A 70,884-nucleotide genomic window follows, 5' to 3' on the forward strand; every position below is an offset into this window, starting at 1 on the left:
TGTTGGCGCTGGAGTGTGGCTGCCACCCTATGAAATGGCGCCTGTCAGGTAGCTTAGCCTCTGTTGTTTCTTTGTAATGCAAACACATGAAGAGGGAAAGGGCGTCACCTGAGCTAGTCCTGGTGAGTCCCTACAAGCTTTGTTTTACATCACAGTGATGAAATAGGAGGAGGAATCCAAATGGATCATTGTTAAATATGAGAACAATCAACACCGACCTCCCTTCCAGCTTACTATTCCCAGCCTTGTCACCGACTGCCAGTTATCAAGTGAAAACTACATAAAACCTGTCTACCAGCAGACTCCCAAAAGGCCGGAAGGCTCACAAGAGCAGTGTTTCTCAAGCCCATCTTCAGGGATCCCCAGACGGTCCACATTTTTGCTCCCTCCCAGTTCCCTACTAAACAGTTCATATTTTTGCTTCCTCCTAGGATCAATAAATGAAGACTGTCTTGGGAGTTTGGGAAACACTGCACTAAAGGAAGCTGGGACACCAGCCACTGGCTCCATATGTCTGTATACTGTTAACCTCACAGGGCGTCACACACAGACATGCAGAGGCATGTCAGCACATGTGAGGGACAGCCAATTCCAGCCAGTTTTACCCAGATCAGTCTGCAAACATATGGCAATCCCGGCATTTCGAGACTCTTGTATCATTTAATCACTTCCTCTTTTTGTGTTTCTTAGTTTTCACCCTCGTTTAACACAGTGTTGCATCATGTCCTTTTAACGGGACGCTGCAGAGAGTGAGACCTCCTACGCTGAGACACAGCAGCACAGATACGAAGGAGAACCGCACTCAACGGACACACCGTGCTAACTGCAAGTGGAAAATCTACAGCAGACTGAACAGTTCAATATGGGCACATATAGCAGACACACACAGACCTATGAGAGGACCAGGAAGGCGTGACTGTGACTGTGAAATCATGCTGACCACTAACCCTCTCTCCGTGTCCTGGGGCTGTGCATTTACATCATCTTTGTTCCTTATTCGGCATCGAGATCTGTTTCAGTCTTTCACTTCCCCAGTTATTTTTGCACATCAGAAAACTGCCCTGAAACTTGCTTGGGGGCAGCCCAGTTTCTCCGCTGGCGTAAATCCGTCAAGAAGGTGGCAGCATTCAATTTGCTCAACCGGGGCCATAACTCTCTGGATGAGTCCAGTACCTTTTGAAAAACAGCCCTTTGTCGGGCAGGGACTCGGCACTCTGTAAAAGCGGCCACAAACAAAATGGTCACAGCATCAGAAATACCCCGTGAACGATCCTTCCTGACCTCATCAAACAAAAACTACACCTAACATCTGGATCCTTTATAGACCGAGACTCTTTTCTCTGGGAAGGTTCTTTTTGTGACTGATTAACTGAAATGACCACAGATTTTTTTTTCTAACCGTGTAAGGATACAGACAATGAGGGTGGTGAGAGACAGGACAGGCTATTGCTGGTTGTGATCTTCCTAACATTCAGGTCATCTAAATAAGTAGCTGGCCTAAGAAAGCCAAGTCGTCAAGCAACAAATGGTTTTCGCTGCTGCTCTCAAGTAAATGGCACTACAGCTCTGGCTCAGGGACAAACAGGCACCACAGCACAGGCTCAGGGACAAACAGGTTCCACAGCACCGGCTCAGGGACAAACAGGCTCCACAGCACTGGCTCAGGGACAAACAGGCACCACAGCACAGGCTCAGGGACAAACAGGCACCACAGCACAGGCTCAGGGACAAACAGGCACCACAGCACCGACTCAAGGACAAACAGGCACCACAGCACAGGCTCAGGGACAAACAGGCACCACAGCACCGGCTCAGGGACAAACAAGCACCACAGCACAGGCTCAGGGACAAACAGGCACCACAGCACCGGCTCAGGGACAAACAGGCACCATAGCACAGGCTCAGGGACAAACAGGCACCACAGCACTGGCTCAGGGACAAACAGGCACCACAGCACCGGCTCAGGGACAAACAGGCACCACAGCACCGGCTCAGGGACAAACAGGCACCACAGCACCGGCTCAGGGACAAACAGGCACCACAGCACAGGCTCAGGGACAAACAGGCTCCACAGCACCGGCTCAGGGACAAACAGGCACCACAGCACAGGCTCAGGGACAAACAGGCACCACAGCACAGGCTCAGGGACAAACAGGCACCACAGCACCGACTCAAGGACAAACAGGCACCACAGCACAGGCTCAGGGACAAACAGGCACCACAGCACCGGCTCAGGGACAAACAAGCACCACAGCACAGGCTCAGGGACAAACAGGCACCACAGCACAGGCTCAGGGACAAACAGGCACCACAGCACTGGCTCAGGGACAAACAGGCACCACAGCACTGGCTCAGGGACAAACAGGCACCACAGCACTGGCTCAGGGACAAACAGGCTCCACAGCACCGGCTCAGGGACAAACAAGCACCACAGCACTGGCTCAGGGACAAACAGGCACCACAGCACTGGCTCAGGGACAAACAGGCACCACAGCACCGGCTCAGGGACAAACAGGCACCACAGCACAGGCTCAGGGACAAACAGGCACCACAGCACCGGCTCAGGGACAAACAGGCACCACAGCACTGGCTCAGGGACAAACAGGCACCACAGCACTGGCTCAGGGACAAACAGGCACCACAGCACTGGCTCAGGGACAAACAGGCTCCACAGCACCGGCTCAGGGACAAACAAGCACCACAGCACTGGCTCAGGGACAAACAGGCACCACAGCACTGGCTCAGGGACAAACAGGCACCACAGCACCGGCTCAGGGACAAACAGGCTACACAGCACTGGCTCAGGGACAAACAGGCACCACAGCATTGGCTCAGGGACAAACAGGCACCACAGCACTGGCTCAGGGACAAACAAGCACCACAGCATTGGCTCAGGGACAAACAGGCTCCACAGCACTGGCTCAGGGACAAACAGGCACCACAGCACCGGCTCAGGGACAAACAGGCTACACAGCACTGGCTCAGGGACAAACAGGCACCACAGCATTGGCTCAGGGACAAACAGGCACCACAGCACTGGCTCAGGGACAAACAAGCACCACAGCACCGGCTCAGGGACAAACAAGCACCACAGCATTGGCTCAGGGACAAACAGGCTCCACAGCACTGGCTCAGGGACAAACAGGCACCACAGCACTGGCTCAGGGACAAACAGACTCCACAGTAGCTGATCAGTTTGGACTCTGCACATTTTGCAGTATTTTATTCTATTATTCATTCATTTATTAATTTCTGTCTGTTATGACTTTACTACAGGGAGCTGTCAGAGAAACTCATTTCATTGCCTGCTGAATTTGGTACTGTGGTGCATTTGGTAAATGAACTTTGATTATGTTTGACCTAATGGAATTATAGAAAATGCTTAACAAATATTCTGTTAATGATTTTGCACGATTTAATGTTTAGAAACAAGACTTAGACTGCTAAATGCCTTCCACCGATCATTTGCTGATGGTGATCTGAAACTCTGGATAATCCAGTGTCACCTTCCGTGTCTCTGTGCCTCAGCTCCAGATCCATAGCCTCATATGCATTTAATCCATGCAACAGTACATGGTGACGATTGATTTTTTTTTACAATCTGAGGTGCCATCAGCCACCCTGAGTGGAAAGCAGTTTCCCAGACAACCGCAGCAGGGGCTATGAGGCCTGGGTCCTTTGTTAGTGCTGTGGTCCAGGCTGCCCGCTTGCAGGTGATTTCCATCAGAAAGGCCCAGAATTGACTCAGAGGCTCCCAGAACAGACACAATCTCCCACAGCCGAAACAGCACTGGGTGTTCACCAAGCCCCATTAAGGACTGACCTAAATACTGAAAGGCCTTGACCCCCTCACAGAGTAGTAGGGGGTGGACCAGGGTAACCCAGGGAGAGCTATTGGGGGGTGCTGGTGGGGGCTGCTGCAAGCGAATGGAGTAACTAGCATTACCTCGCTAGACCTTTCATGAAAAGAGGCATCTGGTGTTTTGGGGGAAGGAGACAATACCCCCCCCCCCCAACCCCAGCGTAAAGCTTCCAAAAACCTTTACACAGTCTCTCTCAGTGTCCCCAACGCCATCTGCGAAAGCCATTGCGCCCCCCCCCCCCAACCCCCCCTCCAGCACCAGCAAACTCACTACCCCCAATGGCCGATCCCACACCAAACTGCCAGCACAAGGCGTCTTTGAATATGCCCCCCCCATCCTCTACCCCACACTTCGGTTTGAGCCTCAAAGACCTTCTCCTGGCAACCATCGCAAAACAGACAGGGAGCAGTTACAGCTCATTTACATCTATAGTCGAGTCCCATTCACAGTGCTCATGGGATTGTATTTAACCAGTATGGGAATGGTGACGTTCTACTTTCACTAGTCATCGTCCAAAATACTCATTTTCATGAACACTGGTATAACTCACCTTTTTACATATTTTGCAGGTAAACGACACCATGTATATTTCCTAAGTGACTGCGTTTACTGGTGCAACTGTAACACTGTGGATTCATGCTGTGCTTTTGTGTTCCTGCTTTGCCTGTTTACGTGTCTCTGTAAAGGTTGCATTTGCATGTTACTTACACATGTGTTTGTGTAAATATCGCCCCCACCCCTACCCGAAATCTGCCCCCACCTCCACACAAGTGTTGGGCTTCCTTGCTGCTTGCTCTACATCAGCTGCCTTTCCGCCCAGCCGCTCTATAACCCCCACTGGGCCCCCCGCCCACTACAGACAGGCACACCAGTTGCTGTGAGGTAGGTAGTGGTGGGGGGATATAAAATTAGCTATACCACAGTAGGTGGGCAAATGATAATTATTGAATAATAGCAAGACATTCACTAAATCCATTACAATGGGAAAGTAATTATGCAATTATTAATAAAAACTAAAAGATAATTACGCAGCTATGGATGATACGCTGAGCCTCATTCTCGTATCTGTATTAGTCAAGAGGGAGTCAGTCTGATATCAAGACTGACTTAAAGAAGAACGTCAGCAATTTTAGAATCAAAGTAAAAAAGTCTGTTTCTGTAAACAGAGAAAGCTGTTCTGGCCCCTCTCACCATTCCGACTGATGCGGAAACACACTTTAATGGACGTCTGGCGGGGTGCTATAGCCTTGGCACCCCAATCTTGGCGTACATTACCAATACGCATCCTTCCCAAAATCTTCTTAGCTGAAGCCCATCAGCTACTATGGGAAAGAAGCAGGCAGGCAACCTTTGACCTGCGCAGCTGCCCCAGGAAGTCAGACTTTGTTTACAGTCCTCGCTGCATTCTGATTGGTTTTCCTCTGTCTCCAGGCAGGCTTTTTCCCTTCCCTCCCACAATTCCCACATTTACAAATCAGGGGTTCACTTACATTTGCCACCTGATTCGAATTAAAAAGTCCATCTTAACTTAAAAAGGGGGGAAAAAAAACATTAAAAATGCTTGCAATGAACAGCTGCTAGAAGTGCCCAAACTGCGGTCGAAGTCAATGTTTTTTTATGTGTTAAGGAAGTCGTTTAGTGCGTTTCCATTATTAGCTTGGGAAAAAAGAGTACAAAGAAAGACTGTAAGCTGTCCTGATGTGGGGGAGGGAGGAGACGGCTGAAACTACCCCCCTCCCCCCGTGCTCATTTAGTAATGGCCCCACACCCAGTCTTGGGGGTGTCTACTCCTTTGTCACTTCAGTCTCTACTGAGGACGCAGGCTCAGACACACTCACACGCACACACCTTGCGCCCTGGAGCGTACTGGTTCCAGTAAACCCCCTGCCTCTGACACCAGTTGATATCAGAGCTCCCCCACCTTTGTCTCCCTTTGGCTAGTGCTAATCCCTTCGCCCACCCCCCAGCACCGACCCACACCCTAAATTCCTCCTCCACACCCACACTAGCTGCTCCGCTGGCAGATGAAAGTGCCCCTCCCCCCCCACCCCCACAACAGAGTACAAGGCCTCGCACACTTACGTTGTTTTAAAGTTATAAATAAAAACACTGTCTAGGCACGACTGGACCCCAAACACAGGAGCAAACGGAGGCGTGGCCGTGACAACTGGTCAGAGACTCGGGAAGTCGATGGGGAGGAGCTCTGTATGGGTGTGGAGCCAGTGCTCCTCATGGGAGGCCTCAAGAGTGTTTCCTTGGGGAGAGGACCCCCCTCCCCACTCACCACTGAAAAACACGCCCAGGCATAACGTGAAAACAATCAACTGACATTCCTCTGCGACCCACTCACTGGTGCATGGGCAGGGCGGCCAACCCAAACATCGCTCACGTCTCTCACGAGTCAAAGCGACTCACTGCTCAGCCTGGAACGCTACCATCTCACTCAGATGTTCGCAGGCGTGAAAGTATGTCTCAACATACGGACAAGTAACTATTTTTGGTGGTCATTTAGGTCAGGGGGAGCAACAAAAAAATAAAAACAAAAACCACAAAAGCATGAACAAGAGTAAACAACTCAACGGGACCATTATATCATGCAGCAGGACATTCAGCTGAAAGCTCGTCCCACTTTACAGCTGGCACTTATCGGTAGTGCTGAACTTACTGAGAAAAACAGATCGTCTGTAACGAGCTACGTGTGAGTTTCAGGCAGACTCCATCTTTGGTGGTCCAAACTAAAAGGTTCACAGGTTGCTTCCATGTGGCAAAAGCAATTGCCAACATCGTAGCACATCTATTTACAGATGAATAGAGCATAATTTTGCCCTAACACAAGTGTATCTGAAAGTGAAATCTTCAGGAGACTCGACATTTTTGGGTGTCTTTCACCCCCCCAATGGAAAACACTCCCTAATTCAGTGGTTCTCAAACTCGGTCCCCAGCCCCACTGCCCTGCTTGTTTTCCAGCTATCCCTGCCCTACACACTGCTCATTACCTGGATCAGGTGTGTTCAGTCAATCAGAAGCTGAAAGACAGCTGGGACTTGTGTGTAGGGCAGGGATAGCAGGAAAACAAGCAGGGCAGTGGGGCCTGAGGACCGAGTCTGAGAACCACTGCCCTAATTAAACACATTGCAGACTCATAAGCCAAAATGGTGACCACAGTATATGATACTCATAGCCTTCCTGACACCTCATCCCAGCCACAGGAAACTCTGCTCAGCCTCTATACTCACAGCTCTGCATGGATGAAAAGTTGTAACCCCTTTAACATGACTAACTGGGTGTGTGTGCATCTTCATTGTGACGCTGTGTTTTGTCTTTGTATGTGTTTGGTAACGGTCATGTCATCATACCCAGTCACCCTGGGAATCGGGACACGTTTTTCCGCCCTTGCCACTTATCATTCTGATCTTTTAATAACTGTTCTCTTTCACTCGGTCACATACACACCGTTGGTAACCACAAGGAGATCTCTAGCTGCAGTTTGTAGTTATGGTTTAGCTGACTTGGTGCCTTTCACAAAAGAGGTTCAGGCGATCCATCACCAGCAGGTTTACAGTTTACCTATACCTCCCAGATTAGGTTGCAGTTTACCTCCGCCAGCACTGAGTGCCTCAATGAAGGTGCTTCATTAGCCTATCTCAGTACTGGACTGTGTGGCGTGGTAAAGCCCTTTGCTGATGAGGTCAAGAAGCACCTACCAGGAGATTCACACATGTGCATTCACTCTGTGCCTCCCGCAGCGGGCAGAACACATCAGCAGGAAATCTTACAGGTGGACCTCCATGCTGATCTGCCTTCATCTTGGACAGAACAATGACTGTGTGTGTCAGGGAGGGTGGGAGAGATTTAACAAGCAGATTCATTCGGAGCTAAGAGACTAAACAGCCAGTCACAACTGTGGGGTGGGGGGCACAGATGTCTGAACCATGTCAGCTTCCCCCTTTGGGAACAAAGCTGTCATGTAACGACGGGGAAAAGAACATTTAACATCTTTGCTTTGCAGTATCAACAAGACACTATACTGGATACGCGGTTTGGGAAAACAGACGGATCGTCAGGAACAATGACAGAAGCAGAGAGTACAGGCTGCACCACCTGCATGAACATGTGGGTGTGGTCAGAAGCTTACCTGCTCCGCCCACACGCCGCCAGCTGCCGTCAGTCACAGGCGGGAACCACACCCATCAGGCTGTAGTCATATGCAAAAAAACTAGAACAGAAGCAAATGGCACTCAAAGCAGCCCCACCCACTGACCCGCCTGCCTGCCTGCAACCTAAACGTGCACCTTTCAAGACCAAACAGGGAACAATTTCTTTTTAATGACGTCACTGTTGCTTATATCCATGGAAACCACTACCAGAGACCAAGGTTTGAGCTCTGAGTCACTTCCTTGTGCTGCATCTTCAACAAAGGACATCAGATCTAAGTTCACTGTATTCTCATTCCTACATAAGGATTCTTCTGGGGGAAACCAGTACAGATGACCCCCCCGATGAGCACAGATTTCTGTTTAAATTATTCCCAGCCACACATGAAGCCAGTGCATTCAGCTCCATCTGCATTATGTACTTTGTAAGTGCGAGTACCCTTCCCTTTGCAGGACACCCCCAGACCTGTCACAAAACCTCACACAAATATACCGATGAAGCACGTAGGACTGGCCTCCAAACTGGGCAGGTGACTGATTCATAAATTCACAATTGTCGGCATTTTACAAACATAACATGCGCGCATCTTTAATAAAAGCCTATCAAAAAAATTAACCAGCCTAGCAAATCGATTTACATAGTTTTGGAAGACCTTGTGAGGAATGTCACCAGACTATACTTTAATTTCTTGTTTTTAAAGAAATTATTACATGCACAATCCTGAACAGATTAATAATAATAATAATATTAATAATAATAATGAAACTTTACTGATCCATGCAGGGAATTTTTTTCTTTCTGCCAACCCCATCTTACTCTCTGTGACACACAGATGCATATATATGAGCTTGGCAGTGCTGCCCATGGAGCTGGGGGGTTAAGGGCCCTCAGGGGTGACTACCGGCGGAGTCAGGACAGCATGTCCTTCACTATCCTTATATGTCATACAAAGAAGTGAAGGCAGCTTATCTGTTATGCCTAGTTTGAGTTCAGCATAATTTAGTTAGACATTTGCAATGTCTAAACACAAAAATGGAAAAGTAATAGACCAACAACAGACAAGAGAGCTTAATACTGTGTATTGACATGAGGGAAGGCAGGGCAAGGGTTCCCCCTGGCGGCACAAAGGTAGACAGCATAAATCCTGTATGGCCACCCAATGATTAAAAAAATGTTTTTCAAGTGGTTTCACGCACCCTTCTAGGAGCACGTGTGAGACAACACTGGGTTAAGAGCAATGTTATCAAGTCCAGAACAATCAATAAAAAGGAGTTGCCCGGCCATGAAATTCGCCAGTAAGCATGAAAAATAATGCGACTGAATACTTGAACTATTCACAATTTTAATGCGACAGGTGTACTTCAACCAAGATATATCATCCAGTCCTCTTAAATATTCAGCTTTATTTTTGGATTTAAAAAAAGATACACATTTATAAATGGTGCAACACCATTGTAATAAGTTTGGTAATGTATTAAATGATGTGTAGTCAAACGTAAGACTGATTTCCCCGATTCTGCCCTTAAGGGTGGAGTGACGTCCCTCTTGATAGATGACACCACCCGTACTTAAAGTCTCTGCTCCTTAAACACAAGGATGGAAGACTGATAGCAAACAGTCTGGGATTGCATTGCATCACGTAATTAAAAATGCTTGGGCTTATTACGAGTCCATGCCCGTTCAAAACCTTGTACCTCATTAGGACTCAACCAGTTCGCAATACTCATCAGTATCTCTACTGGTTCTGATGTTTGAAGATGAAGAACATAAGAGATACAACAGTTCTGGTATGAAAACCTTTCCAGGAACAGTCAGACATGCTGTTGGGAAAACTTTACTAGGACTTTCAACAGGGAATGAATATATATTATTATGAAGACTACAGATGTCTAAAGGGTGAACTTTGACCTTCCATAACCCATAACGGATTATCCCTGAAGCTGCTAAAACCTGTGTGGGCCTTCAGTAAACAAGCTCACCGTCGAACCCAGGCTGAGGAAGGAAGCTGTTGGTCAGTCTCCGGTGCCCCTTCGCACGTGGACGTCTTGTGAAAACGGCTGGTGAAAGGTGCCAGTTGTGGGGGACATTTCCCTTCTCCAGGTCTCTTTCACCAAAACGGCTTATTGTTTTTTGTTTTTAAAGCTTTTTACCTTTAAAAGTTTACGGTTCGAAGCTAAAAGTACTGGGAGGGTAGGTTGGGCGTTGTTCTGACTGAGGCAAGGCGGTAGTGTGGTGGGTAGAGATGAGGAGATGTTTGAAGCCTACAGATGTTCTGATGGTGGGTTCCTGAGGAACAGCCCTGCCCCAACCCCTCTAGATCCTCCCTCCCTAACCTCTCAGTGGTGCCTCAGGTTCTGCCTAGGAGGGCCCCGTATCCTGGGACATGCCCCCCTGCTGGATGGCGGCAGTGGCCATGCTGATGGCCTCCTCCAGGGTCTGCTGGTCCTCCAGCTGTGGAGGACACAGACACACACACACACACACACACACACACACACACACACACACACACACACACACACACACACACACACACTTATTAACAGTGCATTACTTCTTGCCCATCAATGTACATGAGATTCTGCCATTCTGATCCAAAGTCAGCCATTACTGGCTATTAGCATGGCAGTGAGAACAAGGCAAAGCCAAGTGCCCTCGCTCTACAGCCCAGAACAGCTGCCACAACAGCATCTTATCCCTCAGTTCGTCTCCTTCCTGCTTTCATGCAAAAGCCAGACACCAACCTGAACAGCGATTTGGGTGCCGTTAGCTGTGGCCAAAAGCGCCACCTGCTGGTAATTCGGGCCTGACATCCCAGTGCCTCCAGTCATGATGCTGTCTGATGTCACTATGGCAACCTCAGAAGGGAGAGAAGGAAAGCGCAACATGTTACAGGCTGAAATTCATGCATATATATATATATATATATAGTTCAGTGTTTTTAAGAAATGTTGTGTCCAGCTTGATATCCCTGGTCTACAAAAGAAACCCGCCAATCCCATCCAACCACTAATGTATCCATCCAAGGGTTTAAAGGGATGTGTTGATTATTTCCACATCTATGAATTGGCAGTGCCCCCCCCCACCCCCCCTACCGGCTGCAGCTCCTTGCCGTCCCCGGAAACCATGGCTACCGTGTGCTGGCCTGTGCCGTCCACCGCCTCCTGGTGGGCGGGCACCGTGATGGTCGTGCCGTCCTGAGTCACCATGGTGATCGCCGTGCCCAGCACCTGGAGCTCCTCGTGGGACAGGCTGACCTGCAGATACAGAGATGCACCTCACTCCCCGCGTGATGTTCCAATGTAGACACTCTCCACAAAGCATAGCAATATGCACTCCGGGATACTACTACCAGGTTCAGGAGGTACCAGATTATGGGTGTTTCTCAATATGTGTACTTGACCGTACTTGCGTTCTCGCGTACCTGTTTTACATCATCATCCATTGCCGAAGAGCAGTCCCAAAAAACACAAGTACAGACGGCGATAAAAATCCCTGGACGTTGTTCTTACCCAACCGCAGATACTGATACGTTGGTTCCTTGCCAAAAGAGACCAATCCCATGATTCTTTGCACCCCAAGTTCACTCTTGGAAGGCAATTCAGCAAGACCATTCTTGCCAAGACCACAAGTATGATCTTTGTGTTCTTGGTACTGAGACAGAACCTATGTATAGGCTGATAGGCTACTCTTTACAAACATTCCACTTTGAGCCATTGTCCTTAAAATGACATCGTAACTCACCTGCTGACCCCTTTCCTGTGTGATGAGGGCCACCTGTGGGCTTATGGAGTCACCGGTCATCATGGTGACATGGGAGGCCTCTTCCTTTGTGTCCCCTCCATCCAGGAAAGCCAGCCGGGGCTGTTTGAGAGGTGGCTCCAGAGCTTCCCCCTCTGCCAGAGGGGGCGGGCAAGGCGGAGCGACAATGGACAAAGCAGACCAGAGGGGGCGACGATGAGTCAATCCCCCCTTTCAAACATCAAGTCCTTCATATTTATTAATTTATTAGCATCATTACTGTTACAGTTCATAATTTGATAACCCCCTTCCCCAGTGTGCTCACCCTCTTCAGGGGTGTCGAAGTCACCATGGGCGGTGCGCTTGTGCATGGCCAGTGTGGATGTCTGCCGGTAGGTCTTACCGCAGTGGCTGCAGGTGTAAGGCTTGCAGTGCGTGTGCACCACGTGGTGCTTGTACAGGCTGGAGTACTCAGTGAAGCGCTTACCACAGCCGGGCACCGTGCACACGTACGGCTTCTCACCTGCGGGGGTTTCCCAGAACGTTACAAACACACGCGTGTGCAGTACATGTGGACGACCCTCCACTTACATATGTTTATGGCATGAACCACAACAGCAACAACAAATTTATTTTTGTATAGCGCATTATCACAACATTACATCGTCTCAAAGCGCTTTACAGCATCCGCACCCAAAGCCCCCAGTGAGCAAACCAAAGGCGACAGTGGCAAGGAAAAACTCCCAAGAAGGAAGAAACCTTGGGAGGGACCAGACTCAAAGGGGGAGCCCATCCTCCAGGGGCCGGCAGGGAGAGTCAAATAGGAGAGATGGCTAAGTGCGGAGTCATACTGTCCAAATCATAAAATTTTTCCAAAACCAGAGTGTCAGCACACATGCAAATAAACCAGACTCACCTGGAGCTGAGTGCATGGTTCTTTGCTTGTTCCTCATATAATAATTGCTTAACATAAATAGCTCTTAAGCAGTAATTCCCCTCTCCTGGTGGTTCATGTATCAGTGAGGCACATATTACAGTTTTTCTGAATTGCCAAAGCACGTTTCCTGAAAACTTTGCTCAAAGCAGTCAACACAAACGTGCACAACGTAATGTCCATAAAGATACGATTGGGTGGGTTTGGTGTAGAACTTGACTGGCCAACACAGATCCCTGACCTCAACCCCACTGAATGTCTTTGAGATGAACTATAACGGAGATTGTGAGCCAGGCCTTCATGTCCAACATCAGTGTCTGCCTTAAAAATGCTCTTCTGGATGAATGAGAAAAAATTCCCAGTCACACGCTCCTTCCACAAGGCTAAGTCCCTCTGTCTGTGATCAGAAGGTCGCCGGTTCAAGCCCAGCCTCAGCATGTCTGCATGTCTATGGGTCCTTGAGCAAGGCCTGTAACCCCCAGCTCCCTGGGTGTTGATATGGCTGGCTGCCCTTTGCAGTCAGCTTGCTCTCACCTACAGAGAGCAAGTTTGGGGAGGCGTAACGTGAATTTCCCCATGGGGATCAATTATTATTATTACTGAAAGCCTACCCAGAAGAGTGGCAGCTCTTATAGCTGTAAAGGGGGGTAACTCTATATTGATGCCTATAGATTTAGAATGGGATGCATTTCATAAAGGTTTCTGTAGGTGTAATGGCCAGGTGTGCCAATACTTTAGTTCATATAGTGTATGTAAAGCAAAGAGGAATGATTACAGTATTCAGAATACCAAAAAAAATTACTGTAAGGAACAAAGTAAAAAAAAATCCTAATGAAAGGCTCATTGCAGTAAAATGTTGTACAACTGCCAAGTCAAAGTCAACAATGAATATTCATTGTTATTCATCATCATCATCATCAGCTCTTTGGGCTGGGTCAGGACAGAGAACATGTAGATTATGGAAAATGTTCTCCTTTTGTAGGTAATGGAGGAGGAATCCTCTTTTGTGACCCATCTGCATCTTCCAGCTCATCCAGCACGTATTCTTTGTTCTAGTCCCTCACTGGCTTCTTCACATGTTCAGAAACATGTGCGAACAGATTTGAGTCACTCGTCTGAAATGACGACTACTGTGTGCTGGCTCCGTTTAATTTGGTGGCCTGCGTTCTCTGTTTGGCATCAAAGTTCACCACGCTACAAAATGTGTTTTGATGAATACGGATGTTTTGTAAAAAGGATGACTCAGATCTGCGAATTGCGTCTAACTATGTGAGCACTGTTTACAGTTTTGCCAAATGAGTGATTGACTCGATGAATGAGTTTTGGCAGTTGGAGGTTTTTCCAAGAATGGGGTTTAGTGTTAGTAATTCAGAAAAACTGTTAAATGTCTCATCAAAAGCCTACTGCGATTCAGTCCTATGGGCATTGTGAAATCTGCGTGTGCGTGTGTGTATAATGCATTTCATCCCCACAATGCAATAAAAACCTGTTATTTTGACATTGTGGGGACCGTTATTTTTTCTGGTCCCCACCAGGGGAAACTCAATTTAATTACAACCTGTAACTGCAATCAGAAAACTAAAAATGTCAAACGTCTTGTATTTAGTTGGTTATTTATGGTTAAGGTTAGGGCTGGGATTAGGGTTTTGCCCATAGATATCAATGGACGGTCATGTGTGTGACCGTGTGTGTGTGTGCGCTCAGCGTGCGTTTGCCAAACACACTAGTGGCCGCGCAGCACCTCACCCGTGTGGATCCTCATGTGGTTCTTGTAGTTGGTGGCACTGGCAAAGCCCCGCCCACAGCCAGGCTCGGGACACATGTAGGGCCGCTCCCCCGTGTGCGTGCGGATGTGCACTTTGCGGATGTTGGAGGTGGTGAAGGAGCGGCCGCAGCCCTCAAAAGGACAGCGAAAGGGCTTCTCGCCTGCGGGCAGTGCAGCACACACTATTAATACTCGAGTCCCCACAATGTATTAAAAACTTTTTTTTTTTTTCGACTATGTGGGGACCATCTTTTCAATCCCCAAAATAGGAAACCCAATTTCATAAAAATCTGTGACTGCAATCAAAAAAAAAACTAAAAATGAAATGTATTATATTTGGTTACTTATGGTTAAGGTTAGGACTGGGTAGGGGTTAAGGTTGTCATTGCTGCAATTAGGGGTTTTCCCAGTTAAATGAGTGGACGGTCCTCACAAAGATACGAGTATAAACGTATGTGTGTGTGTGTGTGTGTGCTTGTGTTAACTGGCCATTTGATAGGGGTATTTCCAATATTCCAAAAAGGTAATTTTGAAATTATATCAAATTACACGAAAACATAGAGGTACTGATGCAAGCTTACGCAGCTCATTACGCTCGGTACCTGTGTGTGTGCGTACGTGCTTCTGGAGGTCCCCCGACGTCTTGAAGGCCTTGTAGCACATGTCCTCGGGACACTTGTACGGCTTCTCCCCCGTGTGCGTGCGCAGGTGGCTCTTGAGCCCATAGCCGGTGGCGAAGGCCTTGCCGCAGGTGGGCATGTCGCAGTGGTACGGCCTGTCGCCCGTGTGAGCGCGCTCGTGCACCTGCCGCGGAGGGATGCTGTCTCACTACCTCACTTTCACTCACCGGGTGGCCTCCGACCGCGGCGCCATGGTGGACGGGCGATCAAAATGCAGCATGCAGCTCTTATGCAGATTAACCGGAAGTCATTAGCAGGATTTGAGCCACAGACAAACTAAACCTGAAAGACCTGCAGTTTTTAAGCGGTCTATACATCTGCTTTTAATAACTACTGAGCCTGAGGTAAGAAACTGCTTCGACAGGACGCAACACTCTGGGGACAGTTTAGAGACACTCATTCACCCAGCTGCACAACTGCAGAAAATAACTGCAGACAGTGCAGGCAGCCCCCTAACCAATCAGAGCATGCAAACTCCTAACAGAGAGGAGTGTGAATCGAAGTCCAACCCTGGAGGTTTACCCATAGCACTGTCAGAAATTTCACAAATGTTGCCTATCTCCCCTCCAAATAACAGGAAGGTGTTCATCTTTAGTCTTATCAGCACGACGCAATTGGCACTGTGACATTCTCTTTAATGGCTCTACTGGTACAAATGCAACCTTACAAAGCCTACTGCCACAACTAGGATTAAGTGACACGGCAGTCTCGTAATGAGTGTCATTACGGAGAATCTGGAAATCATCTGCAGATGTGCCCCTCTGCACCCCCTGACCCGGCACTTATGGAAGATGAATTATCTGGAGATAAAGCAGGACCATGGAGAACTTCACTGCCTAAGATCTATGTGAGTGTTGTTGTGATTGGCTGCCGTCTATGTCCCTATGACATAGTTAGCTTTTTTTTTTTTGTCGTGTCATAAGTGGCACCTTGAGGTGATGTGCGGTGGTGTATAGGCGTCCGCAGCCCTCGTAGTCACATCGGAAACTCTTCTCGGGTGTTTGCTGGGTCTTGGTGGAGCCCCAGGCCTTTCCCTCAATCATCACCTGAAGGAGGAATCAGGCAGTTGGTCACTGAATCTGACCTCTCTGATCAATCGCGGGCCAACCCCTGCCACACTTCATTGGAAGTGTCGTATCAAATTGACTATGGTCATACCGTAGCCCCTCCCACCATACTCCCAGCCAATGGCATAGCACCTGCACAGTGGTATGCTCCACTCTGGAATCCACCTTCTGAAGCTCACTGCCAATGCTGTCGTCTGCCTCCTGTTTGAGAGAAAAGCTGAGTTGACCAATTTAATTCTTAAAGGAAAAAAAATTATTAAACTGTTCAAGGGGCATGTACCTTGCCAGCATACTGCTCCAGGGTGGCAATGGTATTGGGGTCCAGAGGCTCCTCCATAGCCCCCCCTACCTGCACGGCATGGGTAGTGCGACCTGACTGCAGCACTGTCGGGTGGTGGATGTAGGCTGTGCTGCCATCCTCTAGCTGCACTGCCTCCACTGCACTGGGGTCATAGCCCTCTGTCAAGTCAAAGGTGAAAGGTCAAAAGGCCTTGCACCTAACTACAACTTGTGAACCATGGGTATGCTGCATAGTTATTTTGAGTTAAACTTTTCAGCTGAGACCAAGTTACCTTTCAGCGTGTGGTGAATGTAGGCAGTACTGCCATCTTCCAGCTGGACCACCTGTCCATCCTCGAAAGGCAGCACGTCTTTGGAGAAAGTTTCATTAGAGTAGAAAAGCAGCTCCTTTAACTGGTCTCTTGGCAGCAGGAAGGTGGGAGTCGCCCTCTACTGACCTTTTTGCTGTACTGTGACCTGCTGGATGTAGGCCGTGGTGCCGTCCTCGAGCTGGATGGTATCGCCTTCTACCAAGCTTCCATCTGCAAAACGAAAGGGGCCCTCAGTCTACTGTGTACCCCGACCCATTTAAAGGTCTGGGCACTTCCTCCCTTTTCTAGGCACAAACCAGTATTTGTAGGGTATACCAGTCATTGGTTGTTTGAGGCATAAGGCTGGAATACGTTTGAGTAAAACATTCTAATATTGATTTGGAGGAAGAGAGTCTTCCTTGTTATTAGACGCTACTGATGAGAGAACCTGATTTTGGCGTATGTTGCTTAATGGAATAATCTTTCGGCTGCAGACATAGGCTAATTATCAATTACGTTAGCTTCCTGTTGAAGTCATGGACGGTTGGCTTTGTTTCGCCCTGAGCCCAGCCTCCGTAGCATTGAGCAGCAGGCCGCATGCTCACCTTTGATGGCCTGCTGGATGTAGGCCGTCGAACCGTCGCTCAGAGTTACGGCCTGGAGCCCCACGCTCTCCATCCTTCCGGCACGTGGTGACACCTCCCCTGGCTGGTCTCACAGAAGTTTCCAGGCCTTTTTTCGGACAAATGGGGTTTTGCTCTCCAGATAGGAGGGCAAGCAATCAACTGTCCATAAAAAAAGCTACTGGTAAGGCTCCAGCCCCCAGCTCTGCAATCAAACTGTGACTGAAGTTGACAGCAATGATACCACGAAAAATCAAACATGTACAGGGCTGAAAGGTCATGGAGGACATCATGCTCTTTAAAGAAAAGCATGCCAAACATCTGTGATGGCTTCAGGACAACTCTGGCTTAAAACACTGCTTGTTTAACATTGGTATTTAGGCCTATTAATTGGTATAAATCAAAGTTGAAATATAAGAATGTTTTGCTGTGACTAAAAAAGCCTTCCAGGATACAAAATTATCTCCATTTACTTGTCCTCAAACTTTCTAGTAGATTTTTTAAAATGCAACTTAAAAAAAAAACATTCTTATTCTAAATGCGTTTTCAAAATCTTACAGTAGTAACTGGTGGGGTATTAGTGATATAACACTTTCAGGCACAGACTCTTCAATTAGCACGTGTAATTACGTCAATGAATTACATCATTCTCTAAATACTAATAAATACTTTACCACCGATAGTCCTATCGCTGCTAACCACGCAATGTACACACACCATCACATAGACATCAATTACACATTTCCAGTTTTAATGCCTACGTTTAGGTTTGCAGAGGCATACTAATACTACTAATTATTACATTATGTTAATATTCCGTAAATTTATTAAAGGCTTTTTGGTAGTGAAGATCATTCAGTTTAACCACTAAGCGTATAATTCATAGAAATGTTAGAAATCGATTAACTAGTAAGTGCAACTTGCAAGTAATTTACTTTTGATTGCACTTTCAATTGCACACAGATGTTGTATAGTTAATAAATAACGATTATAAAAAGTAATCATTATTATGTAAAAAAATTTATATAAAAAAAAACTGTAAAATACGAACGGGAATCGGGATTATGCGTGCACATGGAAGTAGCACTTATACATTGACTTCGGTTTAACCAATACGGGCACCCTTTAATATAAATGTTCGGAGCGCCTTATTTGGACTCAAATGCACAACCTGAGGTTTTGAAACATGGGAACCGGAAGCTAGCTGGACAAATATTTTTAAGCGGTAAAGTATTTGCATGTTTTTACTTATTGGTTTAAACGCAAAGTAAACCACGGCCCAACACAAAAATATTTTTAAATTACTTTTAAACTTAGAGACTGATTGCAGGGGAGACACAACCACCTTAAGCTTTCAGACCTTTTCCAAGCTTAATAACGCTGTGCGGGGAAGCAAAGGGTACTTAAAATAGGCCGCGTCCATCTTAACTCTGCCATTTTAGCTTATGCACGACTGACATCCGGCTACACAGAGACGGACACCCCCCTCCCGTCCTGCTCTCTGTCCCGAACCGGAGGCGTTTATAATAGTCGCTTTAATCGCATTAAAAAGCAGGGTAAACCGAAAACCGGCTTCCCACAAACGACTTTTGCGTGGAGTCTCTCCCTCCTATCTTCCCCCCGCCCTCTCCTCCTCCAACACCTCCTCCCATTTTTCCTATCCCATCTCTCCCTCGGTGCGAGGAGTTGCAGCGCAAACTGGGATACTCACCTCCAACAGACCGCCATGCACCAGGGAGCGGCGGGGCCCCGTAACATGAATATGAAACTCGTCGTGTTTTTTTCTTTACTGGCGCGAAACGTGGGGCCCGGTACTCTGAATATCCAAACGTCCCTGTTTTACAGGAGTATGCAGCAGGGATCCGGTAATATGAATATCTAATCCTCCGTGTTTTACGGGCTCAGGAAGCGGTGCCCGGTAATATGAATAACAAAATTCTCAGTGTGTCTTGGGCTCAAGAAGAAGGGTCCGGTGATCTGGATGAGCTGTTCTCCATGATCCCGGCTCCGAAGTCGGTGGTATCCAGCTGCCCAGCGGAACGAGGCGCTGCAAATTCTCGGGCAGCCTCCTGTCTCGGCGACACCCTTCGTTTCTGTAGCTGGATGAAATGCCGAAAGTGTGCAAAACATCTTACCTGCATCTTATCAGGCGGGAGGGGGCAAAAAAAAAAAAAAAACCCGTGGTGGCGCAGTGTCACGTTGTACAAAGTGCAGTGTTTTGTCTATTTTTTTGCGTTGTAAAGTTATTACCAAGATACATATGCCTTTGGGACCATTGTTAACTAACAGTGGCAACTAGTAGGTCTTAGCCCAAACGAATGAGAATAGTTGTCGATAACTACGTTAATTTAAAATTATATGACATTTATGAGTTACTCCTTTTTGTATCATTTCCTCTCAAACCTTCACCACTCAATCTTTTGTCGATATGCCGTTAGAAAAAAAATGCCAGTTATAGTTATTTTTTCCAATAATATTTTGAAGGCTGCATCACGAGGTGACTTGAACAGAGAGAACGACGACTTTGAAGCATTTGCTAGTTTTACAGCCACCTTTGACTTTAGTTATTGATTAGGTTGAAGCCGCTGTCCACATCGATCCACATAACCTATGAAGCTTTAATAGTCCATGAGTAACTTTGCAAGCCTTCACCTAACCATTGGTATGACCACCCCACTTTTCAACTTGAGTTGCCATTCTGTATATCAGATTCGACCCTGATACTCAATATCCAATTTTAGGAGTAATTAAACCTTTTTTTGGCATTCAAAACACGTTGTCTTGTGAAAGTTAATCTAGGGTAGATCAACAGCTAAATTGCAATTCATATAAAAAACATAAAAAATAACCCATCTCATAGCCCATTAAGTTTATTCCAGAGTCAGGGTCGATTTAGTCTTTAATAATCTTGACTATGATCTTAAATGGCGTCTTAATCCAACCTAGTAAAACCCATCATCATAACCCCCTTGCTCACAAAACAGTAATTATAACCACAGAATGGTGAGCAATATGCGTACTCATGTAAAGACATACCGACTTCAAATTAAACATTTGCTAATATGTTCAATAACTAGTGTCTAATGCAAACAGGTGTCCTAAGAATCACACGAGGGTGATACCTTTAAATGTAAAATGCCATTATAGAACACATTACTGTAATTTTGTAAATGTACACCTATCATAAGAGTAGGGTGGGAATTAAAATGAAGAGAACCACCTAAGTGGGACTTTTGCACCCTGCTGAATAAACATCTGAAACAAGTTGCTGGCAAGAATCAGTGTTTTAAGTACAGGAACCGCCGGGGGAGGGAAGATCTGCAGGTCTCATCGCTGACGAGCACTCCTTAAATACTCTGACATCATCAAGATGAGCAGATTGTTAAAGTGCAGTCACAGGCAGCTGTGCAGACAGGCGACAGGACGAACCCAAGACCTGCAGCAGGAAAGAAGGATGCGGGCAGGGGCAGCTTCGGTTCTGCTGAAAAGAATGGCACCGAGACGCAAAGGACGACGTCTGCCCCAGGCGGAATGGTAGTTTACCAAAGTATTTGGTATAGTTATGAAGTACAAAGCATTGATTTTCATTCTGATCCAATGTCAGTCACAAACGCAAAATTAAGTACATCAATACAAATATTCTTCTTGTTAGACCTATGTTGAACTTTACATTCTCCAGTAAGGTTTGGTCAACTGGTACATTTGCACAAGTCACATTTCCATTGAGAGTGCAATCGTATTACAGTTGATTTTAATCGTAAGTGTAATTTGCATTAATCTATGACTGAGGTCAGACTACAGGTCAGGGGGAGCAGATTCCACCAGGTGCCAGCAAAAATGCCAGTTACAAGGGTTCGTGTTGTGTTCTTAACACGCCTGGAATGGCAGTCAGAGGTGTCGCACAGCTGAGTCTCCCACCTGCTCCCCTGGCGCAAAGCAAAGATGGAACAGCAATTCGGAGAAGCCTCAGTGATGTGAGACTGATCACCGATCAGGTGCTGCTTGCGTTCCCAGCAGGCCCGGCTCTCCATCTCTCACCCAAAGGCTTTAAATGCAAATAATGTGTGATGAATTGGCTAAATCGGTACATCAAAGTGGCAGCTCAGCCAATAGGAATTAATGGGGGTGGCTTGGCGAGGGCTTTGAGTTCTGTCCCCTCCCTTTTTAAATTCTCCCTCTTCTTCTACATTTACATTAAAGGCAGAGCCAGCTCAGCCAATGGGAGCTACAGTGACCTCACAGCCATCTTCTCTCTCCAATCTTCAGTACATATTTCAGGGGGCTGAGCCATCACAGATGATATTCTGCCCCTTGCCAGGAAAAAGCTCCACCTGCCAGTATCGTGGGTCCGCATAAACTGCAGAGAGACAGTAAAGATTAGTTCACTGTGCGTGTTCTCCAGTTAACTTGTCATAAGAACGACGCAATGCAACTAATACAGATGCAACTGTGTGTAGCAGAGCTGACAGGGAAACAGGTTAAGAACTGCCCAGCTCTGTGCTTCCAGAATTGTCAGAGTATAAATGACATTCGGCATGTGCGTGACATTCTCAGAAAGTGACCATACATATGGGTAGGAGGGTGATGCAGTGTATTTGTGTGTGTCTTGCTCACCCAGATCCCCGGGGCCTAGCCACAGGCTGAAGGAGCTGCAGTACATGTGACACTGTGGGACAGGCAGCAGTCGAGCCGTAGGGAAGCCCTTTCCAACTAACAGCCAGCCATGCAACTGCAGGGCCTGCAACAGAAATGACTGATCACTGACACACACAGAGCACCTGTAATGGAACAGACACCAGTGCAGGGCCTGCAATGGAAATGACTGATCACTGACACACACCCATGCAGGGCCTGCAATGGAAATGACTGATCACTGACACACACCCATGCAGGGCCTGCAATGGAAATGACTGATCACTGACACACACCCATGCAGGGCCTGCAATGGAAATGACTGATCACTGACACACACCCATGCAGGGCCTGCAATGGAAATGACTGATCACTGACACACACCCATCCAGGAACTGCAATGGAAATGACTGATCATTGACACACACAAAGCACCTGTAATGGAACAGACACCAGTGCAGGGCCAGCAATGGAAACAGGGACCACGTACACACACAAATGCACAAAAGCAATGTTCGCCAACACATGCATGGGCATGCACCGTACATGAAATTGACACCACAGGACACACTATTAGCACATTTGTGTTCTGCCTGCTGTCGTGCATATGCCTTGGAGCTTATGTAATGGACAATGCCTACGTAGCTGGAAAACTCACTCTGCTCTGTGTCTCTGTAGTGTGGGACACAAGGCAACCATGCAGAATTGTTCCTGTGAGGTCCAAGAGGGGACAGAGTTCTACTCCAGGGAAGAGCCAGTGAAGCACATCCTGCCCGCTGCCCGGCACAGACCTCCTGTCCAAAGGAAGGCATAGATACAAAGGATATTTCTTAAAATATTTCTTCTTCAAATCTTCAAGGATATTTATAAGCTCAGAAACATCCCACCAGGTGAAGGCACTCACAACAGCAGAGTGAAGTTTGCAGGCTCTGGTGGGAATCCCTGAGAGGGAGACATTATGGGATCTCCAGGTAAGATGCTGAAGTCTTCTGGGTGTGCAGAGTAGAGCAGCTCCAACTGGTGGTATTGCAGCCACAGTGCTTCCCCACCCTAGGCACACAGAGAGGAAGTGATGTCACTCATTACGCAGAGCCAGAGAGAGCAACGGTCACAACTCAAAGCATGGGGGCGGAACCAAACATTATGGGATTTACACAAAGGCCAAAAGCATTGGCAGCAATAACTTATTAATTCGTGGGGCAGGGTCAGAAAGAGCAGGATGAATTGCTACAGATGTGAAGCCACAGAGATCAGAGGCTACCATTTACGCAGCTGGCAGAGCAATAGAGAACAAGGAGCTGTCACTCACACAGGGGCGGACCCACAGAGAGAATGTGCCGTCACTCGCCGTGCACATGGAGAACAGCCACAGATTTCAGGGGCTGTCATTCCCAAGGGGGGGGTGGAGCCAAAAACAGAAAGAGCCGTACAGTGTGGGCTGAGAGCTGGGAGCCGTCACTCACGTAACACTACTCGCAGTGCACAAGCAGCAGACAGACATCGAGCGACATGGGGTCTCACTGAGTGACAGCATGCGACGAAAAATGTGACACGCGGCTGACCTTGAACAGTATGGGCTGCACGCCTCTGCGCAAGGTTGTGGGACCAGACAGCGACCGCACCACGTCCAGGATGGTGGAGACAGCCGCACACCCAGAACAGTTGACCGACTCTGCCCTTGGGTGTCCTATGCTCCACCACTGGTGGAACCCTGTGGAAGCACAGGTGCAGGTTAAGCACAACCTTTTCTGCTTTACACATGCCCAAAGAGCTCCTTTCCAATAGCATCTAAGCCAGGGAACTCCTGGGACAGCACTGATGTCATCTCCAGTACCCACAATCCCTTTGTTCAAACCACTGTCCTGCTCCCTCCAGGTAATATCCACAATACCTTGCAGGTTGTACTTCTTGGCAATGGGCAGAGAGAGGAGGCGCACATGGCTGAGGGGGGAGGACCAGTTATGGGTCCCGGCGATGGCCCAGCCCAGCTGGGGGTGGCTTTGTGGATATGTGAAGGCCAACACCACCACCAGAAGGAAGCCCACTGCAACTACAAACTGGAGATAGTGAAGTTAACAATGTTAAGAAGAAAAAACAAAACATCAAATACATCCCTGTCTTTGAATGAGTCAAGACTTGTGGCTCCATTTTCCTGCTATTACTTATTAATGAATAGCTTGAACACACAGCTTAACAAAGTCCTGCATTTGTCAGAATCCATTCCAGCAAATGATAGGCCACACTTGGGGGGAGGGGGGTCAGAGATATGTAGTTATCGGATTACTGTATTTAGCATAATACAGACGTATTTATCATGGCTCAGTGTTGTGCGCTACGGGCTGTATGAGCAAATCAAACTGTTCTTTTTGACCTAACCAATCACGATGAAAGGGTAACAGGGTCCAGGAAGTCTCTCACCTTGACAGTGGCCAGGAGAATGGGGAACTGTGGTGGTTCCCTTCGTGGCTCGTTCGTTTCCAGCACCTGCTTGATGAACCTCTCTATCTCCTTCTCTGACATGCCATACCGATATCCAGACTGGCGCAGAATATCAATACTTTCCGACAGTTTGTCATAGATGCAAGGCTCACTCAGTGTCATTCCCATGGCCAATGAAATGGTTTTAAAATGCGTTGTTGGATTCTTTGTTCATTTTCTTTAACTAAACCGAAAGTATGTCGTTTCCATTTTTATGGAAACGAAGACGACATGCAGTGCTCGTCACATTTACCCGGGCGAATCTATCATACTGTGTAACATACACAGGCAGGCCACAAGTTTGACTTGGTCGACGTGGGCAGAAAAGCTTAGAGTCGATAAAAAAAAACACGCTCTCGTCAATATAAGGCCATTATTTTTCTCCTCACAAATAACCTAACTAAAACTTCTCTGGTCACACTGACAGCCTACGCAATTTGTTTCGAAACGAGTGCAGTACCACGAACAACGACGAAAATGCACAAGTCTATTAAGAGAGACCCTGTCAAAAGGTCTTTTTCCATAGCCGACGGTGCTGCAGAAACATGATAAATCGATCAGAGTTCACGGCGTGACGTCACCGGGCTGCTAGTCACGGTTCCCATCGAGCCTGGCCAAACCACCCATCTCACCAGGCCATAACTTGTGCCATATTACGCATCGGTTAATGTCAACAGAGCCTCCCCTCAGCAGTCGGGAATCACTGCCGGCAAATACTAGCTATATGTTTAGTACTAACACCACGTCGCTAGCTAGCTCACTAACTAGTGATAGCGCCCGATACTGTGCCGCTGCTATAGACAAGCATCTAGCTACCCTGACGTCTAAATAATCAGAGGCTCGAAACCATTTGTGGTCTTTCTTAAAACATTAGCAGAATCTGCGTCCACAAAACGTTCGCCTCCAGTAATAAACACCTGACGTTGACATTTCCGCATCGCCCACCTCCTCTTCCACCTGCTGGGTTTCCCACTCCCAATATTATTACTTCACTTCCTTTTTCTAAGGTCTGCTGACCGTCGATTAGTATCCGCAGATTCGACAGTCCGTCTGAGACTTTTGCCAGTTCTTCGTCCGATGTGCGGCGTTTAAACAATTTTTTTATTTCAAATGCACAAAAATGTGTTACGGGAATTTAAATAAAAATTCTTTCTTCAGTTTTCACTATGTCGAAATTGCTACTTTTAAAATCATTAACTTAAGAAACATGCAGGTAGGGATGGAGTGGTAGTTTAAATGGAAGGGCTACATTTTTATTACATTGGCTTGAAAAAGTCAACATATTGTTCTTCTTTTTTCTTCTTCTTCTAGCAACCTATCCCAGGCCACACAAACACGCACTATGTGTAATTAGCAGAATATGGTGTAGGAAAATGGCTTTAGAAATTGGAGTTGGGGTGGTGGTGTATTTGTACGAATGATTGTGCATCCGACCAATGCCATTAATAGATCATATGATTCATAATTGAGTTGTATCACATAAGATATTTTATTGATCCCAGGAGGATTTTAAAAATAATAAATAACACACGAATTTGCATATCTGCCCTCAATGAAAAACCTCTTCTATGGACTCAGTATGAATATGAGAAAATCAGACCAAAACATAAGATAAAATTGATTTACCTGTTTCAGGCAATCACACTCACTTTAAAAGTGTTTCAGCGTTTCATGAACAATTCATGCTTTTTTCAAATCAGGAAATAATAATACCTTTTTATTATAAAAAGAACCTTTTTGATATTTTTGATGTATCATTTTTTAATCATTTGACGTCTATGAGTCTTTATGTGAAAGACAAGGACAAATGCAGCTGGGATTTTTCCTACATTTTCATTCATTATTTTTATGCCCATAATTACATAATAAACCAAGATCTTCATTGTGGTAATTAAATACTATCCTGTGATGTCAGTAAAGGTGCAATGACATATAAAACAATAAAAATTCCTCACATGTAAACCCCTAGTTAATTTATATTTCTTTATCTGTTTATTCATACACACATCAAACCCACAACCATGGAGGTGTGAGACCTAACTAATGGTCTACCTCGTTATCCACATAAAGAATGACAGACCAATCTAACTGGCTTGCTTGTTAGAATATAGGAGTGATGAAGACAAATCTGTCTCCCATGTTAGTATTTCACTACTTTTTCCACCCTCATCTTCCAACTAGATACATGTCGATTATTTCTTTTATGGTATGAGCGGTTAATAATGTATGAGCCACTGTGTGTGGCTGTGTGTACTACAGATGTTTGAGTATTATGCATGCAAGCAGAATTAGTAATAAATCGATTTGTGATAGTCTTGAACCGGGATATCTGGAAGAGTAATTATTCATGTAGGGTTTTCAGAACCTACACCGCCAACAAATGAGGGATCTCTGCATCACCTCGACTAGTTGATGCCGCCAACGCAGGGGGGCGCAGTCTCGTGAGGCGGTTCAGCTCCGCGCGCTCCGGCACGCCTTTCGTTAAGCCAGCGCGTTTCCCGGTGTATTGTTTCCTATCGGTAGCGTATGGATCCGAAACCCCACCCAACGAGGAAGGACACGCCTTAGGGAGAACGACGGGTAGTAAATCGAGGAGAGCGGCTTTAAACGCGAGGGCGTGCATTACATTGGTGCGAGAGAAATAAACCGATTTATATAGCCGATTGTTTGCGTGTTCAGCCGGGTGACGGTCACACGGTCAGCTGATATTTTGCTGCGATTTCGCCCGGGCTGCTTTTCATCTTTACAAGATGATCGCCTTGTTCAACAAGCTCCTAGACTGGTTTAAAGCGCTGTTCTGGAAGGAAGAAATGGAGTTGACGCTGGTCGGCTTGCAGTATTCGGGGAAGACCACCTTCGTCAACGTGATTGCGGTAACGAAACGTTTATTTTGCTCCGTTTCACTTTACAGCGAGGATCCATATTAGGTTTCCTTTTTGTTCCTGGCTGGAGTTTGCAGTCTCCCGATTGACACGACGCTCCCTGCTAAATTAGCCTTTATGGAGTAATATGGACGATCATTTCAGTCAAGTTTGCTGGGTTTAAACAGAAAGGGGGGGTGTTTGCTATTCCAATATCCACTTGTCGTCTTTGGCAGTGTTAATGGCGAAGCTCTTATCTTGCATCGTAGGACTGTCAGCTTATTAATTGTACAGGGGAGGCAAAATCTCATGTGAACTGGGCTGCCAGCAATGACGACATCCTGTCAGCCATTAGATATAACGGTCAGATACACCGGATGCTTTATAGATCTACTGTATCTCACACGGCATATTACGGTGTACCTTTCTTTAGCATGATTATGATTTCTCTCATGTTTCAACACCGAATCGGGGCTAGAGATCTGCATGGGAGGCTTTCAATTTTTAATGACTAGATAATTAAAACAACAAAGCGAGATAGGTGTATTTACTGCTTTTTCTGCAGAAATGGACGGTGATGAGCTCTCTGCCATATTCAGGCCTAAATAAATCCGTGTTTTTTTTTTTTTAAAGCTCAGCACAGGTTTCCACCGCCTCAGCTCTTTAGGGTCCGGTACTATGCATCAAACTCGTTGTATTCTGTTCGACTCAAAGCTATTAGATGAAATTCAGGGTCCGATTGTACAATGAGAGAGACGCGTGATTGAGTTAACGACCCCGCTATCTACCGTCAGCAGGGGGTCCTGGGGGCCTAATCGTTTATGTTGGGTCACTGATAGGTCTTATGTGCTAAGCAGGCCCAGGATTCATCGCCTACATTAGAAGGGTCCGGGATGTTACCCCACTGTAACTTATGCCAAATCTGTATTATTCTATTATAAACCTAAAATTAGCTTTATCAAAATCGTTGGGGTGGTTTGCAAACTCTACAGACTATTTACAAGGTAATAAGGCTGTTGCATACATGTAAATGTGTGCGCAGACTTGTCTCGATTTGAATTTTTTCACTGGAGCCAGCTGACCAAAGTTGGCCTCCTTGGTATAGCTTGTCTTTTTGCACATCAAATGATTGACGACTTGTCTGTTTTATGTATGTCTCTGGTTTGAAAGATTGTATGTTGAACAAGCCCTCTTATTCAACATATAAATCCATGGGAATATCCTAGCAGGAGATGAATTTCGATAGCCAATATGCAGTACTTCATTATAATATAGATTCAGGAGGTCTGCTTGAAATTAATGATGAGGAGGTGGTGTTTCATTTCGGGGGTGGGGGATTGGTGCCCATGTCTGGAAGGTTGTTACTTCCAGTGGGTGGCATTGAGAATTTATTTATTTTTTAATCACTTTTGGGCCCTTGAGCAAAGCCCTGAAGCCCACTTGGTATACGGACATTAGCTGACCCTGCTCTGTGATTCTCACTTGTGCGTCACTGTGGACAGAATTGTCTCTCAAACATCTTGCGTCCACTGAGTATATCATCTTTACACTCCATCCAAAAATGGCAGGTAAAGTTAATTAAACTAGAAACAATTTGGCACCACAGAAAGCTCGATAAACACAAACTGGATGACATTTACCGAGGAATCTTGAAATCACTGTTATGTGCAGAAGTCTGATGTATGTCTATTTTGCCAGTTGCGTGGCTGTCAAAGCCCCTTAGCATTTGTTATGGTGACCTCAGGTCGAAGGAGGAATATTCCGACTTGTCACCTGAGCTTGACGAATGATACACCATGGGATCAGGCAAGATGGAACGTTGCATGGATTATTTCATCGTGAGTCACACTGTGGCGAAGTGAAAGCACAGGTCAAGGATTTTTGAGGTTGAGTGTTGTTCTTGGTTCTGCCCAGCTACTTCCAGCATTTCCAGATGGGTTCTGCAATTTAGGAAGAGCTGCTGCAAGTCAGTGCCAAATTATGACTTCTTCAACAGGGGAAGTCCTGCATATCTGCCCTCAAGACTCCTGTCTCTGAGCTTTTAGATGAATCCTTAATGGTTTGCATTATACAGATTGTGTTAAGAGCAGAAGTTATGCAGAATCTTTGGTGGTCATGTTTACCTGCAACCCCCTTAAGATTTCTTGGATGTACTGTTTGTCATCTGCGGTAGATGGAGGTCAGTAGGTTATGTTGGTTGGCCCAATTACTAGTGTGTCAGGTGCATTATGACTCTGCTTATTCATCTGGAATTATGGGGGTGTCGAGTAGTAGACACGACTCTATGAATGTTCCTCCTGAAACTGATGCGCATAGCTAGCAGACAGTTGTCTCTTGCTTGCTGTGTGGCTTGGTAAGAATTTATTGACTACAGAAACAGCAGGTGACTGATGCTTAGATAGATGTTTTCTATGGGGTCTTCATTTAGTGCTCAGATTCTGGTGTCTACCCAGGATAACCTGGTTGTGTCCAAAGATTCTTGTGGTTGCAGGTAGGGTGGCAAAATTCTGGGAATTTTTCCATTGATTCCAATATATTTCCGTCAATTCCCATGGAAAGTTTCTATCTTATATTTCCAAAATGACCCAGCTTAACTTCCCATGTAATGGAAAGTTTACAGCTCCTTTGCATGTCTATTTGCAGGGGGGATTTCTGACCATAATTCCGGTCAGTGTCTGGGTTTTTTTCAATCGCATGAAGTTTGCTAACTGCCCCCCCCCCACCCCCACACACACACACAGCGTATCTCAGGACTGCATTGAAGGCATCTTTTACTATGAGATGTTGGGTTGTTTACAGAAGAACATGGCTGTGGTTAAGGATCCAGGTATATGACCAGAATCTTGTGCGTTTAAATAACGGAGGAAATATTTTGAGCAGTGTGTCCAGGTTAATGCCATATTCAAGGGTAAAAGTCTATATTTTTTCAACTTTCAACAGTAACATTGTATTTAAACAAGTCTGATGCCACAGTTTGACTACATGAACATCTTTCCTTCTCATTGGCTGAGCAGTGACATGTGATCTGCTCAGTAGCCCCTGTGGCACAGAATGTGAGGGAGAACTGACATGTGGTCTTGTCACATGAGCTCTCTTGAGAAATCAATGGGGTGGGGGTGCTGAATTCTGGTAGTGAAGACTAGCAATTAGGTCTAAGTTCCTCTTTGATAAGCATGAACTGAAACCTTCTGACTTCTGTTTACTTGGACATAATACAATTACAGTATATTTGTAATCGCCTTGTACAACTGACCCATTTATTTTTATGTATTTTTTATATATATATATATATATATAAATTTTTTGATTTTATTTAAATATGTCTCTCATATCCAGATCAGAAACTTTGGACACGTTTAGCCAGTTTTTGCCATGTTGTGTTGTATTAGTAAGGGAATGGCCGTTGAACCCTTCAGAAAAGTGTTAAGCTTTCTGAATGTGGGAGTGATTGGACTCTAAGTTTCTCCCTCTGGTCAAAGTGAATGTGAGTAAGCAGCGGCTCCCTGACAGTTTGCGAGGGAGAAGCAGGCCGTGAGTAGGAGTTTCAGGTGAACAGAAGTGTCTTTGGCTGGAGGCGACCGGATAAACGGCACCGCACATCTTATTAAATGCGGGTTTTTGCATTTATTTCTTGTGAGAGTTGGTGTCTGTACTCTGAGCAGGCTGTACTCTCGGCTTGTTCCCTGTGCTTCCCACTGTTATCTCCAGATGCCCCTACAGGAAAAGTGGTTGTAAGATGGACGCATGGGTGAAATATTTCCCCTTGAAGTTCTGCTTGGTCTCTCTCTCCTTTGCAGACATATAGTAATGTCTATGTCTTTGTTTCCCATGCGGGGGTAGATTCTCTTCTACTTTGGAAATACCTGGGTGCTTAAGTGGGGACGTAGCAGCATCACTCTGAGATTATGTGGTTGTTATTTAGCAAATGGGCTGCGCTATCTGTGGGGTGTCTGCAGTGATCTAACTGAGTTGTGTGGTGGGGGATATAAATGTAATTTATGTGATCACCATTACAAGCAGGAGCTTATGTTTAAAGTTGCTTGGAGTATTTAGCCATTTATACTATTGATTACAATAGCACAGAGTATATTTTAACCAGAATGTCACCTACTGGCTTGGAGCAGCGTTGCTTTACTGCTCCTTTCCTAGCAGACCCTCAGTAACCTTCACAGTGAATCCTTGTTCATTTTCGCCCCTCCCCAGTCTGGCCAGTTCAGTGAAGACATGATCCCAACAGTGGGCTTCAACATGAGGAAGATCACCAAGGGGAATGTCACCATCAAGGTCAGGATACCATGGAGATAATAATAATAATAATAATAATAATAATAATAATAATAATAATAATAATAATAATAATTAGTACTGGTAGTACTAGTAACAGTGGTGATAGCAGTCTCATTCGTGGACTAATTTGAACTCTTGTCTTTACATGTATATATACTTCTCTAGTCAGGAATTTGTATGTCTGGTGAGTAGTGTATCTGGCCATATATAGGTATGTATAGGTGTCTTTTTGTGCCAGAATTGGTAGTAGTCCAGTATTATGATGTTGATGATGGCTGTCTGTCCTTTTCTCCTCCCAGCTGTGGGACATTGGTGGTCAGCCACGCTTCAGGAGCATGTGGGAGCGGTACTGCCGAGGCGTGAGTGCCATCGTGTGAGTACCTGTGCTGTGCGTGAGGCCTGGGGTCTGAGCATCTGCCCTGTGTGAGTGCCTGAGAGGCTACTGGTCTGATTGCCTGTGTTGTACTTGAGGGTAGTACTTGAGGGGCTGTTGGTCTGACTACCTGTGTTGAATGAGTACATGTGCTAGGTGTGTACCCAAGAGGCTCTTGGAATGAGTACCTGTGCTGAATGTGTACCTGAGAGGCTGTTGGAATGAGTTCCTGTGCTGAGTGTGTACCTGCGTAGCTCTTGGAATGAGTTCCTGTGCTGAGTATGTACCCGAGAGGCTGTTGGAATGAGTAGCTGTGCTGAGTGTGTACCCGAGAGGCTGTTGGAATGAGTAGCTGTGCTGAGTGTGTACCCGAGAGGCTGTTGGAATGAGTAGCTGTGCTGAGTATGTACCCGAGAGGCTGTTGGAATGAGTAGCTGTGCTGAGTGTGTACCCGAGAGGCTGTTGGAATGTGTAGCTGTGCTGAGTGTGTACCCGAGAGGCTGTTGGAATGAGTTCCTGTACTGAGTGTGTACCCGAGAGGCTGCTGGAATGAGTAGCTGTGCTGAGTGTGTACCCGAGAGGCTGTTGGAATGTGTAGCTGTGCTGAGTGTGTACCCGAGAGGCTGCTGGAATGAGTAGCTGTGCTGAGTGTGTACCCGAGAGGCTGCTGGAATGAGTAGCTGTGCTGAGTGTGTACCCGAGAGTCTGTTGGAATGAGTAGCTGTGCTGAGTGTGTACCCGAGAGTCTGTTGGAATGAGTAGCTGTGCTGAGTGTGTACCCGAGAGGCTGTTGGAATGAGTTCCTGTACTGAGTGTGTACCCGAGAGGCTGCTGGAATGAGTAGCTGTGCTGAGTGTGTACCCGAGAGGCTGTTGGAATGAGTAGCTGTGCTGAGTGAAAAGTGTTTTGCTGTTTATTAAATCCACAGTGCCACATTACCAGCACATAGCTTGATATCTGAGGAATATGTAAGGATTTGGTGAGAGAAAAAAATGGCTGTTGATGTTATAAAATGTAATCTATAGATGGTAGCACATTCATGTTTTTATACCTGAAGAAAATGTGTGCTAATTAAAACCATACTTTATTTTTTTAGCTCCTTTCACCCTGTTTAGATCTGTCAGTAGTAACTGACTGCCTGAACATTCCTTCCCAGTAAACGTGTAACTGGCGTTTTTCCCTGCAGTTACATGGTGGACGCTGCAGACCGAGAAAAGATTGAGGCTTCCAAGAATGAACTCCACAATTTGTTAGACAAACCCCAGCTCCAGGGCATTCCTGTGAGTATTTGACTGGACTTCATCTCCCATGAGGCACTGCCTGCCCAGTACAGGAAGGAGTTTGCTTTGGCTTTCATTCTATAGTATATTTATGAATACTAGGAACTTGTCTCCATTTTGTTGTTGCTGTCAGTGTACTTGAACAGGACAGGCATACAGCAAAAAGTGTGTGTGTGTGTGTGTGTGTGTGTGTGTGTATATATATTTATATATATTTAATATGCAACTATATAACCAAATATATTCTGAATAGTTGTCAGATTACATGAACTTTATTGATTCCAGAGCAGAATACTTGTGCAAACAGAGGCTAAGTACAGATGAGCATACAGACAAAATGCAAAGATGACACACAGTGCAATTCAGGTAAATGCAATGCAAACAAATTTAAAAGTATGGAGCACACTCATGGAATCCCGAACAAAACAACATTATGGAATGTTAAATAATTCATAAAGAAATAAATTAATAATAAATAAATAAAATAATCAGGGATTGACCTTATTGTTACAGAAGTACGCATTTGTGGTATAAAGGTTGACATTTTTGCTAACTTCTTATCATTACAGTGCAAATGTGTATTTATTTTATTCTATCCCTGGTGATGATGATAAATTAGTCGATCGTAAAAAATACTCAATCTTTTTTTTCAGGTGGACGTGAGAACCGGTTGGGGTTTTGTTCTTGGCGCCAACAGTAATTAACCTGTTTCTCACACTGCAGGTCTTAGTTCTGGGGAACAAACGGGATTTACCAGGGTCGCTGGATGAGAAGGACCTGATCGAGCAAATGTGAGTGAATATGTTGCCTGCTTTGGGTTCCCTGTCTGTCTGTAATCTCTCTCGGGCTCCAGCTGCTGACATGGCTTACTGTTCCACACAATGTTAATAGAGTCCATCGGCATGCACTGCTACTGCCACGAACTGCAGATTCCTCCCGTGGCCTTTCTGACAGGATTTGATTTTTTACGTCTTCTCCAGGAACCTGTCCGCCATCCAAGACAGAGAGATCTGCTGCTATTCCATCTCCTGCAAGGAAAAGGATAACATCGGTGAGTTTGTCCTTCAGCGCTTGTGTTCCGTTTCGGCCGGAGCTCATCTGTAATAGTCGGGCCTCCACCCATCGATTTGAGCTGAGCCTGAATCGCGAGTCCCCTCCCCTCTGTGTTCTGCTTGGCCAATGAGAAGATAGGGAATAAGCCTAAAGGCCTTTTGTGGCGATCCCCCTCATATCATCCATGAAAGGCTATTTCGCACCATGGATAGGATATTTCCTTAAAGTGAGGACGATTCCTGGAAAAAAGATGGACGGGATGGGTAGTCTGTTTATTTGGGGTAAAAATACTTGGGGAAAACTATTAAATGGTTCCCTGTATATTAAATTGCTGTTATGTGGGGTACAACAATGAATACTTGTTTTATAGTACATGTACTCATTTGGAAGATGCAAAGTAATCTCCGAGAGACGGATATACACAACAATCTTGCTGCTATCAGGGAGTAACTTGGGTACAGGTCTAGGATAAGCTTTCAATGGCAGAGCAGAAACAACTGCAAGATGGTTGTGGAGAAAAGATCTTTGCAAGATTGTGGATCCATGTTGCGTCTCCCTTCAAATATCCATCCATCCATCTTCCAAACCGCTTATCCTACTGGGTCGCGGGGGGTCCGGAGGCTATTCCAGAAGCAATAGGCACGAGGCAGGAAACAACCCAGGATGGGGGGCTAGCCCATCGTAGCCTTTCAAATATATCCCTAATAAAACCTAGTAAGAAGCGCTAAAATCTAACTCTAAAGTGGAGTATGCATAAACACCTAATAGTGACTATGTATACTGCTGGATTTAGGATGTGTTGTATGCAGGGTCAGAAGCAAAATGTGACTGGGTGTCATTTTGTCGTCTTCCTGCCCTTTCTGACTGGCTGATCAGATGGGGGCGCCCCCTGGTGGCCACTGGGCCCCAAGAATTGCTTCGTTCGCTAATGACATGCATGCACATAATTTCTAAAACGTAACTGGTCCTCCTGTTTTAACTGTTACTTCGTGTAGGACTGGATGGGATATGTCAGTCTGTCCCCCCGCACTGCCATGTCTAACCCCTTCACTGGTCTCTTCCTGTGTACATGCTCACAGACATCACGCTACAGTGGCTAATCCAGCATTCGAGAACAAGGAGAAGCTGAGTCACGCAGGTTCCTGAAGTCCTCCTCGCTTCTGGTCTGCCCCGTCACCCTCCCTACTTCTGTCCCATTCGTCTTTTCCTGACCCCGTCTTGTCCAGGATGTGTCCATCTTAATGGCCTTTGCAAGGTTAATATCATCAATTTGGTTCCATTTCTGTAAAAGACGGGACAAAAAACATTGTTTGCACTTTCTTTTCTTTTTTTTTTTTTTAAATTCTATCTGATCGTCTTAATGGATTTTACACTTGGGTACATTGACACTTGTTGCATAACTTCTGGATGTCGTTCATTTCTAGCATTAATTGATTGGCCGGAAGCAAAGGAGATGTTTGAGTTCAGCAGTAAGGCCTTTCTGTTCCTCCGTCATCCAGCGCATTTAAATGTAAGAATCCCTTACTGAGCTCATCAACATTACAGTCTCAGATTTTGTTGAAGTTAACCAGTCGCTGTGGGAATGGTGAGCCAGATCATGTGATTGTCCTGAGCAGTCCGAGAGCTTTGAGGAGCTGAGCTTGTCATCCCGGGGCTTGCTTCTGTACCTCACAGCACAGACGTAGCTTTAACGTTACGAAACCAGGGCTTTTTGTTGCAGGGAGAAATCTTTCTTGTATGACGACTGGTTTAAAATAAGTGCTTTGGAAAGTTTAGGCGCTGAGACACTAAATGTCTTAAAATCCAGTGCAATATTTAACATTCATTTCCACATCTGTGAATGGCAGGCAGTGAGGGGTAAATGTATTTAGTATGTGGTTGCACATTTGCTATTAGGTCGCCATAAGAATGCTAGACTGACATCTTTTGACTATGCAACAAGTTTTTCAGTTTGTTTTAATTTCTAAACATGCAGGACTAAACTGTTTGTTTTAAACGATTAACACTTGCCTGTCATTACTAAGCCATGCTGGATCTCAACAAACCTGATCAATACTGGTATCTTTATTTCACTGATACATTTTATATATGTAAAAACGAAAGCGATAAGAACAGCCATTTTCCTAAAACTTGGCTCTCAAAGAAACACTTAAGGGTCTCGTTTTATGGTTTTTGTCACTGTGTTCTTAGAATATTGTTCTTTTATAGAGCTTTTTATCGTTTCCAAATTATTAAAGATAATGTATAATGGAATGACACAAACATTGTTGCACTTGGGCAGGTACAAGAGAATCTTGCCAGTGGCGGTTTACTGCGAGCAGGAAGTACATGAGAGAAATTTGTCTAGTTATGAAAGTATTACAGAGGGAAAAACTGTTGAGAAATGTCACTATTCCACTACACATCCAGATGCATTTTAACCATGTAACACTTGGGTGAGAAGAGGGTTCATGTCATATCGGGGTCTGAGTAATCATTGCTGGGGTCATAAGATTACATATGAAATGTTTCATAACGGTGGTTTTACAATAAACTTTGGTTATCCTGTAATTTCATTGCAATCACATAGAGTAATAAAATAATATAAATGTGTCAGTTTGCCTGTTTCATCTCATTAATGCCATTGTTAATTTTGTTTTCAGTGCACATTTGTAATTTATGTAACGTTAAACTTTTGTTTACAATTTGTGGACGTTCCCTTGGCCATGGTTTTCAAGCTTAAGGTATTAAGCAGTATGGATTGTCAGGTGATGTAAAGGCTGGATGCTGATCATGGTGCCAGGGACCGTGCAAATCCTTGTAAGAGAGAAGCTATTGCTTGTCTCTGTAAAATCCTAGAGCTGAAACATGTATTCATATACATATAATATAATGTATGAAATACTGCGGTGGTTATTTGTGCTCTCGGAACAGCCTAGTGATGAGTAACTCCGTACGTGTCTTTAACGTGTCTGAATTCACAAGATAGACTTTGACATCGACATTGCATGATTCCTGTTAAACGCCAAGCTTACTTACCAATGTCCCTTTCAGTGTGTTGACCTCTTTGGCTCTGCCAACTTCATCTGCTGCAGTGTAACCTTTGGCAGAAAGAAACTTGACCAATACCAGGATGAATATCACATAGTTGCCCGTAACCTGAGTTAGTTTAAAAACATTCTTTATTTTGTGAAGTAATTAATCCTTGTGCTTGCCATCAACTGTGTTGCCTTTTATTTAATTTATTTTAGTCATTTGCACGGTACTACCTTCATCAAGTGTCTGTCATATTTAATATCGGTACTGAATAGCGACATGTTATTGCAACAATGTTAAATGTTTTTTGATTTTTTTTTTAAATAAATTCATAATTGTGCTTATGAGATCTTGTATATAGCTACTTAAAACCAAATGGGCTGTTTTTGATATGGCATCATCTTGCTTGTGGAGGTGAGGCTGAAGAATGTCTTTTGATGTATTATGGCCATTGGAAGGATGTGTGGACCTGATGTGCAAATGCATTGTATCCTTAGATATTTAGATCAGTAGTTTTTAAAGGGGTTTGAATTGCCAGAGTAAAGCAAACTTCTGGGCTTGGTGTGAGCTTCCACTGAACAGCCATTCTGATTGGCTTTGGAATGTGCTTTTTAATAGTTTGTGATTGGTGTTTGGAATTCACTTTCACTTTTCAGTTCTCTGTCTGTGAGAATTTTGTTCTCTTGTTCCGCAAATGGTAGAGCTCCTGAGAAGGCTGTCAACATGTTTTCTTGTTTTCTTCTAAAATAAAGGCAGCTATCACTATTATGTTCCCACAATGCGCCCAAACTGGATGATGAAATGTCGATATCAATTGCTCGGAACATGGAATTTCATTGGGAGGCTGTTGTTGAGTTTATTCTGGGTGAGATTTGACAATGAGGTGAGGGTAGAACAGCATGTATGCTTGTTTGCAGTAGGATTCCAGGTGAGGTTGACATTCACCATGAGAGAACGGACTGGTGTGATGCTCTAAATCAGTCAGTTGGTGTTTTATTCATTTAAATATATATTTTAGCACAGTGTTGGGGAGGATAGTCTAACACGGGACCTGGTTTGTGGGGTACCTGTCTGTTTCCTTTCCTGCCTCCTTGTGTTCTTTTCTTCCGTTCATCCCACATAAAGACTTCTGTCAAGCACCCCAAGAGGAAGCTGTGCAAAGAGCACGGTGCAAAATTACGAGGAGAAAGGTTCCCATGCTTCATGTGGGGTAGGACAGCTGGATGGTCTTCATGTTTATGGTTGTCTACAGTGGCTCCGCCCCTTGAACTATTGTCATGGGGATCATCTACCAAGAAATATTACGCCAGTCATTCTTGCGTTACATCTTCAGAACGGTGTTTCTTAAATATGTATAAAATGTATTAACATGGCTGTCCCCTTTTAAAGTTTGTTTTGCATTAAAATGAACTTTTTAAAATGACCAATATATTCCAACATAACCAGAGAACTTTGTGTTTATGTTCTAAAACTTAAAAAATTAAAGTTTATTTTATCTCTCTTTATATTACATTGTTCTGCCAGTGATAACTGTATTGTTGCTATTGTTATCTTGAAATAATTTACAATAATAAAGTTTCCCACAAAGGAAGATTGATTGGCTGATTTTTTTCTTCTTCTTTTTTTCTAATATCAATTTTTGCGTAAGTTGGGCAGATGTGGGTTATTTATCCGGTACGTATACTGATATGAGGTCATTTTCTCTGAAAGCGCCACGTTGAAAAAGGCAGAATAATTTTGAAATATGCGGAAATAACACTTCGTTGATCCACAATTGAAATTAATTTTAAGTAATGAGTTTTCTAACTAAACATGGTCCTGCTACGTGATGTACAACAACTTCAGCAAAACAAATCCTCATCTAATCGTAGAGAAGAGTCTAACATCGTTTCTCTCAAATCGAGCCGTATTCCCCTCAAAAACATCAGTGCAGAATACGTTGATATCAAGACTAGAGCGGCCAATCCCTTCTTATCCAGCAGAGGGCAGCATGTGCGCATGCGGTCGTGAGCAGAGTCCGCTGAAGTAAAGGACGGGGAAAACAATGCCTCTTTTTCTGGGTGTTCCCCCTCTTCTCAAAAGACACCCTGTTGAACGGGATGATCCTTAACTGTAAGATATCACTTTTGTAATTACTTTTTTGTTGTTTTTGTCACTACATTTGTGGCTTTTGGATAGACAGAATTTCATATTGTATTGCAGGGTGATTTGACTATGTACAAGCAGTTCAAAAGTAATGGGGAGAGTTGGTTCACATGATAACAAGGGAGAATTTTTTTATTACTGCTATAATTATGGACCATGCTGTCCAAGGTGATGTTGTTATGGCAACCAAAACACAAAGTGACATCTGCTCTCCAGAAAGCGGAGCAGTCTGTTAGGCACAAGGTGTCCAACGTAGTATGAAGCTAATGGATGACACGTCTTGAAGCTGCCTGCTAACGCTACCAATTAGCTGTGTATTACAGCGAGTCGGGGGGGCAGACAAAGAGCTGTATTCCATGAAAACTGTGGGGGGTGGGAGAGCGTTAACCCACATGTCCTGGAATGACCCCATTGGGTGCCTCAATGTAGCTGGTAGCTTGGTAACTTGGCGGGGGGGTCTCACCCGAACAATAGCATCACTTTGGGTGGAATAAGCATCTCCTGTTTGCAGCCCAGTGAGGTGGGCAGACAAATATCCGGACCCGTGGGACGGCATTGAATGAGTAGGATGGTGAGGTTCATAAAATGTGCCCCCCCACCCCGACCTTCACAAAGGCTCCAGTTGTGCGTGGTGATCATCCAAGACCGATGTGTTCAAACACAAGTAGAACGCAATTCGTGGAAACAGCACAAACCTTTTTTTTATTGTATAAAGGGCTTCACAATCATTAAAATGTATAAACTGGAGGAGTCTACAGTGTAGAGACAAAAGCCTCCTTTTATACATACAAACGGTTTGGTTTTTTTTTACAGATTTTCCACAAAGACATTCAGTCTATTCCTCATACCGAAAACAAAATGCTTATGTGGACCAATTGTTTTGCACATTATTGTAAATGAGTAATACTGTTTCTGGTGCAGAATTGCACAATTTGACTGTATGCATACTAATGTGAAAAAGAGGAAGATATTTCTGGGTAATTTTCTAATGTGGATGGAGTCTAACAATGTTTAACTTCCATCAAGCAGAAACTTTGGTTTGCCCTGTTAAACGCTGACAGAGTTAATGCTAACGGTAAAGAAATGAGCCAGGACTGGCCCTGAATGTGCTTTCTGGGTTTGCAAAAACCTCCCCATGTAGACAGAGTTTTGACGCAGGAATGTATTATTGCTTTACAACGCTGTTGCAGCAATGCTTATAACAATGTGGGGGAAACAGCGGCCTCTTAAATGTCTTTAACGTCACCCAGTGACACTTGAGCCACACAGCATGAAGAGAACGGACAGCTGATAGCACATGCGTCTCAAAGGGTCCAAGACAGACAGTTAAGAGCCCTTAAGAGTGAGTCACATCCTTTTGTTCAGTTTCTGCCACTGTCTGTGTGTGCAGTAACAATATCAGGTCAAAGGTCAGTCTATCTCCATCGAGAAATGGTCCAATCTCTGTTCAGACAGATAGGGCCGAGCTCTAGTGAACATTAAGGCGCAAATCCCTGCATTCGCATGGCTGCAGAGCTGACGGATCATAAAAGCCACGTGCTTTGAGTGGTATTTTGTACTTCCTGTGGACCAGCAACCTTGAGGCACCATGAAACAAAAATAATCAGAGCAGGACTAACTTATCTACTGTCAGCCTAATACTGTTAGTGCTCATGCTGAACAGTTAACTATGTTACCATTACAACGAACAAAATAGCTAAACAACAACTTGCGGAAAGGCAGAAATGTGGTATTTGTGGTAAGATGACCTACAGATTAGAGCAGTGTTTTGTTAGCCCGGTCCTTGTGGGCCCACAGAGAGTTCACGTTTTCGCTGCCTCTCATCAAACTGGCTGGCAGGAAGCTTGGAGGGAACAAAAATGTGGACTGGGGTTTCCCAAGGACCAGTTCAAGAAACACTGGATTAGCCCTAAGGTGCATTATTGAGACAGACAGTGGGCAGGATGATACTTTGAGTGGTCCTGATAAGGAACCAGCAAACCCATCCACCGGGAACAGCGTGTATGAAAGGTGCGTCACGGTACAGTGTAGGAGGGGTGCTGCTTCAGCATGGGGTCCCGATGGCCATGTCAGACAGACTGCGCATGCTTTTAATGAGGCGGACAGACGGAGGTCCCAAAGCCTGGACCCCGCTGATGGGGGCGCTGGAGGAAGCTGTGGATGGGGTGGAAGGTGTGGAGGGTGTGGTAGGGGTGGAGGAATCGCTGTCAGACAGGTGGTCCATGCAGCAGCAGCAGCAGCAGCAGTCGGCGAAGGCTCTGCCAAGCGGGCGGCACAGGCACAGTAGGAGCAGGGGGGTGGCTGAAGCCCGGGCAAACAGAAGGAACTGGGCGACCAGGGCCAGCAGCGAGCGAGCGCCAGGGGGCATGCGCTCAGAGCCGTAGGCCAGCGCCGCACTGCAGCCGCTGGCGGGCAGCGTGCACGCACCGTACACCAGTGCCAGCACCGTCACCACCGAGTCCAGACGCCGTCCCCCATGCCACTCAGCATGCTTGGGGCCCGCGGGTGGGAAGGAGCTGTCGTCGCGGCATGTGACCCTCCGAGTGACCAGCTGGCAGGAGAGTGTGAAGAGTACAGGCAGGCAGAAGTAGCACCCAAAGTGCCACCACATGCGTGCATCATGATAGGTGAGCGCCAATGAGTAGACCGACTCTGGAAGGCTGGGAGATGGCCTCATGGAGCAAGACTCCTCCAGGATTCTAGGGGGCGCTGGAGTATCCTGGCTCACCTGCCACAGCAACAGCTCGGGCAATGCCAACACCATGGAGCCCACCCACACCACGGCCAGCTTGGCCAGGATGGATTGGCATGACTCCAACCGCTGGGCCTTGGGCTGCATACTGGTGGCCGCGTGGAAGCGGTCGATGGCCAAGGCACACAGGCTGAAGGTGGTCACACCCTGGGAAGACACCTGGACAGAGCAGGGGTGTTCTAACGCATCACAAAAAGCCTTAATTAATATATCTTCACTGCTGTTTCATGGACTTACCTTCTCAATTCTCTTCTCAAAATAAAGCAACACAATCTGTCCAGGACATTAACTTGCACCTTTCACAGGATACTCTTCTTTATTACTAACCACATTCCTAAGTACTAGGGCCTAGATTTCATTACAGCAGGGGGTTTCATGTAAACAGATGACAGTAACTGTTTTGTATTATTAACAACAAAATGATGCACAATGATTTGTTTGCATCCGGCCCTTTAAGTTTAATTACCTTTCACAGCCTTGGCATGCTTGTAGAGCGTCCTAAGTATGTGCAGTTTAAACAGAGGAATGCATTGTTTTTGAATGAAGTGCTTTTTCATAGGAGCGATCTAATCCCCTTTCAGTGGCTTAGTGATCTGTACTCCGTTCCCATCATGGTTGATATCTCCGTTTATCCAAACAGACAATTTGCATACGCGACTCATTTGCATAATAATAGACAAACTGCAACAATAAAGTCAATGCCTGACAGCCGGTGATGTCTCAGGCAAGTAACTGTGCGGTTTTCTGAGCGCCCAGCAAATGCACTGACCGAAAGCAGACAAATACTGAATAGTAAGGCATTGTGAAGACAGGACCTCGGCGCTGAGCAGCTGCGTCTTTTTCTCTGTGCTGCCCCCGTTGGAGTCCAAAAAGTATCAATGAACTTTAATAATAACGTACATTTACATGGAGCATAGGGCTACTGAAAAACTCACCTCTAGGTAAGGCACGATCTTGCAGGATACGTCCCCCAACAAGCGTTTCTTGGTTATCTCATTGAAGACCACCACAGGCAAGCAGGAAAAAAGTATCAAAAAATCCCAAAAAGCCAGACCAGCCAGGATGCAGTTCCAGGCGCTCTTCATGTAATAGTTGTGCCACACGATGCACATCACCGCCAAGTTGCCGACGATGCCCACGGCAAAGACGATGAGCGACAGGAACATCACCCCGTAGGCGCTGTAGGAGCTGCCCATGACGGGATACAGCGGATTGTAGATCCGCTGCCTTGTCCTCTTCGTGGAGCTGCGGTTCCCTGAGTCATCAGGAGAGCCGCTTGCCCTTTCCCCACTGTCGTTATCCACTGTCCATGGGATGTTTGTGTGCTTGGTAGTTTTTGGTGTAGTAGAATTGTCATATTTGTACCTGAGCGGAATCTGTTGGTCAATTGCATGGATGCTCTTCAACTTTGCGCCCCGCGGTGCTCTTCTGTGCGTGGGGTCGGATTTAAACAGAGGGGTATTATAATTTCTTAGCTCACCATCCTTATATCTATTCACCCCCATGATCGAGTCATATTCCCATGTTGGCCAGGTAGGAGTTCGTCCCAAAGACGATCGTTGCTCGTCCTGCGAAAAGTTCAGAGAAGCAACACTTGCTGGCTCGGCGGCTTCCACCAGCAACAGCATCAGTGTGCAAAAGTGTTTCATCGCTCACGGTTTTCTCAGGTTTCCTATCCGGCGAGCCAGATCCTGATTGCGGTCTGGGTGACGAATAAGCGAAACTACGCCGCAAATGCTGCCCTAATTCATGAAATGCGCCTGTGGGACAGAGGGGGTGCATCAGACTCTGAGAAAGAACCACCCCAAACTCCCAAATCTTCCTAGCCAAAGCCCACCCACCCACTTTTTGGTCAGAATATATGCTTATTTGTCTCACATTCCCGTTGCACCCCGTAGATCGAACCGTTACCCAAGATATTATTATTAATCGTCACGTTACGTGTTTTATACAGATCACTCTATTTCTGTATACAGAGCCTTATCTTAAATAGGTATGCGTCGGCTACGTGGTCTTGCAAAACATGCGTATTGTTCGACCAAATATGTATATCGTTTTAGGAAGGTGTCACGTGAGCGAAGCGGGGGAAAAGTGACGATCCACTTAAGACTCGGAGACAAACAAGGTTTATTAAGATGAACAAAGAACAGTGGGGGAAAACTCAAAATAACAGGGCCAGAAGTGGTCAAAAGAAAAACCGAGAGAAAAAAAACACAGATTAAATAACTGAAGAAACCATAATTAAACACAACTATGGAGCAGGATTAAGGAAACCAAATACATACACCACATTTAACATCAAAGAATATAGTCAACCAATCACTGGAGAACAAACCAGGGCAGGCATTTAAATACACAGTAAACTGGGGCATGCAAGGAAAAGGTGTAAGACATAATCAATTAACCAATCAGCACAGGACAACTAGCAACAGAACAACCAACAAGGACTGGCAAAACAGGCAACAGGTGAAACTAATAATTAAATCAAAGAACTAAGAAACTAGAGAACAGAATCCAAACACTAGGGAAATAACAAAGACAGGCAACAACAACCCAGGGTACAAAGCAAAAAGCAAAACAATGCAAACCACAGAACACAGGAACTAGAAAAACTGATACAAATGAAACACTAGGGAACAAAATCTACTAAATACAAAAAGAGGTGGTCGGACTCAAACACATGGCTGAGGGGCTTACAGGTACATGGTCAGCCCATCCAGGCATGCAGCGGCCTGGGGAGCTGGGGAAACACACTAAGGACTTGGACAAGAGTGAGGACAGGATGGCCAGCGCCATCTGCTGGCCAAATGGGGAGGAGATGCGAAAGGCTGGGAAATACGGGTACTGACCCTGACAGAAAGGGCCTGACAAATAAACACGAGTCCATGGAAAACAACCTGAGGTAAAACTAGTCCCTAAAAATAATATACGCCTAATAAAAGAAACTTTTGTATTGAATATAAATAGGAGTATGTGTGCTCATGTGTGCTACATATTCATATTCTACTGATCTAACATTGTTTCTTAATTCACTGAAGGTGCTCGTCCTCAAACTTGGAGTGCAGATAAGGACACCGGAGTAGGTTTTGCCACTTCTCTGCAAACCATTCTAAGTTCCCAATGTTACATATAAACTTAACGTTCCAGAAATACATGCATTAGTGTCTAAAGTGTTGAAAGAAGCACTGAATAAAATCAGCTGCTTATTCCGTTTATGTTTTGCGCATCATTTTGTTTGCTCAGCCAGTGATCTTTTAATCACCATTGGTTACTTAAACCACAGAATTCTTTATTACTTTGTTTACACAGCCTAGGGCACTGTAGTAGACTACTATTGTTTACAGGTGTAAAATTATTTATGCTGCCATTTACTCACCAAGATTATTCTTTAAACTAATCAGACCGGCATTTCACATTGGGAAATTCCTTACAAAGCCATTGGAGAACAAGAATCCTTTACTTTTCTTTTGTCCAGCCTAGCTCTCCTTGGAGACATACATAGGCTCAGAACTTTGGGTCTGTCATTTATCCAGCTCACCATTAGTATTATTTACGGTTAAAGGCTTCGTCAAGGGCCCAACAGTGATGTAACTACTTTAATGGGGTTCAAACCAGCAACCTTCACCGTCACGGGCACCAAAATCACTCACAAAGGATGGCACTTTGTTTAGCGAGCATGTGCTTTTGCAGTCACCAGAAGCATCACATATTGTTAATTGAGTCCCATTTCACTCATAGCTCTCCAGTGCTGTACAACAGATATAGGTGCAAAAGCTTTTCATTTCCCATTGGTTGAAACTCTGGTCTCCAAGCAACAAGCTGATCCTTTTTCCAAGAGTGCCGTAACATTTCGCAAATATCAGACAAACTTATTTTTTATTGCGCTGCAAGATGTCTTGAGGAATCAAGTGACCGCGCCTATGACACTCGAGGGTCAAACGTAATGGGCACCTTTATAGAGCTTCGCAGGTGGGCTGTTACAAGGTGCACCTTTTATTGGCAAAGGGTGGGTTTATGGACTATTCCGTGAAGCGCAAATAGAAACACGTGACGAGTTCCCAGAATGCAGATGAGTACATTTCTGGAAGCTGCGGGAAAGCAGATAAGCTACGTACATAGCTAATGCAAATGAAACCGTGAAGGAGAAGAATTCAGAATGATGTTAAAGTGAGTTGTATCAAAGCGTTATCCACTGTTTTCAATGGGAAGCTGTTAAATATGTGAAAAGTCGCCCGAAGTCAATGAGTGATGACAATCACTCCTATGTATTGCACTATAAAAATACATTAAAAAGTTGAAATGACATAATATAGTACAAAGAAGCAAAATACCGTCATTATATTTCATTATAATTCATATTAAATCTCTCAATATTTCCGGGAGAGTTTGTCGTCATGTTAACCAAACGCTGACTCCTAAGTCTTTAAACAAGTTTCTGGACATTATGCTGTAAGATGATGCTGGTACAGATCTAACAAGTATTTTAGCTAGATGAAGAGGGGCAAGACCATTATTATGAGTCCTATATGTTGCTCTCAAGCAGCTCAGCCATCAGCTTATATATAAGCTGAACTGCTGCTGCTACAATGAAAAGGTTGTGGGTTCAAGTCCTAGTGAGCAAACATAAATTGTGACCCCTCTGCTGTGAGCTGCTTTGGATCGTGAAGGTAGATATTCGACTCCAGGGTTTGAAATAAAGTCATGGGTCTGGAAACTGAGTAACACTAAAGCTAGCAGGACTGAATATTATGTGTTTGATCAGAGGTGTGGAATATGCTCTGTAAACTTTCCAAAAGTGTGGGACAAGGGGTGAGGCATTGCTATAATTAAACGGAAACCAGCCTTCATCAGTGCTCTTAACCTAAAAATAACACCTGATGTGAAATTCAGGGTGTGTCTCTTTCCTTTGCACTTTCTAACAGCACCTTCGTTGGTTGGAGCAGCATACTTCTGTTTCAAAAATATTAATAGATAAAATCAGGGCATTGCTCTTTCCTGGAAAGGCGCAATTCTAGATAAAATTCCCCGGGACTGATTCCTTATCCGCACAGATGCAACTGATGAAGGGCTCGGCGATCGGAGGTTATTACGAGTGAATTATCGGGCTATTATGAGTGAATGATATATTTTTGGATTTGCACTAAACATAACATCCAAATATCTTTATTGAAACCAAAGTTTGTATCAGTTATGGATCCAAATTTCGTTGAGTCCCAGTCAAAATATTTCAACTTTGAATGTAGCTAATCACAGATTTCTTGACATAAATCAGCTTCATCTCGCTGCATTGAACTCAAAGCTTCTCAAAGTACATTCTCTGTAGATAGCGATGCTCCCTCACGTGCTGCTTTTTTTTCCACTTCCCCCCATGGGCCAATGAGGTCTCCGCATGATACTGATTGACAGATATATGGTCAAAGTAATCCTTTAAATACAGGGTAATGTAAAACTATGCAACATTTCTTGCTTGCATGCCGTTACCCCTGAATGCACTTACATTTCCGTTTAAATCATAATTCATATAAAAATAACCTATAAATAATCAGCAAAATTCAAGCCCCTTTCTCCACATCACCACCGTTATTTATGTTACACAATAAAACAAGTAATAGTTTATCTGTACTTATAGGCCTGTGCTCTCATACTCCCACGGAGTCTATTAATTAGTGACCACTAGTTTTTTTCAATATTTAAGCAGTAGTGAACAGACACTCTCTATTCACCCTTGTTACTAAAAACAGCAGTGTTGCCCGAACTTAGACAGCTTCATCTTGGCTATTTTTGTTGTCTGGAAATCTGTGGTATAATCGCAGATCGGACCTTTCACTTAATGTGGAAGATGGAAACGTTTAGGGGACTTTTTGTTGGTTTTATGTCATGATTTTTTTTTTACTCTGAATTAGGTCAGGGAAACTTATATCTAGCTCAGCGTTTTTTTCTTTCTATTTATCTTTGTTAGGCTTGTCTGTTAAGCCCCCGCAGACACCTGAGTGATAATGTGCTATTTTTAAGCCTGTCTATTTTTGGAAGGTTGGCAATTGTCCAGCAGGTTGAATCATGCCGTTTTTGCAAGAGGTACTTTTTGTGGACATGAGAAGGAAAGGAGCTGTGAGTCATGACTGAACGACCTAGAGGGATGGTGTGTGGCTCGGCAGGTTGAGATTAATGTGTCACTAATAAACAAAATAAAGTAAATGTAAGACATGTAAACTAGGTATTGAGTACAAGTGGAGCAAACGTGCTTTCTGGGGTCACTGGGATCACTGTCTGTAACAAGGAAGACTTCAAATATCCTGAGGAACCTTAAAGTATAACCTCTGCTCCATGGGATGGAGAGGAGACTGCTGAGGTGGCTCAAGACGTCACCATTTCTGCTCCCAAGGTTGCTGTTCTGGACACGTCACACACAGACGTCCCTCCCTGGGAAGATCCACGACACACTAGGGATTATATTCACCTGAATGAAATAGATCTTGTGACCTTGGATGGAGAGCTCTGGTGTAAACTGGTTCCATGCAGCCACTGCCACCCTCTCTAGGAGAAATGATACGACCATCTTGAATGAATTTTTGTGGGTTTTGTTAGACCATTGGCTGCATTGCCTCTCTTGTCCACAAGAGGGCGGTAGAGGAACAAGGCCATCTTGCACAGTGACATCCGCTGTCTTCTTTGATGAATTGCTGATTTCTCTGTAGGTGCACTGAAAGCTGTATAAAAATCAACATTCTGTGACATACCGCAGAAAATCCATGGCAATCTTGTTTTCTTGATTTTTACTGCCCCACAGCTGGACAGACTTTTCTCCCTGAAAGGAAATTCTGGAAAATTTCTGAGCAGCACGGGCTTAGAGCTACTTCAGTCAAACATGGAATCTATTTACACATGTAGCTTACAAAGGTTGATACCTTTTTTTTTCTCATAATATAATATATATTATGGTTTGACCAGATTTGGCTGCTTTTCTGGCTTATGACTTCCAACTAAGAAGAGTGACAATGTCTGGTGGTATTTTTTTTTATTTTAATTAAAACACCTAATGTGTAGGGAATGTGGTTGATCTGGTCTGGTTTTGTGTGGCCTGTGAGGTAAGTAGGAGTTATAGGAACGAGGCACACCGGTTTCCCCACCGCTTACGGAAAGTGCCATTTGTCTCCAGAACCAGTCCTGCTTGATCCATACATTGGCTCACAAAAGAATGCCCAGTCACATGTGAGCATTTAGACAACTAATGACCATCAAAAAAATGATTGTTGACAAGATGTCGCCTACCTCACTGCTTAGGTGCTGTTCGCCAAACATCCTGTTGGCCAGATGCCACGCCCCCGGCCAGCAAGCGGCTCTTCCACTAAACAGTGGCTAATCTTATCTTCCAGTTTAATTAAAAACAAACAGCCAGGCTTATGGGTGTCATTGTCACCCTCATGTGCTTCTGGGATAACGGGTTTAACATGTCTTTTGTATTATGGGCTAGGCACTCTCTCACACGCTTAACTACGTGCTTAATTATAATAGCCTAGTTCATTTTCTAATCAGGTCACAAAACCAGGTATTACATTTCTGTACTGCCCTGTTGGACTTTGAAACGGACCTCTCTTGTTGGTGTCTGACCCCACCTTGGCTGCTTTGGACAGCCATGCATACCAGGATCCTAACCTCTCTGCTTATGGGGTTTGGCTCACAGTTTACCAGCCTCATAAAGTTTTTATTTACAAAATGGTGCAGGCATCTGTGCTATCAAGAAAGACCAAATGTTGTCACACGCTCTGGCTATATGATGGTAATCTCTGGCCAAACCAGACTAATTCTTCTGACTGGAAAACCCATCCATCAGGAGAGTATGCATTTTTCTCATATTTTTCCGAGCCGCTGACAGACAGGCATAGTGGTGGTGCCAACCCTTTGATCAAAGCTGGAGGCGGGCGCTTGGTCCAGCAGCAGCACCCAGCTTCTCTCTGACATGTTGGTGCATCTGAAGTAAAAGTTTCATGGCCCATGTGTGTCATCATGAATCTGGTCACTCATTGGTTACTGCTTGGACTGGCGTGGGGGGTCTCCAGGTTTCAGTATGCAGGTGATGCTTATGTCAAGAACTAGTGGGATCAGACCTACCCTTTTTCACAAGGGATGGGAGAAACTATGGATACGTCCGTAATCGAATACTCACACAGCATGCACTGAATTTCTGTAGAAGCCTCTTAATGGACCATTAATGTAGAACATACGATGGGTATGTGTGACAGCAGTTCGAATGCACTTGAGGACACTGTGGTTGCCATCTTGGTTGACACTGTGGTCACATTACCTGACTTAGATGTGTACAAATGACTTAGTTTGAAGTCAGAAGTTAAAAACTGTTATAAATTATCAAGGAAAGTCAAGTTATGTAACTGGCAATTGTTCTCTACTTAAATTTGTACAGAGATACCACTTCCTGTGCATGTGTGAGTGAATGGTGTGTGAGTGAATGGTGTGTGAGTGAATGGTGTGTGAGCGAGTGGTGTGTGAGCGAGTGGTGTATGTGTGAATGGTGTGTGAGTGAATGGTGTGTGAGTGAATGGTGTGTGAGTGAATGGTGTGTGAGCGAGTGGTGTATGCGTGAATGGTGTGTGAGTGAATGGTGTGTGAGTGATGGTGTGTGAGTGAATGGTGTGTGAGTGAATAGTGTGTGAGTGAATGGTGTGTGAGCGAGTGGTGTATGTGTGAATGGTGTGTGAGTGAATGGTGTGTGAGTGAATGCTGTGTGAGCAAGTGGTGTATGTGTGAATGGTGTGTGAGTGAATGGTGAGTGAGTGAATGGTGTGTGAGTGTATGGTGTGTGAGTGATGGTGTGTGAGTGAGTGGTGTGTGAGTGAGTGGTGTATGTGTGAATGGTGTGTGAGTGAATGGTGTGTGTGTGAACGGTGTGTGAGTGAATGAAGTGAGTGAATGGACAATTGGGTACAGAAAATGGATGGATGGATAGATGGATACCACTTCCTCCTGCCATCTTGAAACAAATTTTTGAGTAAGCAGTGTTCTTCATCTCTGGTTGCCACTCCATTGGCCTTACGGGATAGCGAACCATCCATTGGTTGTGTACTTTAAAATAGTGTATACTGCAGTATGTCATACAGGTACTGTTCGCCTGCTGTCTCATCCATACTGAGATATTCAGACATACTGCTCACTTTGCGTATGGCATTTCACCTACTGCTCACTTTGCGTATGGCATTTCACCTACTACATTGCAAGTAAGTATTCGGTTTTGGACGCAACTTAATATGATTCCATCCATCCGCCTTCCATAACGACTTCTGAAGCAGAGGGATGTCGTGACCCTGCAGCTGCTTCCGTGAAGTACAGTACAGGCCACACATTCACAAACTACAGGCAAGAGACGTGGCGACGAAATGTACAGCAGATTATCGTCGCTGCATCGCTGGCTGTCGGAATGGTGCCCGATAAATGGTGTGGGTTATATAGACCATTGGCGGACGTTCTGGGGTAGGCCTTGGCTTTTGAAGAGGGACGGTATTCACCCCTCGTGGGCTGGCGCCGATCTCCTGTCAAAAAGCATAGCTCATAGTCTTAAGGCAGATCGCTGACTAACCAGAGCCAAGCCAAGGCGGCAGGCAAACCGGCTTAACCGACCGCCTGCTAGTCGCTTAAATTCGTCACCCAGGGTTCATATTATTGAGACTGTGTCTGTTCCCCGCGGTTTTAATCGTGGGGGTTCATTCCACCGTAGTGCATGTCTTAAAAACCTTAGAGAAATTAGACCTAATTCACTTCTGGATAGTAGGTGTAATGTAAACCTAAAACTTGGACTCCTGAACATTAGATCGCTGGCTCCTAAGACATTGCTCGTAAATGAAATCATTACTGATTTTAATCTTGGTGCCCTATGTCTTACTGAGACTTGGCTTAAACCAAACGAGTTCTTGGCACTAAATGAATCCACTCCAGCTGAATATAGCTATAAGCATAATCCTCGACCCAATCGCAAAGGTGGCGGGATTGCTGCAATATTTAAGACTGACCTAGGAGTGCATGAAAACAGTGGTTATAGCTTTAGCACGTTTGAAATTATTATTCTTAGTCTTGCTAGCATATCTAAGTGTAGTTCTACACCTCCAATCATCATTGCTATTGTGTATAGACCGCCTGGCCCCTATAGCAATTTTCTTAAGGAATTTGCAGATTTCCTAACAAACTTGGTGGTTACTACCGACAAGGCCGTGATTGTTGGTGATTTTAATATTCATATGGAAAATGATAGTGATCCATTAACAAAAGCATTTACTACCATTCTTGACTCTGCCGGTGTACATCAGAATGTAACTGGGCCGACTCATGCCTGTAACCACACCCTGGACTTGATCCTTAGTCATGGTGTCATGGTAGAACACATATCAATTATCCCTCAGAATCCTCTACTTTCGGATCATTACCTCTTAACATTTCAAATACAACATAACCCCCCTAAGGCCCCAGGTCAGAGGTACAATACTAGACGTTCTATAGCCTCATTATCCGCCGCAACTTTTCTCGATCAGCTCCCACAGTCCTTCAACCTCACCTCTGAAGCGTCAAATGTAAGTGAACTTGAACAGGTAACCGTGAACATGGTGAAATCATTTCGTACCACTCTTGATCATGTAGCGCCACTCAAGAAAATAAAACAGAGAGATAAGAAACCTGCCCCCTGGTACTCTGACCGTACACAGGAACTTAAACAAGCTTCACGCAAGCTAGAACGCAAATGGCGGTCAACAAAACTAGAAGTTTTTAGATCTGCCTGGAAAGAGAGCCTGTCTAAGTATAGACAAGCACTAGTGACTGCTAGGTCTATGTATCTCTCTAAACTAATAGGAGAACAAAACCAATCCTAAATTCCTGTTTGAATCTGTATCTAGGTTAACAAAGAATCCTTCAATGTTAAACTCACAAGTCCCAGAAGCTCTTAGGAGTGATGACTTTATTGCGTTTTTTAATAATAAAATAACTACTATTAGACATACCATCACTAGCACGCCCACAGCTGCACACAACCACCAATCTTCTGTTAGTGCTAGTGCTATTAGTACTAATGGTAACACCTTTGAATGTTTCTCTCCTGTAGTACGGACAGAACTCCTTAAGTTAATTTCCTCTGGCAAACCCACTACTAGCCTTGTTGACCCAATACCCACCAGTCTACTTAAGGAAATTGCACCACTGATTAGCACTACATTGTTAAACTTGTTAAACTCATCTCTTTGGCTTGGATATGTTCCTATATCTTTAAAAATGGCTGTTATTAGACCTATCCTAAAGAAGCCAAATCTTGAACCTAGTGACTTAGGACACTATAGACCCATCTCAAATCTTCCCTTCATTTCTAAAATTCTGGAGAAAGTTGTTGCTCACCAGCTGTCTTCCTTTCTTCAAAAAAATAATGCTAACGAACTATATCAGTCTGGTTTCAGACTCAATCATAGCACAGAAACGGCCTTAGTCAAAGTCATGAACGACTTGCTTATGGCTTCCGACCGTGGCTGTATATCGCTATTATTCTTACTGGACCTAACTGCAGCATTCGATACTGTAGACCATAATATTCTTCTGGACCGGCTGGAAACATTGATTGGCATTAAAGGGACAGCACTCCTGTGGTTTCGTTCCTATTTAACTGATCGTTACCAGTTTGTCCATGTAAACAATGAGTTATCCAAAGCCACTAAAGTAAGATATGGTGTCCCACAGGGATCAGTGTTGGGCCCACTACTGTTCAATCTATATATGCTACCACTTGGTGACATTATTAGAAATTATGGTATTAATTTTCATTGCTATGCTGATGATACACAATTGTATCTATCTGTCAAACCTAGCGACGCATCCCAGCTCTCTTCTTTAGCCGACTGTCTGCTAGACATTCGTTGTTGGATGGCAAGGAATTTCCTCATGTTAAATACAGAAAAAACTGAGGTTCTTTTAATCGGTCCTAAGGATGCTTGTAATAAGTTTGTAAACCCCAACCCTAGCGGCCTCCCTACTCAGTTTAAAACAGTGGTCAGAGATCTTGGTGTCCTGGTAGACTCCGACCTCTGCTTCAGTGCTCACATAAATAGCATTACCAGTACAGCATTTTACCATCTACGGAACATAGCCAAGCTTCGGAAGATGCTTTCCTTTCAGGATGCAGAGAAACTAATACATGCCTTTATAACTTCCAGATTGGACTACTGTAATGCCCTCCTTTCGGGTTGTCCATCTGGATCCCTACATAAACTTCAGTTAGTACAAAATGCAGCAGACAGAGTTCTCACAAAAACTAAAAAATTTGATCACATTAGCCCTATCCTGTCCTCCCTGCACTGGCTACCAGTCAAATCTAGGATTGACTACAAAATACTGCTATTAACATACAAAGCTCTGAATGGCCTTGCACCACAATATCTTAATGATCTTCTGGTCCCTTACAACCCTTCTCGCCTGCTTCGATCACAAGGAGCAGGATATCTATTAGTTCCTAGAGTAGACAGGACTACGGCAGGCTGCAGAGCATTCTCTTACAGAGCTCCGCGGCTGTGGAATGGTCTCCCGGCGGATGTGCGGGATTCAGGCACACTCTCGCTATTCAAGTCTAGATTAAAAACGCACTTGTATAGTTTAGCGTATAGGAAACCTAGTTCTAGTTCCAGCTAGTCGCTCACTCCCAGTTAGATTAACAGTATGAGGTGAAGAGCTGGGTGGGGATCGGTGTCCTTGGCTTTGGATAAACTGATGCGTCAGTGCTGTCACTCTAGCCTTACACTAGAGTGCTGATGTTCAGGGAGTCCCCATGCCTGTGTTCCCGCCTGTCTCTCCCTCTTTCTCATGCTGCTATAGCCAGATCTGCCGGAACCTTGCACTGCCTTGAGAGATTGAGAGATCAGATAATGGGTTTGGGACAGGCACATGGAGCCTCTTAAGCCTGAATTATTTAAAGTGCCTTAACTTTTGTAAACCTGCATTTTCACATAAACATAATAATAAAACATAGTGTTGTGTTAATGAACTGATTGCATCTTGCGCAATTGCAGCCCACTGGCAGACTGCACGGCCCGGGTACGGTTACTACGGTGATACCAGTATGTATTAAGGTGCAGCAGTGCATTAATTCCTGTCTCTATGTGGTTTGATAGCGTGTGCACCCCCTCTCAGACTGTCACACGCTCCAGTAAAGGCTGCTGTTGTCGTATCTTGGCTCACCTACCTGGATGCGTTCCCAGATATTCTGTGTTTCATAGCAGAGCAGTGAAGCACGGGTGGGGAATTTGGAGTGTCATGGTAACATTCGTTAGGTTCCATAATCCTTTGCAACACTTTCAGGGGTTATGAGTGACCATAGAGTCTGGCCAATTGATGGGAAAACCGGTGAGATGTAGTGATTTACCCAGGAGATGATTTTTATGGCACTCAAGGGAGTGACTGACTTCAAAGCCTTTTTTCTTACTGTGCACAAAAAAGTATCCAGGTTTCCAGATATCTGTATGGGGGTTGAGTGTGCATGACAGTGCATAAAACTGAAGGGGGAAGGTGAGCATTCTATGCAACCTGCGATATGTTTGCAATGCAGCGGTAAATCTGGCCCACATATCAACCATTTGTTTTCCACAGATAACAATGACAATGTAAAGACTTTTGGCTAATCTGCTAATCTCCCCCCCCCCCCCCCCCCCCCCCAAAGCTAACCGCAGAGGTTTACCGTTTATCAGTTTGATGAAAATATATCGGTTAGAGATTTTGGTCAAATTTTCCATTTTGATGCACTACTGTATATTGTGCTAAATTTCTACATCTAGAGGTTTAGTTTCTTAATAGATTGGACTTCTCCAGGGTTGGGGGTTTGAATCCCTTTCGTGCTGTGTGAGTTTGCCTATTGCCAGTGTTCTATGGACTTCGATAATCTGATTTCCAACCTGTAGCCCAAGCACAGGCAGTTAATTGATTCTATGCGTTTCCTCATTGTATGTGTGTTTGTGTGTGTTCCCTGTAGCCTTGTGCTGTCCAAGGTAGACGCCACGACCCCTGGAACCCTGTACCAGGTAAATGGTTGTAAGATGGATGGATAATTACATTGAGTGTTAGCAACTCTGCCCTTTTGTCCACAATAACACATTTCAGTCAGCCTCTCTTGCCTGCCCTGCTATCCCTGTCTTCCTGTCTAGGTTCACTGTCTATCTTTTTGGCATAGATTGTAGTACTAGGTCTTGCTGGGTTAATGGTGATATTCTCAAATATCATGTATCCATCCATTTTCGGGAGCCGCCTGGGGGGGCAGGGCCTATCCCAGAGGCTACGGGCGTAAGGCAGCGAACAACCCAGGATGGGCCACCAACCCATCGCAGTCTCAGATAACAAAAAACACAAATGTCCTTTGTTATCTCATAATTCCTAAAAATAAACTATATAAGATTGCAAAAAAAAAAAAAAAAACAACAAAATATGCTGCAAGTTATTCAGTTTGCTGACCCATCTATGCTGTACCCCAGCCTTGCGCTGCCTGGGACGGCTCCAGCCCCCCTCCCCATCATAAGTGGGTAGATAAGTGGTTAGAAGATCGATGGGTGGACGGTATTCTGTATTAATTGCCAGTTCAAAAGTGAATTTTGCTTCCAGTCATAAAAGTTATGTGATGTCATGTCTTAAGTAAGTCCCTGCATGTCAAACGTGTCTCTCGAAGAGTGTCCAAAGTATTTTGAACTGATGATTTCTTCTCAGATTCTGTTGAAGTCAGTGTTGTTGTTACTCAGTATGCAGTGTGAACCCCTGTGTTCTGTTCAAACATCATTTTTGTTTCAGTGTGCACAGTGAAATGAATGAATACATTCATTTGAATACACGGGTGAAACCTAAGAAGTAACTGTTTAACATGGAAAACATGCGAATTGTAGCTTTGAGTGGATATTGGCTAGTGCCGGAGAGCCCAAAGCCCCTCCCAAGTCATTTGAATTAGTAGTTTGGGAAGGATTTGGTTTCCCAATAAATTGCACCAACAAGTGCTTCATAAGAGCCTGACAGGCTGCCGATGTTGTTGCCCCAAATTCAGATATGCTGCTGGAAAGACATCCAACATGCTAAGTCACCCGAGACGATGCCATCCTGGTATGTGCACAACTCTAACAAGACAGAAACAACATCTGCAAGTCAATCTCCCTCTGGCATTTAATGTGCTTTTACCAGGAAATTCAAATCAGGGCAAAAAATATCCGCGTTGTTTTTATCACTACAGATATGTGACTATACTCGTTAGTGGCCACACAGGATGTAGTTCATTATAAGTGCTATTATTTAGCTAGTCTTTTTAAAAAACTATTTATTTTACATATTTATTTTAGTGTGCAAATAAGTGTATCTTAGGTCAGTAAGACAAGCTTGTAGTAGAACTTATTTTGGGGGACATGGACTGAAATTTTGGGTCCTCATGGACAAGTTCATCTACACAACATGGTGTATCTGTTGAATCAAGATACCTCATTCAGCTGGTGGAAGTTATTACAGAACTGGACCGTGCTGTCCAGCTTATGCAAAACCATGATGGGGTTGAAACAGGGGCTTTGAGTTTGCTAAATGAAACCAGGTTGCTGCGTCTTCTCAACCTTCTCAGCTTTTTCAACGACCCGCTGCCATGTTTGGTCTTTAGAAGATGATGCGCCCTAGAGGAGGTTGAATGTGGGACTCGATGAGGTGGGTGCAACCTAGAGGTTGGCGAACACATCTTTGTTACTACCAATGGTCTTCCACAGTTTCTGAAGCTGGGCTGAAGCCCGCGCCCATGTGACCTTTGTTTCGTAGCCCCATACAGAGGGCTGGGAGGAAGAGTTGTGGCTTGATCTACTGTTTCAGGAGGTTAATGTGATATAGCTGCTCAAGGGAGCTGCAGCTGAGTTATCAAACTTGATAGTTCTGAGGGCTTACTTTTCTATCATGGTAGAAGGCCCCCTGCCAGGAAGCCAGCAACTTGAAGGAAGCTTTTGGGATGAGGACTAAGACTTCCAGGGCGGAGGTCCCAGGATTGGGTAGGTCAGTTATCGGGCTGTTGTTGGGGTTGCTGGGGTTGCTCCATGTTTTCCCTGATGATCGACATGATCCTCTGAATCCTCCCTCTGATTTCCTGGTCGTTCCAATGTCTTCCAGGTTTAGGTTTGCACCAAGTCCTAGTTCTAGCTGTAATACTCCCAGCTGGAAGGGTGCAATAACATGGCCTGTCTGGGGGTCCTCAAGGACTGGGTTAGCAAAAACACTGTCCTAGAATGTCTTCCTTCATCAGTTTATAGTTATACCCTGTTCCATGAGGATGTCTTTGAACTGCTGGAATGGCTTGGAGCTTTTCATTTTGGCTTGAAGCTTGGTCGACAGGGGCTCCATCGACTCAGCACAAACAAGCCCCCCCCCCCACCCCTCAGGGCTGCTGGAACATTCCTCAGGGCTCCCAAAGCCCCAGCCAGTCCCACAGTAGCAATAGTGGTACCCACAGGTCAGGGGCTATGCCGAATGTGAGAGGCTAGCCTTCTTGGAGATATGTAAGCCTGTCCTTCCTGCCTCCCCCCTCCTCCCAGATGGGTGGAGAGTGTGGGAAAAAAAAGAAGTGGTGTTGCCCGCAGCCGCTCTCTGGTGATGGCCTCCTTTTCTTTGTTTTACTCTTTGGCCCCAAGTCAGAGTGTAGCAGCTAAGCACATGTTTATTGTTGACGAGTAAGTCATAAGATTTTGAAGGCCATACTGGATGTTGGTCTTCAACTTGGAACACAGCTGATTTCGTCTCCGAAAAGGTGGGGTGAGATTGGTGCGCTCAGATATAAAGTTAGATTCTTGTAACAAAGAAGTTATTATTGTGTAACCGGAGTCACATTTATCTCACAATGAGCAATACCCAAAAGGCCTTTGAGTGGTACTATTCATATTCAAGGGTTATGGGTTATTGGCCGGGTGGGGCTTGTTCGCCAGGTTTCATATTCTGTGCTTTTATGAGGTTGATTCTACTGTTAATTTTTGTTCCATTTCCAGGCTTTTTGTTCCTGGACCCCTTGTTAGAGGACACCCAGGTTTCATAATAGATCCCACCACCTTACCAATAATAAAAAAACACCCATGCTGCACCACTCCAACCCAAGCGTTGAATCAGGCTCCACCCCCTTTTGTAACTTTTGTGCAAACCGTGATTCACCCAGCTGTGTAACAGTGCTACCTCACCTGTTCCAGTGGTAGTTACCCTTATTGTTAATGAGGATGTGCAGTGTCAATCAGGTCAACAGGGCGGACACAGTTATCAAACTGGCACTTTGCTTGTGTCTGTCTGCTGTGCCCTGAAAAAACATTCCAGCTAATAATTTGTCATACCGCCTTTGACACTCAGCTGTAATTAACGAGGCATCGAAACACTCATTATCTTTCTGGAGTGAAACTTAGTTTGTTTGTTTAACCAGTTGGTGTTTGGTTTCTAACTGGAATCTACTTCTGCTGTACTGTCTGGCTGCCTGTGCCAGGACTGCAACGAAAGGAAAATAGCAAAAAATCCACCCCTCCCTTCTGACATGGCTGATCAAATTCATCACCCACTCCAGCCACCTGTGCTATTAATCACTTGGATTAAGGTACTTTGCCTCATGCTTTCTGCTTAATTATCCGGGTGGCCAAAATCTCCCCAGGAGTCAAATGTTTTCAGTGAGAGACGAAAATGAAAAAAAAAAAGATGGGTTTGTGTTTGGTTTGAAAATGGGACATTATCACAGTAAAATAGGCATCTTGTATATCAGTAAAGCAAATTGATATTTTGAATATTAAGTCTTCAGAACTGCTGTTTTGTTTGTGTTCTGATAAACGTCTTAAATATCAAGGTTTGCTTATTAAGAAACGATATAATTTTAATAAAAAGGCAGGAGTCTTATAAGCATGTGTAGAAAATAAATCTATACTAATGGATTATCACAAATAATTAGGAAGGGTTTAGGTACAAGTGGGGTGGGGCCAGTTTTTGCCATGGTTTTGGACCCAGGTCCTGGTGGTTAAATAAAAGGACATGTGATTAAACATGCTGCAGGGTGAGATTTGGGTCCCTGCAAGCCCTACTGATGTTGTGCTATTGCCCCTCACTCAGCTGGTTTGGGCTCGGTGATGGGAAGGTCACTGGTTAAAATCTCCGATCTAAAACTCACCACCTTAATGAATTGCAATTTGTACCTGAATTCATTTTTTCTCGCACCCCTAATAAGCACTGGCACATACAATTTACAGACGCGTAGATGATAGTGTTTCACGATAAACAGCATAATGTTGTAGGTATGATGTATTGATTAAGTGCTGATCACATGCTGTATGGCAGGGAACAAAAATCACGAAGCTCACAGCACTGGACAAGTGGAAACTCGACATTCAGCCACTGGCGACAATCCTGATTTAAATTATTAATACAAATGATGCCAGATTGATGATCCACCTGTTCCAAAAGGTTTGGGTGCTTTGGCAGATGGGGAAGTACTGGGCAGAAATGGTCCAGTCTCTTATCTTATCAGTGACTTTTTTTGGAGATGTCTTTTGCCCACATTTTTTTAGGAATAAAAAAATTGTTTGCGCCGTCGCGGACTTAAGGTTGTGTTTGGTGTCATGTGCTTTAGGGCAAACAGGTTTTTGTGTTTTCTCAAATTTCCCATCCTGTCTTTTTCCAACATTGAGCAACTCCACAGCAATTTAGCTTTTGTTGTGCTGCATGACGACACCGGAACTGCCACTTAGGCTAAAGAGGCTTCACTGAAAAGGTCAGTTGTTGTCTTGTCAGGTGGCCTCACCCCAGCTGCATGACGTTTCTCTGAGTCTCTGACAGAGCAGGGTGTGAATGAAAAAGTAGAATGCATTTCTATTGGCTACCCAGAAGTTAAAACTGCCAATAGTTAAACTGCCAAAAATTTTTGAATCTCTTAAGTTTTGTTGAAAAAAAGTCTCTAAAGACCAACCAATTACATACAGCATTACAACACAATCACAACACATTAACATACAGTGCCCTAAACACAATTAATTGACACTTTTTATTGATCCCCGTAGGGAAATTGTCTTTTACGCCTTCCACAACTTGTTCTTTTTTCATAGAGGAAGTTGTCTGTGAAGGGCTGCCACCCGTAGCGGCGCCCAGGAAGCTGGGGGTTAAGGGCCTTGCTCAAGGACCCACAGGCTGAGGCTATTATTGGTACCCTTTGTAAATGTTTGTAAAAAGGGTTTGAAAAATTCCACCTTTTGGTAAAGCAGCTTCATGTCTTCATGTCATGAGAAAAATCCAACCTTTCATTAACATAAATTTATTCCAAGAAAAATATCCTTCATCAAGAAATAATCGCCTTTAACAAAAACACATGTGCAACGATTATTGCCGTCCCTGGAAACTATGGTGAACACAAAGTAACTGAATGTTTCCCTTGTAAATTGTACATCTTTGAGTTGAGTGGAGTGAATCAGAACCTTCAAGCTGTAATCCATGACTTCCTGGTTAACAGGGATACAAACATGAGGTGACACCGAGCCCAAATTCCCTTAGTTATCCATCAACATGGGAAAGATAAGAGAACATGCAAACCAAATGAGGGAGAAGTGTGCTGACCTTTATAAGTCAGGGACTGGGTATTAAAAATAGCTACTCGCCTTAAAATGCCCATTTCTACTGTTATGGCAATAATAAAAACGTGGACAACAACCGGAACTGTTACAAACCTGCCTGGAAGAGGAGCCAAGTTTATTTTTCCCCAACGTACAGTGAGGAGGATCATAAGAGAGGCAAAGAAATCCCCAAGGATGACAGTTGGTGAATTACAAGACAAGTAAAATCTTGAGGTTACCACGTCTCTGAAAAAGCTATCAAACGCCCCCTTCATGCTAGCGCATTATTAGGAAGGTATGACAGAAAAAGGATTGTTTTTGTCAGTTAATCACAAACGTAAACACCTGGAGTTTGTGAAACATTATACAACTTTGACTGGAACCAAATTCAATGGTCTGATGAATCAGAAATGGAGCTTTTTGGCAATAAACATAAGGTGGGTTTGGCGTAAAAAGAAGCATGGCTATAATGAAATGAACCTTATCCCAAATGTAAAATATGGAGGAGGTTCTGTGATGTTCTGGGGTTGTTTTTCCTCCAAAGGCCCTGAAAACCTTGAGGCACTATGGGGTCCATGAAATACTAAGAAATTTAAATCAAAATTTGGCTGCCGCTGCCAGGAAACAAAAACTGGGCCTTCATTGGATCTTCCAGCAGGACGGTGATCCTAAGCACATGTCCAAATAAACATTAAAATGGTCAGCTGACCGCCGAATCAAGCTCCTGCCATGGTCATCTCAGTTCACTGACCTGAACCCCACTGAAACCCTGTGGGCTGAGCTGAAGAGGAGAGTGTACAAGAGAGGGCCGAGGACCCTGGGTGATCTGGAGAGATTCTGTAAAGAGGAATGGTCTCAGATGCCCTGCTCTGTATTCTCCAACCTTATAAAATGTTATAGGAGACTCAGTGCTGTTATACTGGCAAAGGGAGGCTGTACAGAGTATTAAAAGCAGGGCTGGCAATAATCGTGGCTCATGTGTTTTATATAATAATTATTTCTTGATGAAGAGTTTATTTTTCTTTCAATAACTTTATTTTAAGGAAAGGTTGGATTTTTCTATTTTTTCAGTGTGATATGAAACTTCACCAAATCTTTAGAAGGGGTGCCAATAATTGTGGAGGGCGCAGTATGTGGAAACTGTGTTTTTTCCCAGATTAGCATGAAAGATGTGTTTTCTTCAGGACCAGGGCTAGTATTTGTGCCTTAAAAGAAAAAAACAGCAATAATAATAATAATAATAATACAAATGGTCACCTCACCCTTTCTGACATACCTGACCTCATTATCCACTTCAGTCACCCACGCTGTTAATCATCTGGATGAACCTCATGCTATTGACATGATGGTTTAGATACCAAATATATCCCAGGTGTGACTCATGTGTTTTTCACAATGAAATTAAAAAATATACAGGACATGCACACAAAGGAACATGCATCTTGCTCTACAAACAACTGGATTATCATTCTCAGGGACTTCAGATGAGACAATGACCTACAAAGATCTGTGAATCAAAGTTTACCAACCTGTTTTTTTGCTGCCTTATGTCCTGCATGATGTCCTAATTATGGTGGCTTGATTAGTCTAAATAATCATAAAAATAACTATAGTAAAAAACTTTAGTATAAGTTATGCATCCGATACTAGCTAAATTCACGATTATTTATGGACTATGTTAAGGATACAGTAACAAAAAAGAGATATTTTGTTCATGTTTTTGATATTTCAGATAGCTGGTCAGATTAGTATTTGGTGTAATTAGGATGCTGTGGCTTAGGGATCTGTACCTGTGTGGTTGTGGGTTCATATCCCCCAACCAGAAGAGCTGCTGGGCCCTTGAAAAACGCCTTTAACAGCACTTGGGGCAAACATGTTTGCTAAACAAGTAAATGATGTTCTTGATTGGGGTTTGTTTTATTCCTCTGGCTCAGTATGTTTTCTCCCTGTTCCCTTAGGCTACTCCACTTTCCTCTGGCAGTCCTACAAAACTGTCTCTGGACTGCAAGGTATTTCTGTTTTGTGCCCCAGTGTTTTCTCGGTAGACTGCAGGCGCAGTGAGACCCTGTATTACAGGAGTGGGGAACCTGTTCCGTGGAGGGCCGGTGCGGGTTTTTGGGATGGCCTCTCGATCAGCCAATAACAGTGGCTCCTCAGGACAAGAGCTGAGAACTACTGCTTTGTTACTGGCTGATTGAGAGGTCATCCCAAAAACCCGCACCGGCCCTCCAAGGAACAGGTTCCCCACCCCTGCTGTATTGGGTAAGTGGTTATGAAAGACTCATTAGATAGATGAGCAACAAACTGTATTAAGATCTTTTACAGGAACGCAACTTGAAAACATTTAGACATGTTAGCCACTGCATATGCTCAGCAGTAATACAATTGTAATGCATGGGGATATGATACTAGTGTCCAAATCAGAATTCATCATATCCAAGTAGAACTTTGCTGGACCGTATCCCGCTGAGCCCAGATTAGCTAACGCAGTGCTGCAGGTGACCTGACATGCTCTGGTTTACAGACCTGCTTTTCTCACCTCCCCCACACTCCGCTTCACCGTGCCCTGCATCTGTTTACCTGTCCTTTATCACACGCTAACAGAGATATGCCCGCGAACAGGCCTTTTCTAAGTTCCCCTTTGCCCATCGCTGCCCATATATGAAGCCTTCAGCTGCAGGCTTTATTGGTGAGCGACGTAAAGTCTCCTTTCAAGCTACCGGTGATGATACTTTGCTCCAGATAATACCTGACGACGCAATTTTCCAGTGGGTGACACAGACGGCTCTGAATTTTGCTCGCTTTCCAGTGAAATCGACTCTGCGTCCTTAAAGCCGTGTTCACGTAGCTTGTTTTCCCCAGGACTTAAATGCCTTACACTTTGGCTCAGTTGAATATATTCTGTTCAGATTAAATAACCTTGTGGTCCACTGTCTCTAATGCATGGTGAATTTCATCCCAGCCAAACGTTGCAATTTCAGCAGAAGCCATGAAGACCACAAGAAGCCATGGGTTGACCCGGATCCCTGGAAACTTCCCGGCCATCAAAGAGTTAAAGAGAGGAAGCCCACAGTTTGCGCTTTGGTGAGGGCAAACAGAAATATGTTTGAGAAAACCAGTTTGCTCGGTCCTTGATAGGCTTCGTGTGACTCAGAGAGAACAATAACTAAATGGCTTTTAATGACCTCTCTGTGATGTTGGAGCTGATAACGGCCATCCTCACATGTCTGAGCCACCAGTAGGTCAGTTCCCATGGCTGCCTTGTTGAGAGTCAGTGTATACTGAGCTGGTAGGTTTATGGCTGCAGCTGCATGTGAAAGCAGCCAGTGGATGGAGAACTAATATCCTAATATCAGCTACTTTTATTGTTCTATTTACTGTATTATTATCAATTGCTAGCTTTAAATATAGTGCAGTTATATCTGTATTCCCTATAAACCTGCTATCAGTTGGTGCTGCAGATTAATAGGCTTAAAGCAGAAGCTGATATCTAACGAATTTGCCAGCAATGACACTGAGTATCTGAACTTCCTTTGATCGGTCAAATTAAAACAAAGCAGAGAGAGAGGTTGAAGAAACCCGATCCGAGCAGCGTTTTGTTACAGCTGGGTGAAATCGCATCGAGGGACCCTCCCTACCATTAGAAAACAATGCAGTCATGGTGCAAGAATGGGAAACAATGACCGAAGTAGGCACACATTTGATGTGACAATCACGCGACACGTAAGGTCTGGCGGATGGAGATTCTCTTGGCTCAACTGGCCCTCATGTGACCTTTGTTTCCCAAGGGAGCGGTTGTCAGGCAGTGAGGCATCGATGCTGCTTCACTACACAGTCTGTCAACAAAAACACAATAGAGGTTTTCCCGCATGTAATAATTCTTTATTATGGCCCCCGTAGAGCTTGCCAGACATATTCGGCTTACTGTCTTATAACCCGAGGGGCCGTGGACCCTTTATCTGTCCAAGGTTTGTGTTATAAAGGCCCTTGGTGACCAGGTGAGGTAGATTAAAGTAGATGTACTTGAATAGTCAAATGTGAATTTATGAAGTAGTTTACCTTTGCTGAGAAACTTTCACCAGTTTGACTCATGTTAACCATAGCTGAGGGGACTGTGACATTTTGTTCTATCCTGGAACTGAAGCGCCATTGTTTAATGGAATCGGTTTAACTCAAATTGGTTTAAATCGGTTTAGCTACCACTAGGGCTATCGAAGGCAGCTATGCTCTGACAGCGAATGGATGCTGGATGGATCGAGCCTGGAAAGATGGAGAGATGGATGGAATGATGATGGGAAGAACACGGCTTATAAATATGAAAAAACGGTGTAAAATGCAGAGTTCCACCACACGACAGTGTGCGATGTAATGATACACTTAAAAATTACGAATATCAATGGCAGGCAAAAAAAAACGTGCTAAAGGAGAAACTAGGAGCTGCGCTGAGGACCCTGGGATGGGAGCTACACGAGCGATGTCTGATAAGCTTTCCCATTATGCATCTAGAGATAAGCCTACACTGACATATAAGCTGATTTTTAATTTTTATTTTTTATTGCTCATATGGGGGGGTTAAGGGCCTTGGGGAAGGACCTAACAGAGATGTAACTATTTTGCTAAAGGCAACATTTGAGACAACCACCTCTGATCACAAGCAGCTGAACCTACTGATCCACACACACCATCCCCCAGTGACCTTACCCCAGTGCAACGGCGATCAGCCACCTCTTATATCATTGGGGACTCCCTAATTTGGGGTAGAATCACCCTCCACAACTTCTGTTGCCTTCATCCTGGGTTTAGTACGTTGACCTCCTATCTGCTTGATGACGCTATGGAGCAGGCCTTCTTTAAAATAAGACATGCCTATTACTCAGAAGATGCCCCATAAACCCCAACCAGTACCATATGCTCACCGAATTTAACACCGTATGATCAAACGGAACATACTGATTCATCAGTTCGAATCCTTACATCTAATTATTCAATGAAGCCACACTTTGCATAAATATATCTACGTGGGAAAAAAATTGTTTTGCAACTGTTGCTCTTTATGGGGGGGAAAAATTACACACTCTTGGAATAGTTATAGTAGAAATCTGGGCAGTCATTACAAAGCATATCACAATTTTAAATGGCATCCTGTTACACCTCATTGCATTGCATCACATTTAATTATACAATAACTGTTGCATTACTCTGCAGCTTAACTTAACAACATACTAATAAGTACGTAATATCCTTCCATGCACCTACCTGTGTTTATAGTCATCAGATTCTGACTTTTTCTGATCTATTTATAAAGCCCAGTACCACCTTTTCATGGTATCTTCACGTGATCAAGGGCAATGATAAGATCTCTGTTACGGAAAAAACACAAGGGTAGAAGAGTTAAAGGAAATTCAGTGGTTTGTGTCAGAAAACCCTAATGCATAGATTTATAGAAACAATTTATTCAACCACATCATTTACCAAAAAAGAAGGAGCCAGCAAGTGCTGGGAGTTTCCTGCGTATTACTGACAGCTTTGGTATAGTTCAGTGTTTCTCGACCCAGTGCTTGGCGGCCCCCAGATAGTCCAGGTTTTTGTTCCCTCCTAGTCCCTCAAAAACATGGACTGTCTGTTTGGGAGCTGGGAAGGAGCAAAAACATGGACTGTCTGGTTGGGAGCTGGGAAGGAGCAAAAACATGGACTGTCTGGTTGGGAGCTGGGAAGGAGAAAAAACATGGACTGTCTGTTTGGGAGCTGGGAAGGAGCAAAAACATGGACTGTCTGTTTGGGAGCTGGGAAGGAGCAAAAACATGGACTGTCTGGTTGGGAGCTGGGAAGGAGAAAAAACATGGACTGTCTGGTTGGGAGCTGGGAAGGAGCAAAAACATGGATTGTCTGTTTGGGAGCTGGGAAGGAGCAAAACCATGGACTGTCTGGTTGGGAGCTGGGAAGGAGCAAAAACATGGACTGTCTGGTTGGAAGCTGGGAAGGAGCAAAAACATGGACTGTCTGGTTGGGAGCTGGGAAGGAGCAAAAACATGGAGCATCTGGGGGTCCTTGAGAACTGCTCTGAGTATTACTGGTATGGGTGTTTCTGAAATGTTATGAGTAGATTCATTATAAAATCAATTTCACTAAACAGATTTAGAGGAGACAGTCAGGCCCTTGTTTTTTTTCTCATATTCATAAAACCTGTTATTTTGATGTTGTGGGGAGAATTTTTTCGATCCCCAAAATGGGAAATGAAATTTTACAAAAATCCATGATTGAAATAAAAAAATTAAAGATGCCAATAGTCCTGTATTTTGTTTGGTTACTTATGGTTAAGGTTTGGGCTGCTGTTGTTGCATTTAGGGTTAACCCTGTGTGTGTGTGTGTGTGTGTGTCAGTGTGTGTTAGCTGATGCAAGTCCCCCAATACACCTATGTGTATCTGTGCCTTGGGGCAGCGTCACAATAATGTAAAGGCAGCCCCTCCCCTCTTGACAGCACACTTACTGGCAGGGCGTAGCAGAGTTTCCCGTCAGCTACGTGCGAAACTTGCCTTCTGGCAGCTACCCAGCCACAGTGACTCGGGAGCTGAGGCGTGCGACTCTGGGCTGAGTCAGGCTCATTTGCCCTTCGCCGTCATGCTCAGCTGCATGGGCGTGAAAAAAGGGCGGCACTTTCAATATAGGACAGCTCGAGAGAAGTATGCAGGCAGACTCTACATTTTTTGAATGTCTTAGTGGAATTATCTCACACCTCTCATCTTGCCTAAACTTCAGTGTCTGATTAGAATAACATAAACAATCATGCACATCAATTAATCCACCTGCTTTCAGCCGCTGATTTGGTTCAAGGCTGGGGGGCCAGTGGCTGGGCTCAGGGTAACAGCCGGCATCAGATGCTGGCACACGCATTCATCATATAAACATATGTACGAGCACATAGAGGCACATACAGAGCTCGCAGATGCTTGCTAAATTCTGTAATAATGTTTCAGATTTACTGGCTTCATAGCAATAGGTCATTGACATGCAATGTTTAACATACCTGCACATATCCTCCACATAGACATTTTCTTTTTATTAAGTGTCATAATTTTTGTGACTGACTCATTCAGGTCTGTTCTTACCATTTTGCTGTTAATTCTGCTTGTAGTCACTGGCTACCAAAGGGATGCCAAACACAAAGGTGTCGTAATTAAAAAGAACCCAATGATGTTTGTCCATGAACTTATGAACTCAGAACAGCTCTTATAGAACTATAAATTGGGTTATAATGTATTACTACTTGAAACCACACACACACACACACACACACACACACACACACACACACACACACACACACACACACACACACACACACACACACACACACAGGTTATCCCTATCTTTATGGGGCCCGCTCATTCATTTCTGTGGGAGAAATGCTAACGCTAACTATGACAACCTTAACCCCTACCCAACCCTAATCATAACCATAAGTAACAATTGTGTTCCCATAAGGTAAGGTGTACCCATTCACACACACACCACACACATATATAATGAATATTTGTAAGCAAATTAAAGAAGTAATGACTTTGTTATATAGCCAGTAATTCTGCAATATTTTTACTGAATTTAGCAAGCCTCCCAAGACTATCTGTGAGCGCTGTCACCTATCCGTGTAAAGTCATACGTTTTGTCTCTGTGACCGTTATCATACCATACCACGGCTCTGGCTTTACAGTTTCCTTAAAGACACTGAGTCACCAAAGGTCAAAGGGCATAAAAGCGTCCCCGCTGCAACCCTAACCCCCATCATGCTCAGCAGCTGGGATGTGATCATTAGGATTTTGCTGAATAGGGCATTTCTGGTTGTGGCTGTTTTACATGTATCCTACTAAAGAACGCAGTTATAAAAACTTGAGATAAATACGCGTAGCTTCTTCCTGGCTTAGCTGCTATCCCTTCCACTATCTGTCTTTTGTTTCTGAGGTATGAAAATCAACATCCGTGCAGGGGCTGGTGTCTGAATTTCCTTAGATTTGGTGCTGGGCTTTTTGAAACATCCTCCATGATGTTATTTTTTTACTTGTTAATTTGACAGAATCTTTGCGGTCTTTTCATGCTCCTAAGGCCACAAAAACTGCTTTCTGCTCCTATCGTAAATCATTTCACTTAAAGTAGACTGAACAATCCAAATATGTCTAGAAATGATTATATATACTGGGTTGTGGTGGGGTATGGAGAGCACTTTGGAAAGTCAGGTGTTAGGATTTGTGTTATTTGTAAGCTCCATCCATTCCTTGTTCTTCTATGTCGTTTAAATTGCTGTGCTTTTCAAAAACCTGGAATAAATGCGTCCTCTAACCATGGTACAAAGTTTATTTTATTTTGTCCTTGGCAAACCCACCTGAATCCTCCACACAATGACCTTCTCCAGACTGAGTAGAACTTAAGTCACTTCTTCCTGAAGTCCTCCGAGTCTCCAGACCTGTCCTTCATAACCCTGAACAGAAGCGTTTGAGAGGTGGAACGAAAAATTTAGATTTATTTATATATATATATATAGATTCCCCAAGAGTTTACATATTAATTGTTTATATTAGTACTGTTTAGTAATGTGTGGACTGGTTTTTATTAAACAGAAATACCATAATGTATCCGTCAGTCAGGAAGGAGATTGATGTTGATCTGCATTCCAATTCTGGTGGGTTTAAACCGACAGCCGATGCACTCAGGTCTTGTAACCTGTTCCTTGGTAGTGTCTTCACACTACGAACAATCAGACTAGCCAAGGGAAAACTGTAGCTTTAATTAATGTCTTTGAACCATTCAACTGGCCGAAGACCTGGGTTGTAAGTGGATAATAAGAGGACAGCAGCCGAAAATAATTCATTCACAATCACACGCTCTCATCCATTATTAAAATGCATAGTGGCTGATAGTGTGTAATTGCCTAATACCGACGGTAATCCATTATTAAAATTAAAAGTGTGTAATTGTGCTTCATCATTATGGCTTAGAAATGCAGGT

At 44.5% G+C, this 70,884-nt stretch overlaps 4 protein-coding genes across 5 annotated transcripts; 1 reads left to right on the forward strand and 3 right to left on the reverse strand.

Moving 5' to 3' along the window:
• Positions 1 to 9,340: 9,340 nt before the first annotated feature.
• znf76 (zinc finger protein 76) lies at positions 9,341 to 19,074 on the reverse strand. Its single transcript, XM_049022647.1, has 13 exons — positions 17,401 to 19,074; positions 16,943 to 17,026; positions 16,778 to 16,855; positions 16,486 to 16,664; positions 16,338 to 16,406; positions 16,068 to 16,184; positions 15,061 to 15,262; positions 14,435 to 14,619; positions 12,085 to 12,277; positions 11,763 to 11,914; positions 11,114 to 11,275; positions 10,763 to 10,876; positions 9,341 to 10,469 (listed from the first exon to the last, which is right to left on the reverse strand). Exons 1-13 carry the CDS (start codon positions 17,471 to 17,473, stop codon positions 10,377 to 10,379), a joined length of 1,701 nt encoding a protein of 566 aa, XP_048878604.1. The 5' UTR covers positions 17,474 to 19,074; the 3' UTR covers positions 9,341 to 10,376.
• Positions 19,075 to 20,930: 1,856 nt separating this feature from the next.
• Positions 20,931 to 25,540, reverse strand: c8h6orf89 (chromosome 8 C6orf89 homolog). Of its 2 annotated transcripts, none has more exons than XM_049022650.1 (7): positions 24,469 to 25,540; positions 23,942 to 24,107; positions 23,613 to 23,761; positions 22,955 to 23,100; positions 22,709 to 22,841; positions 22,033 to 22,156; positions 20,931 to 21,775 (listed from the first exon to the last, which is right to left on the reverse strand). In XM_049022650.1, the coding sequence occupies exons 1-7, from the start codon at positions 24,655 to 24,657 to the stop codon at positions 21,693 to 21,695; spliced, it is 990 nt and encodes a 329-aa protein (XP_048878607.1). In that variant the 5' UTR covers positions 24,658 to 25,540; the 3' UTR covers positions 20,931 to 21,692. The 2 variants fall into 2 exon arrangements, with proteins under 2 accessions (XP_048878607.1, XP_048878606.1); XM_049022649.1 differs by having other exon boundaries at positions 22,709 to 22,844.
• Positions 25,541 to 27,202: 1,662 nt separating this feature from the next.
• On the forward strand, positions 27,203 to 38,988 carry LOC125747514 (ADP-ribosylation factor-like protein 8A). The gene is made up of 7 exons (XM_049022845.1): positions 27,203 to 27,401; positions 31,593 to 31,673; positions 31,976 to 32,049; positions 33,236 to 33,329; positions 34,053 to 34,120; positions 34,310 to 34,380; positions 35,462 to 38,988. The coding sequence occupies exons 1-7, from the start codon at positions 27,279 to 27,281 to the stop codon at positions 35,509 to 35,511; spliced, it is 561 nt and encodes a 186-aa protein (XP_048878802.1). The 5' UTR covers positions 27,203 to 27,278; the 3' UTR covers positions 35,512 to 38,988.
• A 1,237-nt stretch (positions 38,989 to 40,225) lies between these two features.
• On the reverse strand, positions 40,226 to 44,111 carry LOC125748124 (G-protein coupled receptor 37-like 1). Its single transcript, XM_049023976.1, has 2 exons — positions 43,230 to 44,111; positions 40,226 to 42,453 (listed from the first exon to the last, which is right to left on the reverse strand). The coding sequence occupies exons 1-2, from the start codon at positions 43,941 to 43,943 to the stop codon at positions 41,587 to 41,589; spliced, it is 1,581 nt and encodes a 526-aa protein (XP_048879933.1). The 5' UTR covers positions 43,944 to 44,111; the 3' UTR covers positions 40,226 to 41,586.
• Positions 44,112 to 70,884: the final 26,773 nt, after the last annotated feature.

The sequence above is a fragment of the Brienomyrus brachyistius genome, chromosome 8, assembly GCF_023856365.1.
Source record: "Brienomyrus brachyistius isolate T26 chromosome 8, BBRACH_0.4, whole genome shotgun sequence".
NCBI lineage: Eukaryota > Metazoa > Chordata > Actinopteri > Osteoglossiformes > Mormyridae > Brienomyrus > Brienomyrus brachyistius.

Excerpts from the sequence above, each read along its gene's own strand:
- znf76 (XM_049022647.1), bottom strand. The coding sequence starts at position 17,473 with ATGGAGAGCGTGGGGCTCCAGGCCGTAACTCTGAGCGACGGTTCGACG. Across the intron at positions 16,856-16,942 it reads GGTCACAGTACAGCAAAAAG|ACGTGCTGCCTTTCGAGGAT; the intron begins GTCAGTAGAGGG and ends CTTTCTCCAAAG. Across the intron at positions 15,263-16,067 it reads CCACCGCACATCACCTCAAG|GTGCACGAGCGCGCTCACAC; the intron begins GTGCCACTTATG and ends CCTCCGCGGCAG.
- LOC125747514 (XM_049022845.1), top strand. The coding sequence starts at position 27,279 with ATGATCGCCTTGTTCAACAAGCTCCTAGACTGGTTTAAAGCGCTGTTC. Across the intron at positions 32,050-33,235 it reads CGAGGCGTGAGTGCCATCGT|TTACATGGTGGACGCTGCAG; the intron begins GTGAGTACCTGT and ends TTTTCCCTGCAG. Across the intron at positions 33,330-34,052 it reads CCCAGCTCCAGGGCATTCCT|GTCTTAGTTCTGGGGAACAA; the intron begins GTGAGTATTTGA and ends CTCACACTGCAG.
- LOC125748124 (XM_049023976.1), bottom strand. The coding sequence starts at position 43,943 with ATGAAACACTTTTGCACACTGATGCTGTTGCTGGTGGAAGCCGCCGAG. Across the intron at positions 42,454-43,229 it reads AGATCGTGCCTTACCTAGAG|GTGTCTTCCCAGGGTGTGAC; the intron begins GTGAGTTTTTCA and ends TGCTCTGTCCAG.
- c8h6orf89 (XM_049022649.1), bottom strand. The coding sequence starts at position 24,657 with ATGGGAATGACACTGAGTGAGCCTTGCATCTATGACAAACTGTCGGAA. Across the intron at positions 23,101-23,612 it reads TGCAGCCCATACTGTTCAAG|GGTGGGGAAGCACTGTGGCT; the intron begins GTCAGCCGCGTG and ends CTGTGTGCCTAG. Across the intron at positions 22,157-22,708 it reads CTACAGAGACACAGAGCAGA|GCCCTGCAGTTGCATGGCTG; the intron begins GTGAGTTTTCCA and ends TTTCTGTTGCAG.